Below are 72,089 nucleotides of genomic sequence, written 5' to 3' on the forward strand. Positions count from 1 at the left end.
CCAACACGGTCTCTTAAAATATAATTAAATTGATGCAAACTCTGGAGTGCAGATTACATGGCATGGACACTAATTAAAATATTGCTTTGTTTGTCCATCAATAATTGGTTTATGTGGGGAAAGAAAAAAAAATGTCGCTACTGAGGGCGCCATGTCCAGCTGTTTGTAACATGAAACCTCTGCTGATTGGCTGGTCACTAAAAGTTTCCTTTCAAAATCAGTATGAAACTTTAAAACTTTGAAGACTGAATGTAAAACATGATGTAAATGTTTTCAGTGAGTTACAAGTGTCCGAGTGACTGATAGTGAATGATAATCTTTCTTTACTTAGCTGCATAAACAGGTTTTGATGGCGTCTAGGCATTTAAAGGAGCTATAATCCGTTTTTTAAGCCAATTAATAACTAACAGCAGGGCAAGAATGTTTAAATAAAACTAACCTGCTGAAAGTCAAGATAACACTGCCATCTTATAATCTTCATGTGCACCGTCATCCAATCATTTTAGGCTATAGCTTTCTAAGCTCAGTTTAGTAAGATCATAGTGACAAGAAATCAGCCACTCAAAACATTATATGAACACCACGTGAAATGTCTTTCAGTACGGTTTGTGTTGTCCTTGAGATCCATTTATTGCTAAATAGTCGACGTCAGGAACTCTTTATCATTCTAGTTTTATTCGTGGATTCTTGACAGTAGTGGTGGCGGTATAATGGGCGCATACCAAGAGCGTCAGCCATTATTGCATTTACTGTTCAATTCATTGACTAACTGGTGGCAGTACCTCTGACATGATTGACAGGAGGTTTGAATATGCCCTCAGGACAGCGCTACTCCTTCATCCTCTCATGTTAGACTGACGTTACATCGCTGCATCACCTCTTAAGCTACAAAGTGGCATTACGAGACTGGACAGGCTGAAGCTAGCTGGTTAGCATTCTAATTTCAACAGATAATTTTGCAACATAATACACAGACGTCTGAGGTCATTTCAATTTGGTTGTTTCTTCACACTCTGTTGATAATTTATGAATATTTTGTGAATAAATTCCTACATTTAGCTTCTTTTTTTAGCAATTTATTATTTCTGTTTACTGAAACAGGAAGTTTCATGACTAATCTCTCTACCAGCTGCAGAGGAGGTCATGATAATCTGGAGGTACTCAGTGAAAGAAAAACTAGATCTTAATTTTGAAGAGGGTTAGCTGCCATGATCCACAGCATACAACTTATCAAAATGTTAACTGATGAAAAAAGTTTTAAATACCACATAACTAACGTGTTGGAGAAATAGCCAATATGGCTTCGTTGGATGGCTACTAAACTTCCCAGAGATTATTGCATTTTAACTTAACTGTTTGAGAACAAACACAACAAGTTGGAGAGAAAAAAAATATGCTTAAACTTCTTGTAGTTACTGTTAGAGTCAGGGTTTTAAAGTTGTATTTATTTTAATTTGTTTTTGCAGGATATGTAAAGTAACTGACACGTGTTGGTCACAAGATGGCATCAGGATGCTTCAAACACAGCGCCTGGCAGATGGTCAAACAGCGTCTGAAACCTCCCCACCTTTCCAGTATCACAGGGGAGGCTGTGTCTGACTGAATTTTTGTAACTTTCCTAAACTGACAATATGACAAGCACAACCACTGCACACGGCGACTGGCGCCAGGCGTGCAGAGGTGAGAAAGTACGCTGGATTATAGCTTCTCTCTCAGGCTCTCTCACACAGCCATTACTGTCACTTTTCATGTGTACAGCCCAGCCTGGAGGAGAGAACATCCCATAGTGTGCACCTTTACCCCCAATTGTACAATTCATCACATCTGGTCCCTCTGTGACTGCAGGCTTTTCTCCCTTTCTTTGCCTGTGACATAGGAACAGATATATCGCCTTTGGATGTGATCAGATGACACTTTGTAGAAACTAGTTGGTTTTAAGCACACTCCAGCCATTAGAGCTACATTGCATTTTCTTTTTTTTAACCACCTGATGGCAGTGTAAGTCCACAACAAGCTGACAAATGCAGAGCCTGATGCACAGAACGACACACAGAACAACAGCAACATGCAGTGAAATCTTTGCCTGGCAGTGAACTAATAATGTGGCTGTGTCGACATTCAATTAATGCAGCAGCCGAAATTCAGGCTACAGCTCATTTTTCTTTATAAGATTATGTTGAAAAAATGAGAGGTCCCTGCTGACAGCCACTGTTAAGCTATATGCACAAAAAATGTGCCAGCAGCTAGCCAAAAAAAGGAGTGTGCACCTCCAGTGGTGTGCACTGTTACAGTCAAACTGTTGAAAGACTTCTTCTAAATTCTAGATAATATCCATAGCTCACCAAGAACATCTTAGCTCGTCTCTCAACTGCTCTAAAAACCCAGCCTGGTTGTTTGGTCAGAATCAACTATTCTGGCTGTACATGCCATAAAAAGGTTTATTTCAACTAAGCCAGAGTTGGTGATTGTTGGAACAGTGGAAAGACGAGACAAGATGTCCTTGGCGAGGTTGTTTATTCTGTTTCTGTTGAGTTTTAATGGAAACGATGATGATAAAATTAACGTTTCTGTAAAGGAAGTCTGGTGAGTTTGGCAACAGCAGTAAAACTAAGCACTAGCTATGTGCTACAGTCAAACTAGAAACGAAAAGTCTTTCAAACTCTAGATCAGGGGTCTGCAACCTTTACGATCAAAAGAGCAATTTTTCGGCCAAAAAAGGGGGGAAGAATCTGTCTGGAGCTGCAACTATTAAATGTTCTCTTTTTTTGGCAGCCATAGCTTATGGAGACTGAAGCAGACGAGCCGCCATCACGATTTAGAGGAAAAACCAGCGAGTCACAGTCTTTGATGCATATTTTAGTTGATGAAATATTTAACACACTTTTTTGAAATTTGGCATACAACATGCTGCAATATATTTTTTCGTTTTCACAAACTTTCTGCTGACTTTTAGTTGAGATAATTTACTATTCTTCCTTAGATAAATCTATAGTAAAAGTTGAAACTCAAAATAAAAGTTTTTCAAAAATTGGTCACAGTTAACTGCTATATTTTTATAAATACAACATTTTGAGGTTTCTAAAATTCAAATATTTAAATTTATCTAAAGAAGAAAAGTAAATTATCTCAACAAAAGATCAGTAGTTGGTACAACTTTTTCAAAACTGAAGAATTTGACTTGGGCTCAAAACTGATGTATACCACATGTTGGCTTGAAATTTTGAGCTGTCTCAACTTTTTCACAGACCTACAACAATGAAACATGAAAAATATTTTTTAGAAATGTAATGTTATTAATTTATATATATATATATTTTTTTTTTTTGCCAAAGTCACAGTGAGCCACATGGTGAGGAGCTAAAGAGCCACATGTGGCTCTGGAGCCTCAGGTTGCAGAACCCTGGTCTAGATAATATCCACATGGCATAAATATGTCCATTTAATAAACACTACTGGTCTCTGAAACCTGTTAGCAAAAGCTACATGACATTTAACTGTGATGGAAATATTGTTTCAGCTGAAATGTAGAGCCTGCTCACAGCGAGTGATAGCAGAGACTGAACCTGAGCACAGGTGGTCTTTAAAACATCCCTAAAGTACAGTCTGTTCTGCTGTCGTAGCCATGATGTAACAATTAAAAAAAATACTCGACTGATGAGTAGAACACTACAAAAGCAGACGAGTTATACAAGCCTGGCAAATATGTGATTAGGTCAAACTGTGCATAATGTGGTTATATGATGGATTTCTGTAACAGTAACAAGCTAACTGTTTAGCTCATGCAGGGCAACTTCCTGCAGTCATAGGCTACATTCTCACATCTGTATCGGGGTAACAGATGTACTGCTAGCTGACATGGAGCAGCCATAGACTGTAGGGCTGAAGCAGGGTCAGTCTGCACATGGCCTTAATACAGACAGAGGAAGAAAATCTCTTCCTCGAGGTTCAGGAAAGCTAGGAAGCTGATCTGTTGTCAATGCAAACAGTGTTGTTTACTCATGCTTTAAACTTTCTTTCCCATTTAGTATTCCAAGTAGAACTTTAATTGGAGCTGAAAAATTGAGTCTGACAAGGCCCAAACTCGACATAATTCTGTCAGAAACTGCCGAACACAGTCACAGCCCGACCTTTTTCATAACAAGCTTTCCCCTGAGCATCACAGGACAGGTGCCAAAAAACAAACAACAAACAAACAAACAAAAATTCAGCTAGCCTATTTTCCCCTCATTAAATTGTATAAAGGGAGGATGTGTTATTAGGCAAGAACAGGAGTCTTTCTACCATTTTTTTTTTATGTTCTTTATGAAAAGGGCACTTTAACCGTAATGGAAAAAAAGTGAGCAATCTAAATGCAGCATATCTGAGGTCAGCACATTTACACACTCACTCTCACCCTCATATACACCCAAATAAAATATGCCTCGGCTAAATACTAAAGGCTGAAATATACCGAAGTGTGTAGTGCCTGCCCTGCAAGTCTGTAACAGACCTGACTGAGATGACACTTTGCTTTTAGTGAACACACTTTCCACAAAATAATAATAATAATGAGTCCAAACAGTAGGAGCTCACATTACTTGGGAGGAACTGGAATTGGCAATAGTGATGTTGTGGAAAAAATGAAAATAAATAATAAAAAAATAAATAAATTATACAGCCAGAACCCAATGCGAGCATGTGAAATATTTGAGAAATAAGGCCCGACCCGACCTGAACCTGAACCTGTCGGGTCCCATCAGGTCCCGTCCGGTCCCGTGAGGTTTGGGCACAGATCTCAAGCTCTAATTCAGAGGAAGAACTGTGTGCAAGCTCTCTTCAGGAAAAATCACCTCCTGCAGCTCTACTGTCACACTCATCCACTGCATGTCCCCTAATTCGGTCTCTGTGGAGCCTCAGCGTTCATCGGCGTGACATCACAGATGAGGGGGCTCTTCTTCATTTGGTGACTGTGGACCGAATACACAAATACACGTCTGCAGTCACAGGGTAAGATGGCAAATGGCCCACAGTTGCAACCACACACACTGTAGTTGTCCTTGATAGCATTGTGTTCTCCCTCGTTCTCTCTCTCCGTCTTTAGCACGCCCTCAGGTTTTACACACACTATAAGCACTCTGAGCTGCATTTACCACCAGGTTTTGTGCAGAGTCAGTGTCAAGAGCATAGCTCAGTTCTGATACGTCATCATGTGCTTTATATAAACGAGAACTTTAAGGTGACTGCAGGGATTTCTATGACATTTTTTGTACAAACATTCATGGTTCCCAAACTTTGCATCCTTATGACTTTGGTGACCCCCTGACTTGCCTTGTAACGCCTCTTTGAGGCTCATCTGAAGATCTAAATTGCCGCAAAGTTTGTTACACACATTCATTTTCCCCTTTGGATTAAATTTATAACTTATTCATGAAATTTACGTTTTAAACGACATGTAGGGGAGACCAGGACTTGTTGGCAACAGTGTTACAGGAATAGTGTAAGCGTTTGTTTGATGCATGCACACACAGAAAGTTACTTAGCAACCGGTCATAAACTAGCTTAGCTAGCTGCCAATTTTGATAACATTCTCCCTTATTGAAATGTTGAATGGTCTAATTAATTAAACATTCCTGCTGATGAATGGCTTAAAAATGTTGCTTGGTTTTAAAAATGGGCAGATTTCCTGTTGAATGTTCACTGCTTCTTGTTTTAATTAAATGTTGCTAATCGTTCCTATTCTTTGCTTTTTTTTCTTTTTTGCAACAAAGGTATTTTGACATTGTGCCAACTAATGATGACTTTAATCATGAATCACCTAATTAAAAAAAAAAATCTGTACGTTAAAACATATATATTTATTGCTGAGAGATCTCAGCCTTTAATTTGATACTGGTTAGAATATTCTACCATAAATTGTGCTGCAGAAATATGGCAGAAAGTTTTAAACGTGCCAGGCAACCCTACTCTCCCCTAACCCAGCACTGGATATTAAAAGCCCATGCGAAAACTCTTGTGGACCATATTTTCTCAAGCAGCGTTCAAACTTGGACCACTTGTTTTAAACTGCACAGAAGACTACAACTCCCATCTTAGAGTCACAGTCAGCAGGTCGCAGGTCGCATAAAGAAGCCAGGTAAAATTCTTACTAGTCCTGAATGTTTTCCCTCGTTAGACATAAAAAGAAGAACAAACGGAAAAATAAATAATTAAACAAGTAGGTACATGTATTATTAAAATCTTTTAAAAAATCAGATATATTTAATATATCATAATGCTTCATTAGACATATGATTAAGCCCATTTATTATATGTTAACTTGAACCAGAATTCTATTAGTGGAGGTCATTACAGACGTTCCAAATTAGAATAAAAAGACAAATCAGTTTATTGAATTCTTGTGCAGTTATGGTCTCTGGATAATGAGGCAATTTTGACTGTGCCACACAAACACAGAACATCACACAGACGCTGTGCACGGTATTGTTTGGTGGAGGATTATGACCTCTTGTGGTTGTTGTGCAGAGGTGCAATTTGTCCCTCTGCAGTATCCTGTAACTGAAGTCTCTGATCCGTGAGGTACCTGCAGCACAAACTGCTGACTTCACCCAATTAAGACACATAGACATGCACGCGCTCTGAAAAACACCTTCTCCTTAACTGCAGTGTTCACTCCAAGCACATTATTTCACTCACACACACACTCTCTCTCTCTCTCTCTCTCTCTCTCTCTCTCTCTCTTTCTCTCTCTCTCTCTCTCTTACACACACACACAAATACTTCCTCTCTCCAGCTCTCTCTGTTCCATCGCTGCCCAGAGATCAGATGTTACACAAAGGACAAATTCAAACAAGAGGAGAACTTTGCTGTGCAGTACTCTCTCTTGCTGTCACAAACATGCACACAGTTTGTCCAAAAACTGACACATACTGCTCAGGAATGAAATACAAGAAGAACATTCCCGATGATACAACTTGTAATTACAGTGAAAACGCCTGCTGACACAATGACACAATACAACAAATAAGGGAAATAAGCAGACTGCTGTGCTTTTGATGACAAATGTGCAGGTCAGCACAAGTTTTGAAGTTTACAGTAAAGAGCTACAGCAGAGATGCAGTGTGAGCAAAAAATACACAATAAATGTAATGGTACAGATTTTTTTTTTCCAATACAGCTTTTCCCACATGGACCGTGCCATGTTGCAAATAAAAGACAAAAAATAAAGCTTAGGATTGTTTCTGCTCCCAGCAGCTGCAGCGCTGTGATAAGCTGGACACCAAACGAGAGGAGTGTGCCTCCTCACAAAGGCTGGGATTTAATATTTTGTAGCCGAATGGCTCTTTGAACCATGTCCCTTCACACCAGAGCTACAGTTTGTGTTATCTATTTATCTATCTAGAAGCACATAGGGGCCAACATTTTTTAGCCTAGGGCAATATGGCATTGCAGCACATTTTTATATATTGAAGTGCTCCTCCTTAAACCCACCCCTTTTCACTCTGTGCTCCAATCACAGTTGAGCAAAGTTGGCTCCTCAGTCAACTTTCCCCTTTTGTGTACTTTGGTTTGTCTATGTTGAAAGGAAACTAAGTCTTAATGTTGCTAGTGGACCTGTAAAAGTGACATACATTCACATTTTAAGTTAGGTGATGTTATACTACGTAACTAGTCAGCTAATCTACATCAAACATTAGCTCGCTACATAGTTGGATAGCTGGTTAGCTAGCTAATGATTGCTGTGGCCAGGGGTCATGCTATTTTTGTGAACATGATATCTCAAGAACGCCTTGAAGGGATTTCTTCAAACTTGGCAAAAATGTCCACTCGGATTCAAGGATGAGCTGATTAAAATTTAGTGGTTAAAGGTTGAAGGTTAAAATCACTGTGACCTCATGTCCATCCCAATTTTGTGAGCGCAGTATCTCAGGAACACCTTGAGGGGATTTCTTTAAATGGCGACTCAAAAAACTGCTCAGATTTTGGTGGCCAAAGTTCAAAGTCACTGTGATCTCATGTCCATCCCATTCACATGAATGCGAATATCTGCAGCAATAAATCCGCCTTCATGCTGCCACCGCTTGCGCTCATGGTGCACCTGCATCAAGATGGCAAAGGTGGATTAGAGCCTAAGATGCAAGGCTAACTGTCATCAATGAAAAATGAACTCTGCTTAGTTCCAGCGATGACTCCCACAAGTACCTAAAAACAAACAGGTGATGAGTTATGAAACGGGTGAGGTTAAAGTATAGGGAGAAGAGTTACTCACATCACTGAAATAGGAACTCTGCTGAGACCAGTGACACCTCCCACAAGAGTCGACGACAAGTGCTTCATTAGTTTGGCAATGTTTTGTTTTGTTTTTATGTTTTAAAAAGTTACGCACCTTTTTGTTATAGGCCATTCCCACTGCCATGCCCCCTTTTCAGCAATACACCAGACACCAGACATGGGTACTATAACAAAATGTCAGGCTTTGCCTCATTTTGGGTGATGGAAAACCAGGGATCTCATAGACAAAAATGCAATTTTACATGTTTGTATTGAATCCATATTGAGTTTAACAAACCTTTGTTTTATAGACATATCTTAAAATTATTCTGAACTTGCCTGAACCTGAGTGTTCATGATAAATTAATAAATTAAGGTTAATCAGTCAGTTGTCCCTTCAGTCTCCAGACTCCACCAGCCTCCCACTCAAGCTAACGTTTAATGCTCTTCATCAGTGGTAATAATTGCTGTTGTTCTGTTCTTTGGGATACGTTCCTTTCCAGGACAGATGGGGAACCAGATGTATGTTTATTTGTTTTACAACCTGCTACACAGCCGCTTTTCCCATGTCCCCCATTATATGCAACCACGAGTTTTCCCAAAAAGGGGGACGTGGCCTTGCCTGCTGGTTGACATATTGCCGGTTTGATGTATTGGCATGAACACAGACACACACCTTCACACACACTTGGGGGGGGGGTGTTCCATCAAGGCTGATAAATAAATCTGTGTTTTAAGGGAACCACTAAGCGCAAACTAGCCGGGTCCAGTCAATGCAAGCTGCGCTGTGAGCGTGCACAGAGAACAGAGGATAAGATGTCACAAAAAGAGTGATTTTCTTCTCAGCTGCAGAACAAACCCTGCAGATTAAACTATATGGAGAATATAAAGGGCTAATCTTGAAAAAAGGCTGCAATTAACAAAACAAATGAGATTCCTAGACAAAAAACCCTGCGAAGTAATGCCAAGATAATGTGATCTTAGTGCATTGTCTTGTCCTATTAGCTCACTTGGTAGAGCGTCAGCCCTACATACTAAGGCCTCAGCAGCCACACAGGTTGGAGTCCAACACCAGGCCAAACTACATGTCCTCCTTCTCTCGTTCCTTCTTTTCTTGTCTATCTTCAGCTTTACTGTGTAGCAAAAAGGCAAAAAAAACATTCAAATAATTTCAGAAAAGATATACAAGCTTACTTAATGTTTAATTTTGTCTTCACAGCTTGAACAAAATGAGTGATGGAATAAATAATTTGAAAACAGCTTTGGCACATGTTTTTCTTAAACTATAAATAAACTTTTTCAAACTTAATATGTTCATGCATGGTCATGCAGAAAAAGGTCTAAACGTGTTTCTTCACAGACAGAAGTGATGTTAGCACAAAAAGATACTTGAGGGAACTGTCTTTAACACACAGCTAAATTAAGCTTGACAGTTCAGAGGTGTAAGTTACCATGGTTACTGAGCAGGGATTTTTTTTTTAAACCACAGCCATGGGACGGATTAAATTGGCCAGATTTATCAAAATAAACCAGGTTTTTCCTTTATTTGTGTTGATGAAATACCTCTCTGATGGAGGAAATTGTGTGCGACGGAGCTTGTGGTGCAGGAAAAAATCAGTTTGTTTGAAAATATGATGTTAGCCTACTGAAGCACTGACAGGAAATAAAGAGACATCTAGCTCACAGTGCACACTACACTGTGCAAGTGTAGAACTGGTGAGAAGAAGAAATGTATTCTTTGAACAGTATTTAGAAATACTGTGCAAATTGTTGCTGTTACTGATCTATGAAGCTGGAATCTTCTGCCTAACCTGAGGAGAAGCCTGAAATCTGATCTGGCTGATCTGTTTCTATGGAACAGGAGGGAAAAGGACGGGGCTTGTCTAGCTGACGTGAGTCTATGGAGGGAAGCTCCACACGTGACTGATCTGATGCTCTTGATCAGAAGCTGAACTGGAGGTAGGAGACAGAAATCAGAGGGCAGCGAGAGAGGAGGACCGCTCAGAAGCAGCTCTCGGATTTTGTCAGTTTGTGCCTTTTCTTATTATTAACCCCGCTTTTTGTTATTTATAGAACAGCACCGATTCTGTATTTTTTTTTTTTCATCCTCAACCTGCAAATCCACCCTTGCATCTCTCTCCCCTCCAGCGGTTTTGTGTTGTTGTTATCATCATCATCTCGCCCGGTGTTTTCAATGTGTCGGCCGGCTGCAGCGGTGCTGGCGGTGCTGGCCGCCTCCTGCCTCTGCTGCGGTCCGCTCCTGAGCGCGGCAGCGAGGGTCCAGCAGCTCAACTACCGACCGGTCATCGGTAAGATTCAGCCGCATCAGCGGCTGCTCGTGTCCGTCCCTCTGTCCGAGCAGAGACCGGCGGTGCACGTTGGATAACTCTTATGTAATTATCATCGAGAATGTTCGAGAAAAGGTGTGCGTGTAGGATGTATGTGTGTGTGTGTGTGTGTGTGTGTGTGTGTGTGTGTGTGTGTGTGTGTGTGTGTGTCTCCGCTGTGTTTTACGCTGTAGTCGGTGTATATTTTATAATTTATGTTGATGTGGAGGTGCTTCTCATGCTTGTAGGTGTTGCACACAGAGATTGGTAATCTGATTGTTTAAACCAAAACCAGCCTTAATCACCATTCCATATATTATACAGTTATTAGGCTATCAGTTATTGAAACAAAACAATAAACAAATAACAAACGCAGATCTCATTTGAATTTTCTATATTGCTCTAAGCTTTGATTAAATTCCCTGGAAGAAGAGATCTGATATCTCAATGGGACCTTCCTGGATAAATGTAGGACTAATATATACATTTTCAAGGTTTCACAAAATGCTCCCAAAAATGATCTGTACATTACATGAAGTTCCATCATCATAAACTCATTTTCTTGGGCTGATGATATCATAAATCTGAACAAGAGAAGGGCAGAAGGAGAGGCGAATGAATGGATAATAATGATTATGCAAATGAGTGAAAAGCTTCCAGGGTATCAGTTATGCTTTATTTGTCTTTCTGTTGTGTTTACAATAATGAAACAACACGTATAATCACAAACAATAACATATTACACTTAATATACCTGTAATACCTCAGCTGGCACTGATATATCAGGGTCACCCGTTAAAGGTAAAGGTCACCCCCAGTTTCAAAAATAAATATTTTTCCTCTGGCCTGTAGCTTTGTTTGGGTGTGAGATGCCGAGTTTTTGCGATATCAGCCGCAGAGATGTCTGCCTTCTTTTGAATAGAATGGAACTCATTGGAACTTGGGTTATGGTGCTCAAAGTGGCAGAATAACACCCAGCAGTAATGTCTGTCAGTCGTAGGGCTTGTACATGCTGTACAAATGCTAGAAAAGGGGGGGGGGGGGGTTATCTGTATATGTATGTCAAAGATCAGGAGAAATACAGGAGAATTATGATACCTGGAGGAAAACTGGAAGAGGCCAATGAAAAAGTCTTGAGAAAATCGGGACGATGGGCAAGTATGTCAAAACCTGGTTAGTCATGATGAGCCACAGAACCTGCTATGACCAGTTTCATATGAACTGCGTTCTTTTTCCCATAGAAAATGAGTCAGAATGATTTCTGGAAAGAGACATTGCTGTTAAGTTTTCAAAATGTATTTTTTGTTTTGAACACCACAAGTCGAGTATCAGCTAGTTGCATTATATTCTAGAGAAGGCAGACATAACTACAGCTGACGTCTCTGAAACTTAGAAACTCGCAAAACATTGTTAAATGACAGCCATCTCTGCATTGTTGAGTAATTAAGACATTGTGCAATGTGGGAACTTTGGGTGTTTTTTTGTGAATTATTATGTAACGTTCCAGAGACCTGAACTGAGCTGTTAGGGAGATGCCCACGTCACAAGACTGAACAAGTCTACCTGCAGGAGAACTTGCGTCAGTCTAGAAATGTCCTCATCAAGACGTTTTGAACCCCTGCTCTGTGTTGTGTCTGAAAGCCTCTGTAACCTATTTATTCACTGTCCTGTAATGGGTTTAAATTGGGCGTGCATGTGCTGAAAGATTTATTATGCAGTTAATTCCACAAACTAATCATAAGAAATTCATGTCATTTGTTATGTAATTGCAACAAAACTCTCGCTGCTGCAGCTGCTCTCTGAGTCTCCGCAATCAACAACATTATTTCACTCCTTTAACGCAAACAGTGATTTAAGTTGTCTGAAATCAAGTTTGGTTCGAGCGTATGATATATTTAGAACAACTTCCTCACTTTTCTTTGCTGTTAGACAGCCTTTACTTCCGGCAAAACCAAAGCTGCCGTCTTTCTTTTCTTCACAGCCACAAAACTCTGATCTACCGCTGCCTCAATCTGCAGCAAGTAACGTTAGTTCAGACCCAGACAGATGTGTTAAAACACAACAAAGTCAAACAATAGCACTAACTAACTAACAAACTCAAACTCCTACAACTCCTGTGTCCGGCGAGGTAAAAAGATTGCATTTTTACAATTTCAAGCTAAGTTTTAATATTTTCTGTCTTATGTAACATCTGTCTCCTGTCCACTCTAGGTGTGTTGGCGCAGGAAAACCTTCCAGGGGACCAGTTTGCTCGCGGCACCTCTTACATCGCAGCCTCCTATGTCAAATACTTGGAGGGAGCTGGAGCGAGGGTGGTACCCATCAGGTACAGCAGTCAGGTCCGGCCTCTCGGTCACACCTGTTAGATGTAGGAGCCAGAGGGGATTGACATGTTTTTCCTTACACGTTTGCAGGCTTGGCTTGATCTAGTTTGACATGGTCGGTCCAGCACAGCAGGGTTTTGTTTCACTGTTACTGCATGACAGCTGTAAAACGTTGAATAAGTCATTAATTTCCTTTAGATTATTCACAATAAAAGCCCCCCATTATTTTGTTATTTCAGGGATTTATTATGAAACAGCAAAAAATGTCGGGTTTTCATCAGTGGTAACTTTAGACGACTCCTGCCCGGCTGAAAGCGAATGTGAAACACTAAAATAAAGCAGATATCTGAATAAGCGGCAGTAGGCTCTTCTCTTTGGATTAGCAGTAACGTAATACAGCTCTGATATGGTGTAAAGAGAACCAGTGAGTTCATTATCATTGAGATTACATGCATGCATTGTTTCTTGTGGATATTATAATTTTAAATACATTTGAAACAATGAAAACATGTAACCTAGATGTCTAAAAAACTAAAGTTTTTCTCAGCTTTAACCATCTAGGCATTTCTTGACCTGCAAATGACCAAACAAACAAACCTGACAGATAACAGAATTATTTGAGTTGTTTTAAGTAATGCAATCAATGATTTTTTTTTTAACCAAACAGTGTGTTCCTACAGTCTCCAGTGTTTTGAGGGACTTTTTCCAAGGTGTTTTGAATAACTGGGCATCTGTCAGCCAGATGATCCGGTTTATCTGGATGGTTTTGTGGCTCAAATTTCAAATGCATTGTAATGTAAACTGGCACATTGTCCCATTGTCTCTTTTACAATGGGCCATTTGCTGTGACAAAACATTTGTACGACAAAAAAAACCCAAAAAAACTCATGAGCTTCTCAGCAAGAATACCAAAGGTTCGGGTTACCAAGTAACTGAGTTCTCAAAGAGTAAGAAGAAAAAACCTCTTCATTAACAAATTTAAAAGCTTCTCTGGTCTATATTAATCTCATGTTTGGAACAAGATTTTAAACACAATAACAGCAGACTGATCAAAGCTGTCATGTGAAAATATACCAGCAAATTTTAGTGCAACAAAAGTTTCTCCTTTCTGTTGATGTGATCTGTGTGTGAGCTTGGGGTTGTTTTACTTTGAGGTGTGTTTGGTAGAAGCTGATCTTTCACTTCTGGCTCTGCACTCGGTGTTGATGACAGTCCAAATTATTATTAGCAGTTTTCCAGAGTCACAGAGGTAACAACAGGCATCCACAGGTGGCCCTATTTTTGTTGTGGTTACTTCCACAGGTTAAAATGTAGTCTTTCTCTTAGGCTGGAGTTTTCTTGCCAATCCCCCACTGCATAAAATAGCCCCTTATGACAACAAAGAAGATAACCATGATGATGACAGCGGAGACAGTGGTTTCCCTGTTTACACGACAACACTGAACATTTTTTAGTTTTTAAATATCTTCACCTTGGCTTTGTCAAAAAGCTCATTTTTCAGTGACCTAAAATGCCATTTGTGTGTGGACCAAAGGCCCAAACACACAGAAAAAGCTGTGCTTTTTAAAAAATACACATGTAGGTTGTGTGTAGGTTGGCATTACTCAGAGTCAGATCATGATCGCAAGTTTTAAATAGTGCAAATGGTAGAGAAATGTTTGTTGCAATGTGGATTTATTTACATCTAGAGAAAGATGTAAATTCTAATGAAAAAGCTAATGTTTTTTAAACATGTTCAAATGGTGGTTGCATTTATGTAGCACATTTATCCAAGTTATCCTGATGGCAGTGACCATGCAAAGCGCTGGTCTGACCAGGGATTAGGGTTCAGTCTTGCCCAAGGACAGTTTGACACGCAGGCAGGAGGAGCTGGAAGTCGAACTACTAAACTTGTGATTAGGAGACAAACCACTCAAACTCCTGAAGATAGTCTGCTCCATTTCTTCAGGCTATATTCTCCATGTGGCCTCTATGCATATGTACTGATTTTATCTGATAGGTGACAGCTGACAGTATGACAGGAAAGGGGATAGAGAAAGGGGATGACATGCAACAAATGAACTGAAGGCCACTGCAGAGGACTGACAACCTTAGTGTGGGGGGTATCACTTATTTCCTTAATTTCAACTACTGTGCACAGCTTTTTGTGCTGTTTGACAGCTACATGTGGACAAAACTATGTATTTTATTTTTCACATAATCAGAGGGATTTCATTTTATTGAAATCCTGCTGGAAAATTACAGAAAGAGCAATCGTTCCTGATGGCATGGTCTGTCAAACTGTGATCCCCATCTGATTCACCTCACTTTGGGTCATGGTGCTGGGTGTTGCTTCATGTGGGCGGAGCCTGTACAAATGAGAGGGTCACCAGGGTTTCCACCAGAAGAGCTGTTAGGTCTGACACCTCACACCAAAACTCAGCAGGAAACAGGAAAAAATATGCATTTTTGATTTGGGATTGTCACTGACTTTGGGGCTATTGCCCTTGGTCTTGAGCTGTTGTAGCATTTATTCACCAACAAACTGCCCAAACTGCTCACACAGTACACTAATACATTAATAGTTTATCAAAACCGGAGCAGCTTGTCGCTAAAATGAGAATAGCTGGTCCACCTTAGCAAGTATTTTACAATCTTTACTGCTGTTTTACCATTTCAGCATAGTTAATTTACAATAAATTATGGATAAAGAAATGAAGGAATATCCTGTTTTACACAGCATCAAAGCTTTTCTTCTCTTCCTCCTTGTCCTAATAATGTTATTGATAAGAATCCTGCCCACAGACTCAATATCCTCTAAATGTCGAGATCACATGCACCAATAATGTCTAGATTCTTATTCATTCAGGCTAATTTTTCATTGGTCACCATGGGTGTGCAGACGTCTAACTGCTGCTTTAATCCAGAGTGATTAATACTGTATTTGATTGTGTTGGATGGTCCATGGGTTTCACTATTTTTTTCTGTCTTTTTTAATCACCAGAATCAATCGCACAGAAGAAGAATATGCCAAGATATTCAGCACAATAAACGGGTGAGTTGACCAAGGTTCTCTTGTTGTTTCCTTGTTCAGCTCTCTGTGTGTTCAAGGATTTCACAAGCTCTTTCTATTAAACACACTGAGGCGAGTTTTTTTTAACATTGATCATTTGAGAGAGTCAGATACACTTTAATGGCTTACATGGCCAGCACATTTCCAGTGAAAGACAGAAATAAAAGTGATAGTATGTGTAATCTAAAGTAATTCAATATCTGCAACAAGATCTGCCACTGAGGTCAGGCATCGCTATCTCTTATTATTATCTTAAGTATTCTGAACTGAAACATTTATTCACAGTAAAGCACCTGATCTGTTTAATGTTGAAAACTTCCCTTGATCAGCCAAGTAGCTTCGTCCTACAAAATGTCTGCCATAGTAAGGCATGGTGGCCAAGTGGTAAGGTGTTGGTCTTGTAAACCAACCCCCATCCATGCCTGAGAAAAAGATGAAGCTGGTGTTTTCAAGCTGCTTGCAATGTTACACTCTGACCAGTTCAAACAAAGTGTTTGTCAGACTGTCAAACAGCATCCAAAACCCCTGGGACTGCCTTTAAATTTCTGAAACCAACAATCTACACCGTTGAACCAAATGCAACACCGTTCCCAACATGTGTACAGTTCATTGCATCTTTGGTATAAATATGACACTAGAGGTAAATAAAACCCCCAGCCATGTGACAAGTTGGAACTAGGGGTTAATATTAATATTTTTCCTGAAAATGGGACCTTTTCTAAAGAAGCCAATTTTCTCAGGAATCCCAGGAAATGAACTTTTTACATTTCCTGGGATTCCTGTTCCCTGGGGTTAAACCCAAGTTGGAACCTCTAGAACAGTACCAGTGGTAAGGCACTAGTCTGTTATACCAGTGATCATGTATACATGCATTGAGATAAAGGAGTTTGTGACTTCAACCTGATTGTGACCTTCAAGTAAGTCAGCAAAGAATTATATGCCCAGGACTTTTTTGGGGGATTCTTAGCTGTTGTTATAAGAAGACAGCTGAAATTAGCTGTTTGGATACATTGGCTCTCAGGCTGAGAGGGTGATATTTTCTGTTGAGACAAGTTGTAAAATCTGTAGGCAGCTGCTGTTGCACATCAGTAGAATCCCTCCAGTTTGAACAGAAGCAGTCTAAGTCAGCTGAAAGTTATTTGCAGTACATAAATAGGGAGATCTGGCCTGTTCATGTACTCTCATTGAATTCCTCATAACTTTTACATGAGCTGAGAAGTGTCAGCCCTGTTGCACTCATCATAGGTCACGTGAAAGCTGCAAAAATGCTATCAACCTGCGTGCAAGATTTCCCCGCAGAAATTCCCCAACATGCAGCCCAAACGTCTAACATGTAAAGTGTCTCCTCAGGTTGCTGCTGCCAGGAGGAAACGTAGATATTCAGACGTCGCAGTTCAGTCGAGCCGCCAGGATCTTTTACAGCTTGGCTCTGAGGGTAAGACACCAGCATGTGCAACTGAGTGCCAAGATAAAGTGACATCTCAGGATGATACCAAAAGAGTTATTTTTAGAGTCAAAAACTGATTAGCTTGTTTTAATGTTCTTCTCATTAAAGGGCATGTTCACATTTTATAAACTAAAACAACACTCACATATGAGTGATTTGAGATGTGCGATGTGTGCAACTGTACAAGAGAGAGGCAGTTGGTTTAAGGTGCAATAAAGCATTCTGTGCAGAAAGTCCTTTGAGAAACAATGGATAAAACTATAATCAAAATGGCATTACACCTTCTTTAGTGTTACCGTCTCATTCCACACTCTCTTACTCTGCAGGCCAATGATGCCGGAGACTACTTCCCTCTCTGGGGAACTTGCCAAGGCCTCCAGCAGCTGACTCTCCTCACAGCCAACAAAAACCTGCTTACCCTCACTGATACCAAGGCTGTGGCTCTACCTCTCACTCTCACACCAGGTATTCTTTTCTGTTCTGTCTGTCTTTAGCTCTTGTTCTGGTGGTCTGAGCTACCAAAATGTTTTTTTTTTTCATTTGTTTTATTTTAACTTCTAGAGATCAGTAGTCTTAAAGGTCTGATGCACCAATACAGGTGTTTTCAAATGTTATAAAAACAAGTATATATGATCTGTCAGTAGCAGATGATGTCAATTTTTGGATGAATTTAGGCTTTAAAAAACACTGAAACACTTGCATGCAGAAGGTGGACCACAGGATTCGTAATTGAAGCCATAAAATAAATCTGGCATGTACAAAATGACGGTTCTATCTTGGTGCCATGTCGTAAGATTTAATTAATGACATAGTTTCTCTGCGATCATATCATAAATTGAGCGCCACACTTATCTCAAATGAGAGACATCAGATGAAGCACATGCATCATTTACACCTCATTAATCAAAGACTGTCTTATTGAATTAATGGTTGTATCTGATAGACATTTTTATTGAAACTATATATCCAGAAGTTTAGAGGGTGTCACACGCTGCGCATGTTGTAAAGCCCCTTGATTCAAATTTGTGATTTATGATGTAGGGCTATAAAATTAAACTGTGTTGAAATTGACTTGATGAGTAAAAAAAGGCAAAACTAGTGAAGCAAAAAATACATGAAGGCTGGAAACTCCATCATGTCACAAAATTTAATAAAAGTTATGCCATTCTGACAGGCAACAGTGAAATAACACAGTCAGGAGAATCAACCATGCATGGACTGTCCATTAAATCTTTAACTTGATCAAGTGCATTACCTGAGAAGACTTACAACAATAAAGGTGAAATTTACTGTAGCTTATTACTGTTAAGCATAGGGTTTTTCTTTTTGACAAAAATTGATGGGATTCCTTTACTTGGAATCCTTCTGGAAAAATATCAGAAAGAGCAAGTTTTCCTAATAAGTGAGTGTTTCACATTGTAATGTGCATCTGACCCACAGGAACATCAGTCATGGTGTTAAACACTGTGTGATGTGGGCAGATCCCATTGAGCACATTGGTAGCTGAATAGGACAAATGGGTGTATCCCATGCAAATAAGACGGCTCTGGTCATCTTCTTACAATTGAGCCTAGTTGCACAGAATTGTCTGCTTTCTGATCTTCTTTGTTAATTATTAACTTTGCTTTAGTACACACACAGCACAGCTTATTGTATTTCTTGTGATACACATAAAAATAACAAATATTTAGTATAGATAAGTCTTAAAAGCTTTGGCTTTGGCTTTTGTGGATCATGTCCTAAGACAGTCTTTCTGAATACAACTTCAGGATATGTTAATGATTGAGAAGCTAACCTTTATAGTTCACATTTTTAATGTGATTACCTTTATAGCAACCCTCCTAGAGAAGCCCCAAATAGTCCAGTATCCCAAGTCTCATAGTGTGGTCACACATGCACAAATATTGACACATGCATGTTTGCTCTCGATTGAGGCTGTGACTCTTAAAGTACACCAGAGTCAATCTTAACGTGAAGCAAAGTGACACAACAACCTTAAAATTCCTGGAATGTAATTATTTTTCTTAATGATCTTGTAGCATCACAGCTGGTCTAATATGTCATTAAATTTTAACATTTTACATTGCATAGAAATCCTCTCTGAAAATTTCCATAAGAACAAAAATCCCTAGTTACTAGCCCTTTGCTGTTGTTATCCCCTTTTAGACTCACAGGAGTATCACCTATGGTGTTCAGTTCGGCTGGTTCCCATGTAAATAAGATGGGGCATCTTACATATTTTTACTGATTTTGCTTTGTTTTGTTTTTTGCCTGTTGGTTTTCTCTAAATACTCCACTTCTCCTCCCATAGTCTAAAGCAATGCAAATTAAATTAAATGAATTAAATTGCCATTAGAAATGAACGTGAGATTTAATGGTTGGCTGCCTAACACATTCCATTTACATAGATATTAAAATACAAATCTATTCAAACACATTAGCTGAATACATGAATCTTTATTATTGAAACAAGATCTTTGCCCTTTACTTCAAAAACTAAAACTGTAAGTTTGTTGAGGTAGAAAATTATGATATAGCTTCAGATTCAACCCTCACTCACTCACTCATGGTGCTATGTGTGGAAGGATCTGGACGGATCTCATGTAAATGAGACAAAACATTTCTCTCAGTAGCACGTAAATCCTGTATGAAGGACTAATTATGCTAAGCTTTTGCACCAGTTGTAGCAGCAGAAAGAAAGTACACCTGAAAATGACTGATTCCAATAGTAATTTTGTACTAAAGAGCAACTTTTTCTAAAAGTGAATGCAACTTCCTCTCTGCAGTGTTGTGTGAGCTTTTGTGATCTGTGTCTGTCCTCTAGCGGCCCAGTCCAGCCGTCTGTTCCGGAGTTTTCCCAGGGATCTGCTGCAGTCTCTGACCGAGGAAAACATCACCTCCAACTTCCACAGCTGGAGTCTGTCTACGCAGGTACTTTCTGTTCCCCTTCCTTTGTTCCCCCTCTTTTATTCTGGCCCCATGACCACCTCCTGTCATGGCTGGAGTCTGTTGGTGTTTTTATTTTATTTATTAATTTATTTTTTGTTTAGTTTGTTCTGTTCCACTTCTTTTCAGTAGGGTGTCAGTATTCTGCAAACAAAGTGTTTGTCAGCTAGTCAAAGAGCATCCAAAACCCCCTCTCCTGCCATTGTTCTGACGTGTTTTTTTGGGAAAGCTGCATCTGTCTGATAGGTAGCGTCACTGTTCAACCGAATTCAACACCACAAATACTTTTATCCGTAAGTGTGTTGCATCTTGCCCCATCCCACCTCAGAGTGTTACCATTCAGTTGTGCATATACTTACTTATTATGTATAGTTTGTTTCAAGACTGGCTTTGTGATAAGCAAGTCCAACATCTGACATCTCTTAGCTCCCTTTTTCTCTAGAGAAACTCCTCTTTCGTCCAGTAGTTCCCGACACAATAGATCGGAGCTTTGCCAGTGTGGTGTTGGGCTTTGGTGCCAGGGCTAGGTGTGCCCGCTCAGTTCTGAGCTCCCTCATGTGGGAAAGATTAAGCACATCGATCAAGTACATCGACCAGCGTTTCCGTTCTTCGAAGCAGGTCTTCTGTTTCATCAGTACTTCCGTCTGCTTTGTCCAATTGGTCGTTTGCTCTCTTAAGTTCTTGACTGATGTCTGAGAGCTGTGCCTTGTCGTGTCTTTTATGAACCCTCAGAGTTAGTTGAAAATACTTTGCGGGCTAGCTTCACAAGCATCTTTGACATGTGGACAGACTCCCCGGGAGCTGCTGTAACTGCCATGCTCATTTTCTATCATGGTCATGGTTGTCCGACTTTTAATAGTTACCCCTTTCCTCTTCGTTAAACAAAATTCGCACTGGGACTGGTAAAAGCAAAATTTGTGGGGCTATTTCACAAAACTGGCAGGGCACTTGCATGGTAAACTGTCATTCTCTGAGTGGCTAAACTGGAAAGCATCTCCTGGTCTAATCCTGCCAATTACATAAACTTTAAAGGCATAGAGATTTAATCCAGTGCCTTACCATCTGTCCACAATGCCACTGAAAATCACTTTACACATTGGAAGGCATTATATTTAGCTAGCTGAAAGTATACTCATTTCATGATCAGCCAGACAACTGGAAGCAGCTTCCCCAGTTATGACATGATGGATGTTTTTATGCCATAAACCTAATGAGGTAAGATGATCACATTTACTTTTATCACATTCATTATTGAAGGGAGTCGGATAAACTTTAAAGACAAGAAGAGACTTGCTTACGTGACTGATGCCTTTCAACTTGGCCACCATCCCTGTACACAAAGTTTAAAGTGATAGCATGTGCAATCTACAGTAATTCAATATTGAAAGCTTTTCTCACAGGATCCTAAGCTATATGCTAGGCATTCCTCTCTTATTATTTGAAATATTCTAAACTGAAATAATGAAACACATCACCCAAGGCGATTGCTGCCATACACCTGAAAATACTCAGCGTACGTTAACTTCTGATTGATTCCCAGAGATTCTCAACTGGATTCCTACAGGATTCTTAACTGTAGGTCAGGTGTTTATCTCTATTATTATTATTATTATTATTTTAGATACCCTAAACTGATACATTTACTACCAGTAAAAAGAAACTATTCAATGTGGAAAACCTACAAATATGTGTGGTTTAAAGAGTAAACGCACCAAGACTAATAATCCACCCAAGGCTCTGGTGACCAGACATCCTGAAAAATTCAGAACAGTGCCGAATTATTATTATTATAAATCCTGTCCTGAACATTAATCATAGACAACATGAACAACATTAAAGAAGTGTAAGAGTATTGTTGATGTGTTTTCATTTGCTCCATCCATCCATCCATTCATGTTCAACCTCTTATCCGAAGTCGGGTTGCAGAGGTCACTCTTCCAGCAGGGGACACCAGACAAAGGAGCAGCGGCTCTACTTGGAGTCCCTCATGGATGGCTGAGCTTCTTACCCTGTCTCTAAGGGAGAGGCCAGCCACCCTCCTGAGAAAACCCATTTCAGCCGCTTGTATCCGCGATCTCGTTCTTTCAGTCATGACCCACCCTTCATGACCATAGGTGAGAGTAGGACTACATTGATTATCATAATTAATGGATCATTGATGTCATTTGATAAGTTTAAACCAGATGACGAAGAGTACAGGTGCCACTGCAAGAGAGAATTTGTGATAAAAAAATGTCTAAAACAAATGTGGCTGTAGCTTCCTACAGTTTAATGATAATCTTATCTGCTGAGAAGCCATTAAAAAGTCACTACTGACTTCATCTTCATGATAATTCTAACAAATGATCAGTTACACTCCGATGTTTCTCTTCATTTTAATCCTTTTGACATGTCCACCCCCAGCTCCCTCTGTCTGAATTTCACCCATTCTCACCCCCCCAACACACACACACACGCGCGCGCACACACACACACACACACACACACACACACACACACACACACACACACATACACACACACACACACACACACAAGGCCCATTAACATTATATAGTGTAATTTAAATGGGTTTCATTAGTAAATATCGGTGCGAGTTTCTGTTCCAAGCACCAACGGCCTCATTTGTTTCTTTTTAGCAATTTTCCAGTTATATTTATCACAGTGTGAGTCAACAACCATGTGCAAACATCATAAGGCAATAAACAACAACAACAAAAAAAAATGACAGTATTTTATATCCACCCCACCCTGATTCTAATCCTGAAAATGATACCCTGGTTGTTTAACTAAATATATTTCACCCAGGCCTCTTTTTCTACTGTCTGAACTAGGCTCAAATATTATTATTGTTCCACGCCTGAAACACTCAGCTGAGACCAGTAGGTGGCAGGCATGGTGGCCAAGTGGTAAGGCGTTGGTCTCGTAAACCAAAGATCATGGGTTCAACCCCCATCCATGCCTTGAGTTCCAAACAACTTCTAACTAAAAGAAATTGTAAAAGGTGGCTTTGCATGAGGCACTTCCATAGTAGTTGGATCCCTTCAGTTTAGGAAAAGCAGAGTAAAGCACCAACATGGAAATCAAGGAACATACTGCAGTGGTTGGGGCCACTTGAAGAAAGTCTGCTTAAAAAAGTCATTTAGTCTAAGTCTCAATCCTGGTTCTCAGGGACCACTGCCCTGGGTGTTTTAGATGTTTCCCTGCTCCAACACACCTGATTCAAATGAAGAGGTTGTCATCAGGCTTCTGCAAAGGCTTGATGATCAGCTGATTATCTGAATCAGGTGTGAGGACTAGAATTGAGAATCACTGGTCTAAGTTTGTGCTATATTTAGTATATTTTCACTGCTTTCCCTTGCTGATGATGGAACATAACTCATACCTCGCTCAGCCCCACATTAATTAATCCAAACTGTCCCTCTAAGTCAGTCAGCAAAGATTAACAGGCATAGAAGATGAACAGGCATTTCTGGCTACTGCAGCTACTTGTTGTGCATTTGTGTGTGTGTGTGTGTGTGTGTGTGTGTGTTTCACAAAACTTAGTTCACAGATGTTTTTGCACATCAGTAGAATCCAAGACAACTGAGAGTGATTTGCAACAAATTAATAGTGACACAGATATGTTTGTTTTCGAGCTGCAACAATTAATCAAATAATTGTTTTGAGTCATTTCTTTAAAAAAAAATATCTGAATTCTCTAATTTCAGCTTCTTGAATGTCTGGTTTCTTTAGTATACTATGACATTAAGCTGAATATCTTTGTGTTGTGGACAAAACAAGACATTTGAGGACGTCATCTTGGGCTTTGGGAAGCACTGATCAACATTTTTGGCCAATTTTCTGACATTTTTATGACCAAACAACTGATTAATTAATTAAGAAAATATTTTTTTTGATGAATTGATAATAACAATAATCATTGGTTGCCCTAATTTTGTTCTATCTGTGGTCCATGGCTTTGACCCGTTCATGTCCTGTTCATACAGATTTATTCACAGCAAAACCAGCTGTCTATTGAGTGTGGGAAACCTACCTTAATGCACCCAAGCTAGTAAGTGACATCATCCAGAAAACAACTGCTGATGTTTCACACCTGAAAACACTCAGCTGAGGTCAGCAGGTGGCCGGCATGGTGGACAAGTGGTAAGGCGTTGGTCTCGTAAACCAAAAATCATGGATTCAACCCCCATCCATGCTTTGGGGGAGATGGTTCCCCTGAAATCAAGCTATGTAATCCTTGTGTCAGCAACTACTGGCATTGGTTGTCAGTGTTACACCAAGTCAATTGAAGTTATCTGGCTGACAGCTATGTATGTTTTTCAAGAGTAAAGCCTCTAATATAGCTATGAACAGACGTGCACATGGACGCTTGTCAGTTCTGTTTATACTACTTTCTCCAGTCCACTTGGAGGAAGCGCTCCGAACATGCTCACTAGATCGCTTCCCTTAGTGACTGCATGGAAAGCTCCCAGTTGACCCTGGCGTATGCAAAAAGCATAATATCAGTTAAAATGGACCCAGGCTAACAATCCACTCCATCCAATGCCCAAATACTGCTGTTACCACCTGAAAACACTCAGCTGTTGTCAGAGGAAGTGAGGCGTGGTGGCCAAGTGGTAAGGCGTTGGTCTCGTAAACCAAACCATGGGGGTTCAACCCCCATCCATGCCTTCACATGCAAGCTCCTTGCGTTTTCAAGAGGTTGTTTCTGACCTCAAGTTTTTTCTTAGAGTGTGTTTGTGTGTCTTGGGTTTGACCAGAGTTTTCAGTGTCATTTTTGTTGCATGCAGAAGGAGAAATAGTTTTTTTTAAAGCTAAAATATCTACAACTGCTATACTAATAAAATATCTCTGCCTTTCCACCGACAGAACTACAGTCGAAATGCCAAGCTGAAGAGGTTTTACAAGGTCCTGTCCACTAACAGTGATGGGAAGAAAGAATTCATCTCCACCATGGAAGGTACCACGTCATTCATGTTGTTCACTATACAGTTGTCGTAAACACAAAAGGTTAGTGCAAATGCATAGTGCCACAAATAGCAAACTACTGTAAATGCAGTATTCACAACCATCCACCAGATGGCACCATCACCCAATAACTGAAGTGGTGTTATTGATCATAATAATGAGAGGAATGCTGAATTGCGACAGTGTTGTGATTTTGAAAGAATTTAAAAAATTCTAAAGATGCTGATTAAATAATTTTCTTTCAATGCATGAGTGAGGACTTGTTTTTTGTCTGCTGACACTGGCTCTGCTTTTCCTCAGCATACCGCTACCCATTTTATGCAGTGCAGTGGCATCCAGAGAAAAGCCCCTTTGAGTGGATAGAAAAGCCGGGCATGGTTCACACCACCAACGCTATAAGAGCCTCCTTCTACACTGCCAGCTTCTTTGTCTCTGAAGGTAACATGTGGTACACCTGTGTGCTTCTCTGTCAGGTTATTTGTTCATTTCTCTTTTTTGTTTTTTTGTTGTTTTTTTTTGCATGTATCAGTCTTTCAGTCTTATCTCATGATCCTTATCAGAAGTAGAAGTAGAAGTAGAACCAAAATGTGAATTAGCACTTGGGGGTAGGTGTGATTTCAGGGGACAACTGGGCTCTCCTCACATTAACAGAGGTATGTTAATGAATGTAAAAGGGCTGACTCTCAGCAGAGACACTCAAATTCAGAAAGAACCATACAAAAATAAGAATAAAATAGAAAGAAATAAAATATCCTCTTCCACACTAGCTTACCATAACTTTTTGCTGCTGTTAGCGGGCAACAGAGCTGGATTCAGCAGCCTCCCAGTTAATACGGCTGGTCACTGGGACGAACACAGCCTCTGAGACTGACTAGGAATACAATATGGAGTTTTATGGAAAGACAGCTTTACTTCTAAGTAACTTAGCTAGGTGCTAACTGCTGTTAGGTTAGTTAGAAGTGACTCGATGCCAGGAGCCAAACCCCGAAAGAAAACCACTCTAGAGCCTAACCTATTTCCTGGCCTCCGTTGGTCTTTTTCGCTGTTTTCAGTCCCTCCTCGTTTTTACATCCATGGACTGCTATAGCTGCATGTCCACACAGGTGTAGGACACAGACAAATGCACACAGCTCATTTATTAGCCCACTTGGAACAGTGCAAGTTTTGAATGAAAGAGCAGCTGCAGGTCTGTGCGGTTGAAGCTTCACCTCTACACCCCACTTTGTCCCTCTGCTTTTTTTTCTCCAGCCATGAAGAGTCAGCACCATTTCTCCAGTCCTGTGGAGGAAGAGAGAGCCCTCATCTACAACTTCTGTCCCGTCTACAGAGGCCTCCACGGCATCTTCACGCAGAGCTATTACTTCGATTGATGGACGGCACTGAAGGCTGAAACAGGCGCAGTCCAGTCAGTCTTGGCCCAAGTCTAAAACCAAACTTGATGGTGTTGTCACTTACAGTATATCCTCGAACAATTAGCAGTTTAGCTGATTTGCACAGTAATATGAAATACAGAGAAGACAGTGATCAAATGCAATGATAAATACTGCAAGAAAATAATACAACAAAATGTATATGTTCAAATAAAAAAAAAACATAAAGATTTTTTAAAAGCATATCAGAAAAAAGAATAAAATACTACAACAAAATGCAAAAACAAAGACTTATACATTTTTAAGTACAACAGTGCCAATGCATAGATGTGAAAATAACATTTTGGTTTAAGTTACAGTACAGATCACTTGACACATCAACACTCGTCCTCATATTTTACTATAAAGAAATATTATTCTGAATAGCAGTGAGATTTATAAGAGTTTGCAGGATTTTATACATTCATAGGACACAGTGGTTAAAAGTGAAATATTAGTTTATATTTTTTAGTAACAAAACACATTCTAATATATCAGATGGTTCCATTTTACAGTATTTTAAGCCCATCTATAATGTGTCACACTTCATATTCTTCTGATGTGGTCTTCAATCCAAATCACCTTGCAGTGTTTTGATTTGTTTTTTAAATGGCTGCTCGACTAGGGACAATATATATTCTACCTCTAGAATTATACATACCCAATTATGGAAAACTCAATTAAATTAAAGCATAAACATATTGATTAATTCTTGGGGAAGATGAAGTTGACCTAAATTTTAACTTTTCAGGGTCTCCCTTTCTTTGCATGTGTCTAATTAACTATTAATATGCACATTGAAAAAAAGCTGACATCTCTATGTTGTGTAATTGGATGCATTTGCTGGTGTTTGGTACTATTATATTCCATCTCTCTCCTAAAATAACCATAAGGAGCTTAACAGACTGAATGATCAGTGACAGTCTTGCAAAAGTCACTTATGTCACCTCACCCTTAAGTTTGTATTCACCCATCCGGGACCAATGATTTCCAAAATCACTGTCATTTCTATTTTGATTTTTTGTTTTATCTTTCTGAAGTACATTTTGAATAATGAATGATTGAAGCATGATCCAATACCTTTGACAAATGAGCCTCTCTGACCGGTTGATTCCACCAAGCACGGCACATCTGCACCACGGTTCAGTCCTCCGCACGGCTGCAAACCCTACCAGCAGTGTTTTAGAAACATTTCGTCAGCGGAGCGTTTTGCCCGCCTGATTATGTTTACTCTCTCAGATTTTGTTGGATTAGGTCCTCTTATCTTGCTCTTTGTGCTTCCACCATGGATAAGCAGGCTACATGGTTAAATAGTTTATTTTCTGTCTGTCTTTATCGTGAGTCTAACCGGATTCCCCCTGCCTTTTCTGTGGCTGACTTCCTGCCCGTTCGATCTGCTCTGTGCTAATTGACGAGGCGCTGCTGGTGGAATCACAAGCATTGTGTAGAGTGGCTGGAATCAGCCCCGACTGACGTGGCTGTAACGCAATCCAGCCACGCCTGGTGAAATTTAGCTGTAACTAGGTGTAGACTTTATTTTTCAAACCTGCACTGCTGTTGGTCATCTCTAAATTCTGAAACTTGTCTACTGTGTGGCATTGCAGTATAACCAAGGACCAAATTGCCCATAGCCTCCATTAGGAGGGACTGTTAAGCCTCCTGAGGTTGGGAAGAACCAGAAGTGTTTTGTCAGTACAGCCAAAGCCCGATGAATACCAAGTGAGTCTGTGCTTCAAGGGAAAAGGGAATTTTCTTCTAAACCCCTTATACATGTTAGAAAACACTGAAAACTACATAGTACTGAATTCTGCAGTTAACCCCAAGAACCGACACATGAACGACCCCACCGCCCCCACCCTTAACAGTCAGTTACAAACATACCTCAGCGACTCTCTCAGTCCAAATCAGCCCAGCAGTTCACTTAAGCTCACTTCAGTTCCAGCAACCCGACACAGAAGAAGAAAAAAAAAACAGCATTCTGTCACCGTCCTCTGGCCCTGATGGCTCAAACATGTCGGGACATTTCCAATAAAGCTGCTACACTGCTAGACGAAGTGTCCATGTTTCAGGTAGTTGCTGCTGGGTGGTTAATAACATGTTCTTTAAATGTGAATAACTAATAAACACTGACTCGCCTCTATTCCCATGTTGTTTGGCTATCAGAGGTTACTGAAGGTCAGTTAGATTGTGACAAACTGCTGCTTCAATATGAGCCTGAAATAATGAATGTGGGTCTCGATTATTCTCTATGTTGAAATGGAAACTTTGCCACCTTTATTCCTTCTTTTCTGATGTATTGTCTTTCATTCTTCAGTACCTATAACATACGCTATATCTCTCTTCGGTGTGTATGCCTGTATATAAGAAATGAAACTTTAATCAACAGTTTATCTTTTTTAAAGAGCATCTGTCATATTTTATGTGATCATTTTGTATGTCTTTGTTGTATATCAGTAACTCACAAAACTCTATAGATGAGTGTTGACAAAGAGTTCATGATTGTATTCTTGTGTGGGACCATTTTTTCTATAACATACTATCAGAGAATGCCATATATCCAGATTTGAGGAAAGATAGTTTTTAGATGAAAACTTTTTTTTAGGTAGGGTTTTTTGTAGGTATGAAGTTCTTCATTGACAGTGTTCTTCATGGCAAGATTTCTGATTTTAAAATGTAAATTTGGATGTTAGATGGTGTGACATGTCATCAGAACTGTGTTGAGACATTTTGTCATTTTCTTCATTAGCTGTCATTCTTAAACTAGTATACCAAACCAGTAAGGCTCATCATTTTTGTTTTTTAACAGATTTATCAGACAGATAACAAGAAAGCATACAGTTCTCTATTGCCAAGGTAAAAAATAAAATAAAGTCAAAATAAAATAAAAACATAATTCAGTTTTTTTTTTTATTAAATAATCAAAAATAATGAGTCCTACAAACTAACTCTCCAAGCCTGAAAAACATTTTATGTTTAGTTCAAGTCAGTTGCTTTGGATACATGCATTAATTGCACAAATGATTGTACAAGTTTTGCTTGTTTGTTTGACCATGTTCCAGATGATCAGACAATAAAAAAGGTCAAGCAAAAAAAAGGTCTGTATTTTTCTTTGACTCAGAGTCCAAACATCTATGCTTATGACTGACTGTCAGAATTGTGATTTCAGAAAGTTCTAGACTACTACAAAAACTTTAAAGGCCCAGTTTATGCAGCCACATGTCCATGATGTCTTGAAAAGCATGTATGACTCAGGTCTTTTTCATATAATACAGTGGCTTTCATTGTAAATTGTTTATTTCACTTACATGGCAGGAGGATTTTCTCAACTAATGAAAGAGCACTAAAAAAGTTCAGTATTCTAGAATTGCATTTTTACCGGACTTCAACTATGTATAACATAAGAGTTTGAGTTGCAGATGAAAATGTTGCAATTTTTGTAGTTTGCTGCTGCAGGACCTGGCATTCCCAAAAATCTGGAACATGGAGTGACGTGTTAAAGGTTGGGTCCACAGTTCTGTAGAAAGATGGATTGTTAAATCTCATTCTCAGGCAGTCAAAAAATGATGCTTTAGGTTTGGTTGATTGTTGAGTCTCATTGTATCAACAATCATCTATCTTTCTCCAGAACTACTTACCCCACAAACCTTTAAACGGCATCAGAGCTTTGGAAGTTAAACTGAAAATGTGGGGTCTTGAATCTTTGGTATGTCTCAGTAACATAAAATATTCATCATTAAATATTCCAAATGTGTATTATTTACAAATACAACACTCAAAAAACTTTTCGGGCCCTTTAAATAACTTATGTCACTCAGTTTGGAAGTGACAGCATGTCCCACTCCTGTGTCTGGATTTGGCACACGATTGTGCAAATAAATATCATACAACTTTCCACTAGATGGCGTCATAACACCACTGAATGTATGTTCACGGTCAAAAGCAATCACAGTGGAAAGACATCAGTGTGTGCATATAAGTAACTTTTAGTTTCACAACACAAAATTCTGAAATACATAGCAATATTTTTGCAAGTACTAACTTTTATCTTCACTTTTTATTACAATATGCTCAACCTTTTATTCCATACTGACACTCTTTGAGTAAACTGTAAGCTACAGACTGTGATTCTTTCTCAAATCACATTTCCCCCAAATTTATGCTGACATATTTGGTAGTTTTGGGATATAAATGATTTGAGATTTAAGTCATAAAAATCACTTAGTTAAGAAGTTCTTCTCTCAGAAAAATAGAAAAACATCGACAATTCCATGACAAAAAGCTGTAGGAGCTCATGGGATGCGACTGAAAGGTTAATGGACCTTGTGGGAAATTGTTTTGTCTACTACTGTTTTCAGTGTGAAGAATGAACTTTAAATATTTAGTATAAAGCCCTAAGTGCTCAGACAAATATTTAAATTCGAAGTCTCTTAAAACAACAAAAATGGACCTTTAAGATTGTTTTGCCAATAAATGACAAATGCTAATTATGCTTTTGTGAAACACCAAAAGCTCTGCTATTTTAATTGAAATGTAACCTGCAGCAATCAGATGGAGAACATGTTTTCAGTTTGCAGAAATCTCTTCCTGTTGTTAGAATGTAATGATAATGGGGGATTTTTCTAAATTAAGAGCCACAAAGGGGGAAAAAAGAGTATTAGAAGCTTCATTCCCTGCATTTTGGTGACTTTTATACATGAAATAACCACTGAACCTGCAAAACTGCAAGTCAACTTGGGGCTGAACTGTCTGTGACAAGACAAACACAAAATTCCAGCATATTCTCATCCCAGGCCGTCATATACAGACACGGGCCCTTCCACGGTCTATTACGGAGCTTTTCCACTGGCACTTTTGGCTTCACTGAGTCGAATCATGCCGTGCTGATTTGCTTTTCCATTGCAACTTACTGCACCAGCTGTGCTGAATCGTACCTGAGACAGACCATCAAGTGGGCTGTGTTGACGTCTCATCATTGTGGTCAACCCCCCTTTCTAAACCTCAAGCTAGTGTGTGTTGCGAGACTCAACTCATGCCTGTGCAGAACAGACAGAAAGACATTTTAAAAAATGTTTGTATGTTCGGCTTTCAGTAGTTTTGTAGTTTCTAACAGAATCCCAGAAAGCCCTGCGTCACTGTTTGTACTTTCTCTTTAGCCCAAACACACACACACACAGACGTCTTCACTATTGGTTGAAGCTGTGACTCCGCCCCTCAAAGTTAATCAAAGTTGAACTTACGAAGAAGGCACACAAATTCTTGGTCACGCCCCTTAATAGGTGCATGTGTGATTGGGCCTTTCTACTGCTGACGAAAGTCAGACAGTTAGTGATTTTGCTGCTTCACAATAAAAGCTTTTACATAACAAAATAACATGGGACTTTTATTGTGAAGTATTTGTAGGAAATTAACTCTTAATTCACCATTGAACAGCCAGTCGACTCGAGTTACACTCATCATCAGTTAAAGCACAAAATGTCATCTACATCCCATAATCTGAACTGGTTTAATATCACATTGATGTGCTGACAATAACGTTCATTGAACTACCAAAGAACAGTGAATGCGTCACTTCAAACAGGAGTGTGTGGGACTCTGGAGTGGTTTTTTATTCTGCTGAGTTGAAAAACCAGCGCTGAAACTTTTTTTTTTTACTGAGACAAGGACAGCGGATCAAATATTTATTCAGGCATAAACTGTTCTTTGGTCACCACTCTTCTATACATTATACATAACACTGATCCTTAGATAGTGTGTGCATTTCAGTGCGTGTGTGACTGCTTGGTACTCCGATACGTGACCGTAGATATAAGGACTTGTCTAGACAATAGATCAGCTTTATGCTTACCCTGGGCAGCTTTATATCCAGACCGACTTACACACACACACACACACACACACACACACACACACACTTCAGCTGGCTTCATGGCTTTGTTGGGTTGTCGTGGGACCATTTTCTTTTATCTGATGTACTGAAGCTTCAAGGACCTTCAGAAAAATAAGCCGAGTTTCTTTGCAAGACATCTTGAGCAGAGAGGAGATGATAGGTATAGAAAGATGAGGACTGCAGAAGGAGAGGAAGTGGCAGAGGGTGCAAAGACAGGATGAGAGAGGGTGGAGAAGGAGAAGTGAACATATCTGTAAGGACAAAGACAAGTCGGATCGGAAGGATGGAGGAGAGGATGAATGAGGCGAGAGCGAATTAGGCAGCCAGCCAGCGTGTCGGTGTGGGACACACAGGAGTTTGATGGGACATATTTGTCCACTGGCTGCATACAGACCTGACGTGCGTCTGCCCATGTTGAGGTTAATGGGGCCAAGCTGAGTTACAAGTGGGGCCTGTGTGAGCAATGATCCTTCAGCTCCACGTGTGTCCCTGTTTGTGTTCACTTACAGTATGTGGACTAATTGATTGTGGGAAAGCAGACTGCATGTGGGTCAAAGCTATATCCCAAGTGCATTGAATCTGTTGGGAACTTCCTGGATTATACCTGAGCTTCCATATAACAATAGGTACGTTTATATACTAAACTTACTGAATTAAATATTAAACTGTTCTTGTTCACTTCTTCACCTTTTGCACAACCAGTCACAAGGTGCTGAATACAAAAGACAAATTTCCACAACTGCACTGATCTGATTTTATTGATTTTTAATATTTGATCTGATTTTTGTTGTGCATATTTACAAAGGTAACATGAGCACATATGATGCAACAAAAACATCAGAAAATATCTTCAGCACATTGTCAAAATATCAGTTCAGTCAGACAATTCACATTTAAGAATATCTGTTGTAGCAGCAGAACATAATTAGAGTTTGGCGTCTAGTCTCCGACCTCATCACTCCTCACAGATTATGTTTACATCGAGACTTTGAGTAGTGATGAACAAATATTCTCCGACCCCCTGTCGGAGCCTGCATGTGGATGCTGGGGTGGCTGAATGAACAGGCAGCGACAGTGATGCAAGGCAGCAATGGCGGTGACAGGCAGAGGGAGAGATGGGGGGGGGTTTCATGGTTCAAACAGACCGCCAGATTGGAAGGGTGCGTTTGGTTTGTACGTCAGAGTGTGAGGCATGACATGTGATGGCGACGCAGCTCAAGTTGACTGACTGAACTAGCTTTTGGGTGCTGCTACATTTTATCAAAAATGTTTGTCTGATTTTTGCTCAATGACCAGTGGTGGAAAGAGTAATGGAAATCTGTACTCAAGTACAAATACTGTTTGTTGTTACTGCATTTACAGGGAAAGGTATTGGTGTTAGAAATATACCTAAGTAAAAGAACAAAGTATTAATAAAAAAAACTGCTCAGAGTATTAGTTACTTTTAAGCACCTCTCTAAACTAGGGCTGCAAATTTTGTGTTTTCCTGAACCAGTAGTTAAAAACGCTAACAATCGATTATTCATCATTATCTTATAAGATAATAAACATGTTTTTTTTCTCATTTTGTCATTTCTTTTTTTCTCAAGTTTTAGTTTCTGTATTCAACAAATGGCTCCACCAGACAAATATGAGGTGTAATTACTGCATGACTATTGATTAAACATGAACATGAAACCTGTGTAATTGGTTAAATTCTTAACAGCAATTAATCAATTAATAATTAATTGTTAACACCCTTACTCCAAATGTGTGCTGCTGCTATTTTTGTCAGTATGTCATTGTTTTCGTTGGTCCGTTTGTGATCAGATCACCTGATTGGCTACTAAAATGCAGATAAAAGGTTTGGACAAAAATTTAAATTGTGCTCAGTTCTCAACTATGATTTTAAAAGTGAGTGAGTGAGTGAGTAAAATCACAGACTTGAACATTTACTCATAAAAGTACAAGTACCCCACAAAACTTCTTAATTCTAGTAATTTGAGTATTTGTAATTAGTTACTTTCACCCCTGTCAGTGACGGATAGTCAATCAAACTGTATTTCTAGAGCACCTTTCATACTGGTTGGTGCAATTCAAACTGTTTTACATATGACCAGATATGGGAAGTAACAGAGTACTTAGATACTGTACTAACATACTGCAAGGAGGTTTAAAGTGTTTCTGAAACAGTCTGGTAGGTCACTTGGTAGAACGTTCGCCCCATGTACTGAGACTTTGAGTCCTCTGTAACAGCAGTGGCTTTGACTCCCACCTGCAGCCCTTCGCCTTATGTCATTCCCTCACTCTCTCTCTCCCCTTTTCCTGTCATATCTCCAGCTGTCCTTTAAGTTAAAGGCATAAAAGCCCCCAAAAATGATGCACCTGCATGACCTAGATAAGATATTATAGTTCCTTCTTGCAGTTTTAGTAAACTTCTTCAGACATCTGTACTTCCCTTGATTTATTTATCTGACAATATTAAATGTTTTCTCCATATATTTTGACCCAAATGTCTGTACTCGCTGCTCCTTACATTTTCAAAATGGGTGTGTACTTTATTTTTAATGCATTTGAGGGGAATTATTGATTATTTTTATTTTGCATCATTGCATGCTGCCGTCTCAACTTCAAGACTGGTTCCAACCTAAATTAACTAGACGAAAACTGTGTAAAATAATTGATCAGGAAGAAAAGGTGCTTTTTCACTTTTACTAGAGTAAAGAAGTTGAATCTGCACAAGTATCTGTACTCCTTCTTGAGTAAAGAACGTGTTCCCCACCTGTACAGATGACTGACAAGCTGATAATGAGTCATTACAAGTGTGAACTGTAAAACAAATTGAGAATAGACAAGATAACAGAGTAATCATCATCACCATCATCTTCCCATTAGCTCATTAACATATAAGGATAGCAACTTATTTTTAGCTTTTTTTTCTGTATCATCTTAGTTGCCTTGTTACACAATGTATTTTTTTGTCAGCAAGTACTTCCTCATACCACTTTTAGAACTGCAGATTAAGTTGTTTTTGTTTTTCTTGATGCTACCTCCCTGTTCCTGCATGTAAGACTGAAATTTCACTATTATTTAGTCAGAAAATCAGAAAAGAACAGACTCACATAGTGACAGCTCTGCCTTCAGCTGTGAAAATATTCAGTACTGAAGAACTCAACATCTAATTTAAATGAATGTTTACAGTTAAGACCAAATGCAAACAGATGACATCTACTGTTAGCTACACAGAACGACCCCAAACATTAGCTACACAGACCAACCACAAATGTTAGCTACACAGGCCAACAGCGAATGTTAACTACACTGACCAACCGCTAGTGTTAGCTACCCTGAACAACCACTAATGTTAGCTACACAGACCAACCGCCAACTTTAGCTACACTGGCCAACCGCTAATGTTAGCTACACAGACCAACCGCAAATGTTAGCCACACAGACCAACAGCTATTGTTAGCTACACAGACCAGCAGTAAATGTTAGCTACACAGACCAACCACTAATGTTACATAGGCCAACTGATAATGTTAGCTACACTGACCAACTGCTATCAATAGCTACACAGAAATCCAGTTAGCTAGCTAACCTGTGAAAACTACGACAATGTAAAAATATTTTGGGATCATGGTGGTGATGGTGATCGCGATGGTGTTGGAGTATTAAGACAACCCTCAAAATAAGTTTCAATCGGTTAACTTGAGGTTTGAGTGTGAATCAATGTACATTTAAATTTGAATAATTACTGCCTTTAATCTGAATGTGCATTTGTACATAACAAAGGAAAGAATCTGGACAAACATGTAACCTACAACAAATAAAACATTGTCTTAGCTAAACAACTTCACCATATTTGGTATTCGGGTAATACTAAAGTAATGGAAAAATACTTTAATATTGCGCTACTTGGATTAAGTTTGTGACCACATTTTTTTATCAGGTAATTGGTGACTGTATGGGAACACGACACACGACCCTGTTAAAGCCTTACCAGCCTTGACTGAAAAATATGCTTATCTAAACCTGCAAAGATTGCGACAGACCCAGATGACACTGTATAATAACACTCATATCCCAAGACACACTGTACCCATGGGACTCTGGATCCAATGTCAGGCTGTACTGCCCCGGTGAGCTCCTTGCAGGGCAGTTTAGGGTCTGGGAGCTACTCTAAATTCGACAGCAAAATCGCCACTGCAATTACATCAGTTAATTTGCACGTTGCCTTCAGAGCTTCAGATACTCTGTAGTGCTGACCCATAATCTTGTGCACAGAGTACTTTGCGTCTGACCCTAAGTTACACATTATGATGTTCTGTACATCGCAATAAATACTTGAATTAAACTGAAATTAAATTTGGACATTGCAAAAGACTCAGTGCCCGCTACTTAGCGACTTAAACTAAGAGCCCGAGCGCTCTGTGACCCCCCCTCCCTCTGCTATTGTAGCTATGAAAAAATCATTCAAACAAATGTAATACCATGGCATTTGATAAATGACGATCAGTACTTTTAATTAAATAGTGGATCAAATAAGGGCTGCAACCAGTTTCATATTTGTTCCCTGAGACCCATTAATTACACAGAGCTTTCCTCTCATCAGTTCATGGAATAACTCAATTTCCTCTGCAATACTGAAGCACAGGGACACGTGGGATCCAATCAGAATATTTGGGGTTTATTAAATGATTGAATGTGGCGGGTTGCGATGGTAGTATAAGCTGGGTAATCTTCATCGGACATGCTTTATGAGTCACAGCGAAACTTCACTCAGGCCGAACATTACCTCTTGAATCCACAGCACACATGCATACGGTATCTCCCATCAGCCATCCTCATGCACTACACACACAGAAAGAGTAATTTCTATCATCATCATGATGATCGTCATTTTCCTGGCAGTATTTCAACAGCAGCAACATTCATCCTCATGCCTCATTAACCAAGAGACAAGGATGTCAGGATCATCTGAATGCACATACGCACACGCACACACAGCAATGCATAGAAATACACACATGCGTGATGCATTCAAGAGCTCGTTCATGCAAATCACATATTATGCACAAACACTTTTATGCACAAGCAGACTGGCATACACACTCCACCTCCTGCACAGAGACATCTGCGGCATCTGCAGTGTTGATCCATAATGTGAACCCACCCCATCATTATCCATGTAACATATAATCACTGCAAGTTAGCCTGTATTATACACCATCCACATCGTTATAAATCATGGTGTCTGTGCCTTGAAATGATAATAATAAACTGTATTTGGAGGGGATTTTTACTGATGATGCTTTCAGAACTAATGCTACATTCGCACAGAAAACCACAGAGAAATAGGTTAACCTTTTTCACAAGAAGGGAGAAGTTACTAATAGGCCTTTTCCGTACACATGTGCAGGATGGCTGACTCGGTGCATCAACCCAGCACAGCATCGCTACCTTTTCGAAAATGTGTCTTTAAAGTTCCAGAGAAGTTGAATCTTGGGCTCTACGTCACCGATAGTTTCTGGCCCAACAATGACAAAAAGTCATTTTGTGTGTATTCTCGTGTATTTTTACTTTAGAGTTTGTCTTTTCCTGGTAAACAATTAATAATGTTGATGACTCAACCTGCAATTCTGGGCATACACTAAATTTGCATCCAGATCATGGAAGACATCTTTGCACCACTGCTGTGGACTGTAGTGTCTCTCACTCATTTGGATGAAACTGGATTGTAATGCACAATCACCGCTATTGTCTAGTTTAAATGTAAATTAGTGTCCAAGACAAGTTCCTCCCTAGCCGCCTGTTTTTACAATAAACACATAATCGGTGCAATGACCGCTCTGTTAGCCATTTCATAGAAGCTTTAATTGATGACACCCTTGCCATGAGTCATGTAGCTGTAAAACAGTGAAAAACACATTAAATTCCTATGAATTCTTCACAACAAAAGTCTCCTGTTGCTTTTTTTGGAGTCAAAGTTTTTTTTTAACAAAGCAGCAAAATCATGAAATGTTGAGTTTTCATCAGAAGTAACTTAACATGACCATCCAGCTGTGAGTGAACATGACACAGGAAAATAAAGCAGATACCTGAAAGTACAAACAGCAACACAGGAGAGAAACTTAAGAGCTACAAAAGTTCTGAGAGCTGAACGACACTTTTAAAAGCACAACAGACACTTCTTTGAGAAGGAGAATGGAGGGTTGCCACTCATGATGTTGGTCATGGTCATCAACATCACTACAATCAGCTTTAAGGAGGGTTGGGTGCGCATTGGCCTGACTCTGGAGATGTCGGTGCATTAAAACTGATGATGCTGATGCAATTTTGTGTCAGTCAAAAGTGCCAATGGAAAAACACCATAAATGTATTTCTGCATGTTTAAGAAAGGATTTTCATACCTTTAATTAATGGTAGGCAAAGTGAGCTAATGAATAACAGTGTCCTTGCCTGAAACCTTGGACATTTATCACTTTGTCTGCAGGGTAACTGAACAGGTATTTTCTAAATGCTCAGCCTTGTTCAAGCACACTGGGATTTATCCAAGGTCATTCTGAGAGATGTCAGAAATCACAAACCGCAAGGAGCAGGAGAGGATGCCTGAGCACTTTTTCTGATGCCCAGAGAAATGGGGATGTATCAGATGTGCAGATTCATCAGTGCAGAACTAGTGAAGCACACTGCTGCAAAGTGATACACTCAAAAAGAGGTGGCAAAGAAAGTCACAATAGAGCTAAGAAAAACCCATTTGAATCATGAGGCCAGGATCTAGCATCTATTTGTTGTCCTTTCTTGACATATGTTGAGAACAAATATGGGCGCCAGGAGCATATGGATGAACATAGGAGGGGAGTATTCTGCTGCAGGCTGGAGGACAATGAATTGAAAATTACATTTTATAGCCATCTTTTGAGTATAGTGAGTGTTTCATATCTAAGATAGATTTTGGGTGGACTATCAGTTTATGAGTATGACTGTTACCATTCCTTTATATGACAGAAATCTGGTAAATTCATGCCTGAACCTTTATTTCACCCCAAAATTGACAGACAGTGCATGCCATCCTCCTTTAATGCCTCAGTATTTCAGCCTGATTTTTGCTGCTCCCCCTTGCTGTTTCCCATAATAAGGATGAACTAAGATATGACCACACTGAGATATGTGTACGCTTTCTGGCCTCTTCTTTAATTAACTTGAATAAAATTTTCACAGTTTTTATGCTGTCAAGGCAGGTGTGACTTCCAAAAAGCATGCATTATACATTATGTAACAGAGGGTAAACTAGTTAGCAGGAACGTCTCAATGGGCCATAATAACTGTATCAAAGCCTGAAGAATGTGAAAACAGCTGCAGTAATTTCTACTAAGTCAACTGCCCATTGTGCCCAGCTTTATGTAACCCTCATTAATTATTTAGATAAGTGATGAGGGACCAATAAAGCTTAATTAAAAACTGAACAAGATGATTGAGGCAAAAAGCAGCTCAGTGCTGGATCTCAATAAATAGTCTCTGCAGAACCTGGAGACAGTTTCAGCTGCATGTCCTCAGTAATTAGGTGATCCAAATAGTTGATACAACAGAGCAGAGGACAGGAAAACATGCATGAAATGATTAGTTTATGGGTCACTAAAGGTTAGTATCAACTGGATTAGATTCTAGCTATATCTACACAATTTACAAGAACCTACAGAGTAGGTCTAGTAGATTTACTGCTCATATTATAATATAATTGAATGTTTTGACTGAGTACATAACCTGGTCTCATCCCAACTCATCAAATGCTGATGTTTTGTGCACAGGGTACCTTTAGCGGCTGAATGAGATGATCAAAGTGGTTAACATTGTGAAAAAGTTGCAATACATATGTTACGTGCATCAGGTGATGTCACTGAAGCAACTCACAACACGAAAGTCACATGACGCAAGGTGCAAGTCTTGTGTTTGAGTCATCCATCCACCCCACCTCCTCCAAACACGGACTTTTCGCTCTTTATGTTACAGCTGTACGTTGAAAGGCGAATGCTTTTCATGCAGCTGAAGATGGGTTTACACTGAAGTTGCTTGAAAACCAGTGCAACTTTTTCAGCCACTAACGGGTACCGTGTGTGTCAGGATGAGCCGCAGAAGGTCAATGTTGAAACATCTGCGTCTGACAAGTTGGAAATGAGAAAAGGCTGGAGTGGGTGAGATTAAACATAAATACACAGCTAGCAAGGGGACGTTATAGCTGCTAAAGGCTTGAGGCTGTGTTGTGCTGTCTGTAGTGCCTCTTTTCTTATAAATTCCAAAATCTGGAGCCTAAAGATTCAGTTTTGTGATGTAGACTTGCCACTCAAATACAATAGCTGCCTCCCATACATAGACTGTATAGAGATAGATGTATGTGTCAGCGCTTCTCCCTGCTAAGCAAAAGTTAGCTAACACAAGTTAGCTGACAAAAAATGACCAACTTACCCATCAAAATTCAAAGAACATCCCTCTGAGCAGAGTTCTGCATGGGTCCTGTTTTGCAAACCTGCACTCACATAGCTGAATACCAGGACCAACCATCTGCGCTCCTGCAGCTGTCAATGTGTTTCACTAAAGACGTGCCTAGCTTGTGGCTATCAAAAGCTAATACTTTTTGGCTCTTTTAACAAGCAGCAAAGCCAATGATGTCATTCTCGTAGTCTCTGATGCCAGCAAATTTCTCCCAAACTTTCAGTTTGGCCTTTAACGATGTTTTGTCCACAATTGGGTATTCTCCTCTGGCTTTTGTGCCTTCACGTCATCCATTTTGAGTTGCAGCTAGCCTACATTGTTGTCTATTATACAGTGATATCTCATTATTTGGATGAATGTGTGGTCAAAAGTTGTGTCATAGCCTTTCCAAAAAAAAATCCTGGCGGCTGATTAGGCTTGATATTATAAGCTGATTTAAATGGCAAAGTACTGCACAATCATTTTAATTTTCAGGAAAAAAAAACATTGTATTGTGTCACAGCACATTGTCTCCTTGTTGACTGTCCTGCATGGCTGTCAGGCTAGGGGTTGAGCTTACCTTGTCACACAGCAGGTGTTGGTTTGAAAGGGACATGCCAAAGTAATTAATTAAGTCAGTGAAGCACAGGTGTGGGACTCCGAAGTGAAGAGAGACGTGCCGTGATCAGAGGACCATCAAGTTTTCCCCCTTTTTCCTTACCGAATTTTTGTTATCTATGTCATATTATTGTTCTCACCTGCAGAATTTTGTCTTTTTCATCTGTACCCATAACGAATAGTTTTAAATAGATTTTTTACTCTCTTTTGCGGGGCTACCCAGCAGATATCCAACCTCGCTGTAGGACGTTGCCTTTGAGTGTCTGTAAGAAAAGTTGACAGCAAAATCAGGTACAAGAATGATTATAGTTAATCAAATATAAATGACAAATTAATTAGTGCCTTTTGTTTTTCTGAAAACTGCACCTCTATCTCCTTCAGGCACATCTGAGTTTTGGGAGTGGATGTCAATCATAGCTGTCTATCATGTTGAAAAACGTGTTTATATCATAAAATAACAAATTAAGAACAAATTAATCAGAAATATGAACATGTAACATAGTGGATGTCAGCATGACAAGAGCAATCTACAATGACAGGAACTGCTTTTGGGAAAAATGGGTTTGATGTGTACTTTGAATTTTTAGAGGGGGATACTGCAACCAGCGCCTGTGGAGCTGTCCTGTTCTTTTTTTTTCATACATTTATGCTCCCACACAACTGTCAATAAATTTATGGAAATTTGGACGTAATTTCAATCACCTGCACAAATGGGGAAGAGAACAACGTACAAAAGGTTACAGGTTTCAGCTTTAAAAAGAAAAATGCAACAAAATTTCCATAATCTGAAAGATTTCCCTGCAGGTTCCTGTATTTGTGAGTGTATGTGGTCCTCATAAGTATAGAAGTACAAGAACACAGCATACATACACAACCACACTGTCTGTGCTGTCTCACACACAAACACACACACACCCACCCACCCACCCACACACACACACACACACACACACACACACACACACACACCAGGGATCCCGTTCAGCCAGGCTCTAAGTCTGGATGAGACGAGATACTTTGGTAGGTAATTGCAGCTCGTCTCGCCTTTGAAGTGAGGTGAAGCATAGGTCGGCCGGAGTTGGAAACACGGAGGAGGCTGGGGCTGGTGGGGTGAAGTAAGTATGTGTGCGCGTGCGTGCGTGCGTGTGTGTGTGTGTGTGTGTGTTAGACTGAGAGAGAAAAGGCAAACTGTAAGTCAGTTTAATCTATGAACCAGACTGACACCTGGAGGTAAAATACATCAACTGGAGAAACCAGACGCCTTTAGAAAAGAGATGGAGGGAGGGAAGAAGTGACAGAGTGGGGAGAGTGAGAAGGAAGAAAAGGGACAGGAAAGTAATAAAGTGGAATTGGCAGGAAGAGGAGACAAAATGAAGAAGGAGGATGAGATAAATGGATGGAGAACAGGGAGCATCAGAAAAAGAAGCAAAGAAAATAGATTGCTATGGTGAGAGAATGTGAAATTGACTTGAAAAATCTTTTGATGGGCAATAATGCCCTTTCAACTAGGAAGTGACACAAATTCAAGCCCTGTCTACTGTAATATCTGACAGTTTGAAAGATGTTTTCATGTGAAAGGTTTTCGACTCCCCATCTACACCACAGGATCAAAAGAAACACTTGAATGTAATCCTTCATTTATATTTTAGTTCAAGGATCAATATTCTACTGAAATGAAGTGATTTTGGTCTGAAAATTCACCTTTACAGATGCTGGTGTGACCTGTCCCCAAAGCCTCACATTATACTGTGAGCATCAAGCTGCTGATGCTGTGGTTATTAGTTCTCCTGCAGCACTCCAGAGGGTGACGGAGTCGGAGTGGATTATCACTCCTGTCCCGTCCCAATCCCATGGCAGAGTAAAAAAAAAAAAAATCCCATTCCAATCCCGTTCCCTTCAATCCACAGTCCACACACATTACACATGAAACCAATCTATTTGACTCCCATTTTGCAGGAATCCCACATGAATCTTTTTCCCCTTGGGATTACAGAAAAAATGTCCGCCTCTACTCCTACAGATCATAGGGGAGACTGGGAGCATTCATTACATGGGACAGTTGTAACATCTCAAATTGCACCAATCAGGAATGAGACAGAAACATGACACCCATAGATTTTTTTTCTAGATAATAGCTTGTGTCATGGCTGGTAGGGTTAGAGACAACTGTAACACTGTGTTGTAGTTTAGAGTTTTTTCTGTTCATTTACTTCATTTACTCTCATATGATTGTTCGAGATTTTAGATTTACAATAGACTTCCACCTCTCCAGACCCACAACAGATCCTGTCTTGTTCACATCCTCCGCTCTCCATTGGACCATGCTAGATTTTTTGACGTAGAGGTTCTAGTATTCCGGTTTTGGCCGGCATGTGCAACTTCTTACCATGACATCTCAAGAGGGTTAGGCATCCCATGTTCCAAGGTAAATGATATTATTCGCAGGGTTGCACACAAAATAATCAGCCTCAAAAACCAAGGTCATCTGTTGTTTACCACCTGATGAGCTTCATAGAACTGCCGATGGCTTTGAAAAAGCTTGCTGGATTCAGGGTTGTGTGCAGCATTGATGGGAGTCATATAAGAATCAAGCCCCTAAGGGCAGAAGTTCAGTGCCGCTTGGACAGGAAATGGTTTTATTCTGTTGAGTTTCTAAAAATTAGCCTTTTGTATGTTCAAAGACTGCACCCATCTGAAGGGCTATTTAATTCAAAGGAGTGGTGGACATCCATGTGTGTCGCGACCCATCACACTCATAACACCTTACAGGGAGCCACTGAGAAGTGCGGTTAGAGCAAAGCTCAAGTGGCACCATGCAAAGGCCCGTTCTGTGATCGAAAGGGCATTTGGCATTATGAGGACCAGGTGGAAATCAATATTTTTCAAGAGCCTGGAAGTGCTTTTGCAGTCAAAGTCATTGCTTGTTGGTCAGTTTCTGCCGGACTTGCAGTGTGGGGAACAGCTGCTGCATCGCTGCTGACCATTATTAACTCTTTCCCCGCAGCCAGTGGCAGCATTTTGGCATTTGTTTTCTATGAATATTTTAACATGGAAAATATCAAAAGAAAGAACAGATCTGACAATTTCAGACACAATAATAATGTTTTATTCTAGCTTCATTCTTTCTTTTTGATGTGTACTTGAATGTTGGTTGGTCGCATCAAAAAATCTACTTTTCAGACAAATAAAAGACATATTTAAGAAGCATATCAGCTTCATGTTTTTATTTTTGTTTGTAATCTTGAATCTTTCATAAAGCTCTGTGCCAGCAGCTGAGCACCAATGTTTTCATGTTACATAGCATCGTTTTTATCTTCTGCTGCTGAATTCCAGTGGTTCCAGTGGAATTCCAGCATGTTTTTGAAATGTAAACGGGACATTTCTAGTTTGGGGGCCAATATATTGTATTTTATCTCAGAGACATCTTTACTTTTCCTCCTCTGTCCCCTTCACTCTTTTTTCTATCCGGCTTGAAAAGACATTTGTGGTGACATTGTGGATTCACTTGCCACTTGGTAGCTAACTTTTTTTTCTAAAACTTCGGCAAACAAGTAGTTAGGAGAAGAAGAGTGATATGAATCTGCTACAGCGAGCTGCAGAAAACAGGGTTGCTGGTCACTTTATGTTAGAAAGTTCAGGAAAGATTTATAGAATGAACTTTCTAATTATTAGTTTGTTTGTAATTATCAATCAGTGCATCAATTTTTGACATACTTTTTTCTTTTACATTTACTTGAAGGCAAACCTCTTTCTGTCTGTAATTTTTTTTGACATTTTCTCATCTTTTCTAATAAATTTGACAGCCTCTCCTCCCTGGCTCTCTCCAGCAGGTCCAGGATGGCGTCATGCCCTTGCCTTTTTGGTGGCCCTGCCCAGGCTCCTCTAACCCTGACACACTCCCTGGCTTTGGAATCTGACTCTCTGGCTCTGAACTGGCACTGAATCAGAGGATGCTGGTTCAGAAATGGAAGGGTTCACTCCCAAGGCTGAGGCAATGACGCGTGGAGGCTGAATAGATGGCCCCGCCACGTATTGCCTCATCCATGAGGGAGAACCACGTCCACGTTCCAGCAGTGGGCTCTTCTGATTTAGTGTCACTCTGTCGGTAGCCACCTGAGCTACTGCAAACATTGCAATTCACATAAAATATTTGTACTGCACAATTCATATACTTTGGTGGGTATCAGTGTGATCAGATGGGAGATAAAGATACCACTTTGACAAAAAGGTGGCTGCAATATTTTAAAATATTAGATATTTGAAGAGCCTTTTGATTGGAACAAAACTGTGTGCACCAAATTTTTGCTTAGTTTACTTGTCTGCAGTCCTTTGAGAACAATGACTTGATGAATGACTTGATTTTAGATGGATGACACTGATGTTTCTGCAGCTTCAAAAGCTAGACGAAGGGTTCCAAGGACTGCATGTGCCTGTCCATGCCTGTGGTGTCCACACAGACGGCATCTCCCAGCTCTAATTTTATACACTAACTTGGCAGAGGAAAGAGAAGACAAGAGGTGCAACCAAAAAGCACGCTGTGGAACTTCTTGCTTTTCATTTAAGTTAGCCACACAGTCCATGTGAGCAGTGCGGATCATCCGAGGCTGCAGCGATGCTTCATCTAGAGATTTGTGACTTGCCTATTTTTTCCATATGTAGACACTGAAAATGATATGGGACAGTCATATGGACATTATACCAGCAACATGACACCTTTCACTTTCACAGTTTCAGTGTCTATATTTCAGAATATAGACATCGAATGCGTTAATAGAATATGTCACAGACATGAAAAAATCAGATGAAGAGTGGTATTTCTCTGGTGTGCTCTCTCTCTCTCTGAACAAGGGCAGAAAAATCACACCGCTTTCTTGTTACACTTCTTTTCTTCTCTTGACAACTCTTCTGGAGAGCAGCAGTCAACTCTTGTCCACAAGGCAACACTGTAGAAATATACATAAATCTGTGATTGTAGGCTTGAATGTATTATCTCTTGATTTCCTCACACAGACTCAGTTGTGTAGCGTCAGTCCCTCTCCTGCCCTGTGATTCTTTATGAATGTCACAGCTGGATCCAGACCGAAAACCAAGGAGAAGAAGTGGTCAGCGCTCGTCTTTTGCAGGACATGATTTAAAACAAAACCTGCCTTTTTATTGTGGCATCCTGTTGGAGTGTTTTTATTCACCCGTAGCTGATAATTTTTAGATGTATATGTTTTTCTTCAGCAAGACTAAATGAATGAAGCATCATATGAATTAAATTACTTGACATCTCTTGAATCTATATTTCTGCTTTCATCAAAAACAGTGACAGCGTGTATTTATAATATTTCCATGTCTTAAAGGGAAAAGCAGAAAGTAACATGCAAGGAGCTTTTAAAAAGCTGAATGACAAGCGTTTGAGCTCTACTGAGTTTTCCCAACTCAAAATGACAAGATGTTAACTGAACTTCACAAAAATGTTTACCTCAATTGTTCGTTTTTAGTTCGATCTAAGTGGCAGTTTTTACAGTGCATTTTTCTCGACGGCATGGTTCAGTGTCAAGAATTTGACAGATTCAAGACATCTGAACAGGTTTTTGACTGCTGTTTAAAGCAGATGAGCAGAGAAAAAAGCAGAGATGCTTTTACAGTTTGTCATTTTGACATAACATAACAATGTTTGAACAGTGGTAATCCAACAGCTGCTGTACCTGTGATCAAATCACAATACCTTACTTCTGCTGTGCTGAAAAAAAGGGTATATGTGCTGATTTAACTCATGCAGCTTATGAGAAGATGCTTTCTGCGTGCCCCCTCTTGAAAACAGCAGCCTCTGCTTAGTCTGCACTCCCTGTTTCACTTCTTGCACTCATGGTCAGCAAATGAGTGATTTGATGAAATGTCTGTTTCCACTTCATCTGTCTCTATCACCAACACTGAGCAACAATCGCAGGTCATTCTAGATAAGAACATCTGCCAAAAGCTGTAAATGTCACTGTTCATCTAACTCTGAAATGCACCACAGCACTTATAGTGGCTCAGCATGAATTGATGGGAAAACTTGACAGAAAAAAAGAAATAAAAATGTGCTGTCCACTGGTTTGGTGAGGAATGCTGCACCTGTGCAACTTTGATTTGATTACACCCATTCACTGCTTCCTGCTTATGTGGAGTTTAATCTGAAAAACTGCAGGAATAAACATTCCCAAAATGATGCTCAGAGAATGGTTGCAAGCATCACTGGGGTTGATGGCGCCGTCTGAAGTCATTGTTTTTATTGAAGTCTTTGGCTGTTTTATTTCAAAAAGCAATACTAAAGCAGTAAAAGAAAAACACATAATTTGCGTTTATAATGTTGACGCTGCAGACCGCTGTGAAATAGGGGCTTCTGCGAAGAACGGGTTGCCCCATAAACCAAACTGCCTTCACTGTGAAAAGGGAGTTGGGCAATAAAAAACAGGTGTTTTTTTTTTTTTTTTTTTTTTTTTGCAGGTTATTCAAGTAACAGCCTGTATTCTGAGAAGACTCAGAAAGTCTGAGGTGCAAAAACAGTGAGATATGTCGAGGAGGACACGTGACTTTGAGGTTTGTTAGAGACAGGAAAAAGACAAGATTCCCAAAAATGGATGTAGCTTTACCCCTTGTCTAGTCTGCAAATGTCATGTATGGATTGGCCAGTCTGGTCCCGTTACTAAATGTCAAGTTTTTCAACTTATTACTTGCAGTCCTGGAAAGTAAGTGACCATACATAGTCAGAAGAGCTTGTGTTTTATCAGCCATTGCTAAGAAACTAGCCAACAAAACTTATTTAGAGAATTGTTTTACCTTCACCTCAGTTCCATATTAGTATTTGTCAGTATGGAACTTCATTATAGTAGACTGTTGCTACGTATAACAGACTGTTGCTATGAGCAGCAGGCTGTTGCTATGGATGCAGTTCTGATCGTAGAGTCTGGAGGAGCAATGTGATGGTTTCTGAACCATAAAATCATGTTGGAATTGAGATTTATTTATTTTTTTTGGGTTTGTTTTTGGTAGGTATATAATAACCTATATAATAGGTGGGATGATGTGTGGTGTGGGTCATCGTTGTGTGTTGGGACCCCTCAAGGTTCCTGTGTCGCCCGGTCGGAGCTTGTTTCATGGTGGTGGCCTGCTCGCTGTACATTATCCCTTATTTAACGTAATATTGCCCAGTGGGTTTGAACTGTAACAAAAATTGTACTGGTGCTTTAATGTTCAGCCTCTATCTCTGTTTTTTGTTTGTTGTTTAATTACCATGTTATTTACATAAAAGCACAATTTATTTATTTATATTGTCTTATTTATATTCATTTTTTGTAGTCTTCCTTTGCATGTTTGTATACTTCTGTTTATGATATGTGTTATTTATTTATTATTATTATTATTATTATTCACATTGACATTGTGCTATGTACTGCTGAACAATCTAAAAACAAATAAAACATTATTCACAAAAATATATACATATATATATATATTTTAATATATATATGAGCTTAGGTGAATGTAATAATATTGTGGTGTAGCTGTAGTTTACGCATCACGTTTGACTTTATTCTTTAACTGGATGTTTAATTGTCGCCCCAAAAAAACACTGCAGAGTCATCATGCTATTCACAGCCAGATCCCCTGAGTCTGTGAGACTGAGAGACGGAAGTTCATGTCTAACAGGGAACCCCAGCAGCTCCAAAAATAGAAAATCTATTCATGGTGGCCTGTTTTTGTTGTGGTGGGCCAACTCAAATCAATGAATGTATGGGAAACACTGCAAAGGTAAGAGTGTTTGCTGATACAGCTGCTTGACAGGATTGTTAGCTTGTCACCCTGTGAGGCAGTGTCAGTGTCAAATCATTCTGGGTCATGTGGGTTTGTTCCAAATTAACTGTTGAAACTTGCTTTTTTGAATTTTTGTTGTTGGTTCGTTTTTTAGGAAATGTGACGAAAAGCTGATCTGGTGATTCACATTGACATATTACCATTTAAAGCTTTTTCCCCCCCAAATAAATAATTAAAATATGTCTAAAAATACACATCAACATGAATCTGACACAATATCAGTAAACATAAATTGGCCTAATCATAAAAAAAATTTAATTACACAATATTAACAAAAGGCTTCCCATGAATCCTTATACAATCATGTGAGCTAGCTAACTGACTAAATCGCCGTGTGGCACCAATCCACGGCAAACTATTCGTCTACGTATTACTCAAACACCACGCAAGCAAGAGACTCTGACCTAACTGACACCTAAGAAACCTGGCGGAAGTGCAGAGGGTGAAGCTAGCTCAGCTAACATTAGTCATGCTACAACTGCAGCTACAGGTTAGCGCTGACGAGAAAAAAAACTAAAAATATTCAATGCAATATATGTTTGGGCTCAGCTAAGGGGTCTACAGCCTAAATGTTGAAGACCCCTGATTTAAAGAGTCAATTGTAGGTGTTGTAGATGATCTAAAAATGTTATTTTTTCAAACAAAGTTTGTCTTCATCTAGAAACCTTTGCCGCCACAGCCCTGTCCCACTAAAGGTAGGTATATCTCACATAAATAGAAAATTTACAGTCAATATTACAAATTGTACATGGTGTTTTCACTTTAGTGTCATCTTAAAAAGCTAATAAGATGTGCTTTTTCATTCTTATTTAACAACGTTGGGTAGGAAGCGGGCTGACCAGATACGAGAAAGTATGGAGGGAAAATGGAGAGAGAAACTAAGGGTGAGGTAAAGATAAAGAGGGGGATTATTGGTAATTGAAAGATAAAATGGTAATCACCCAGAAGGGGGTGAAAGATTAGGGCGCTTCTTTTTCATTTAGGTGGCAGACACATGGGAGCGATGGAGACGGAGAGAAGGAGAGAAAAGAGGGCTGAGTGGAGGGAGGGAGCGAGGGAAATGGAGTCCAAGAATAAAGAGGAAAGAGAGAAAAGTGCAAGAGACGACTATGGAGGGGGGGAGAAAAGAGTGATCTGCTCAAATTCCACTTTTCTACCACTCATCCTTCTTCATAATAGAACTGTCAAGTCAATGCGGAGCTTAGCGACAAGCTGCTCTCCCACCGTCTCTTTCTCTCTTTTACTCTCCATCTATTTATCCCTCTTTTCACCCCGTCTCATACTCAAGTCACTCCAGTCCTTTCTATTTATTTCTTTTGCCCCATCTTACAACTTTATCATGTTCATGTACTAAACTCAATTTTGTAAGAGGAAACATTGCTAAGAAAAAGTTTTTGCTTCCTTTTGTTCTCTGATTTCTTCCTGTTTTGCCTTCCATGTATTATTAATCTTACTTTCTTCTTTTTCTGTACCGTCTCTACTCATCCCTTCCTCTCTTCTGTTTCCCTTCACTGTGTAATCCCTCACAATTTTCTCCCTCTTTGGTGTATGTAAATTTTGCCTAAAAGCTCTGTACTTAAACAGCACCAGCTGCCTATAGGTTCTGAATATTTGATAAAGGATATCCCACTTTCATACAAAAAAAACAAAAAAACTAAAAACATTACAATTTACTACGAATGGGGAAAAACAAATGTGTGGCATTTTCTGCAAAACCATGTTGTTCAGAGGCAATGAAGTTAAATTGGAATGGGACAACCTTGTGGTCCCAGCAAGTGAGTTTGACTGCTGTTCTTAGCTTTAATAGCTTGTGCCTGGAACCCCACTGTCAGGCAAAAGCATTAGAAAATCATTTTCACTACACTGTAAAAATGCAAAACAAAGAGCAAGCAAATTTGGCTGCCAGTGAAGGAAGTGACTAGGATTTCTTAAAATAAGTCAGGACGTCCATTTACCAGAAGTCCTAAAAAGCTCACCTCAAGTCATGAAAGTCGTGACAACTATTTTTTCTAGATGACAAAACTCCATACGCACAATATCTGAATTCTACATAGTCCCATTTAGGGCCCTTTCAGACACCATGTGATCTGAGATGCACACGCCACTGGATTCAGAGCGACCGCTGCTCGACGGAGCAAAGAAAGTCACTGGACGTAATGGGTTTTAGAGAACAGTGGAGCCGTTGTCTGAAAGCCACATAAGTTTTCTTGTCTTTAGGAAAGTTTTTTAAATATAAAACCTGCATGGATCAAAAATTCATGATATCATTATCTTTTCAGATCAAAGTCCTGCCAACAGTCAACAAACTGGGCCGCAGGGGAATTTTCCACGGCCACTCACAGAAAACAACAAAAACAGAACATAAACCGTCATATGTATTAGTGCTGAAGAATTTTAAAGAATATCTGATTGTGCATATTTTGACTGATATCTCAGTTAAGATTTTATTTGCAATATTAGAGAGAATTATAATTTTTTCATCATTTATTATAATTTTCACTGAAAAAATTAAAGGTCTGATTTTTGCAGCGATCTGTACCAAACGATGTAGAACTGCAATGATTTGTTGAATAATCGATTTTGATAATCGATTCATCAGTTTGGTTCTGTCTTTTTAAAGAAAACTGTCCGAATTTTCTGATTTCAGCTCCAAAAATGTGAATGTTTTCTGGTTTCTTTACTCCTCTCTGACAGTAGACTGAATATCTTTGAGTTGTGGACAAAACAAGACATTTGAGGATGTCATCTTGGACTTTCTAGAAACACCGATCAACATTTTGTGATATTTAATGGCCCAAACAACTAATCAATAAAGAATGATGACATGATAATGAAGTCTGTAGAATCTGATGTGTGGGCCAGCACATCTCTGCAGCACCACTACAATTTTGCAAACAAAAATTACTGGATCAAATATTGCAGTGTTTTGGCCACTTTTGCAGTTTGCTAATGTAGACACACGCAGGCCATTTGAAGGATTTAACCTAAGACCTTTTTAGCAACAGGACAGTCTCTCTAATTGTCCAAAAAGCCCTGGCAGGCTGCTGAAAGGAGGAGGACGGAGATCCTCCCAACATGGTTCCCTCCTCCTGCTTTTCAATTCCTCTCTCTGTGGGTCCATACAGCAGAGACACACGTGAGGAATATTCGCTCTCCGTGTCGTTCTCACTGTCGCCGGCTCCCAATACGCCTCGCTGCAGGTTCACATAGGGAGAATGATTCGTCCCTCTCTCCTTCGCCATTTGTCTTCACTGTGGGCTGGCAAAAGAAAAATGCCATAGAGGATTGTCTCCAATTTTTCTCATCTTGCTGTCTTGGTTCTTGTTCTCTCCTTCTTTTTTCTCTCTCTTCAGTAATCTTTCAGAAGACAAGTAGTTTACTTGTAGTAGCAGACTTTGTATGTATTTTGCAAATTGTAGTCTTGGTGATATAGTGCTGGACATGAAGGCTGACTGATGATGAATTAAAAACATAAATCTTAAAATGTGGGACTGTTTTCATTTCAGTTTAAAGCAGTTACACTCTTACAATCTTCCAACCTGTATCAGTTACAAACAAACAAACAAATTAAAAAAAAGAAAAGAAAAATGTTATGTGGTTACCGTCTTTATTCTGAGGCTTTCATGATTGTTTTATCATCAATAAATGATGCTGGAATCAAATAAATAAAATGCAGTGGGGTTTGTCTGTGTAAATTCAGTCTATTTCTAAGAAATGCCATTACTCATGTGAAAGGAGCCCACTATAGTTTCATTAGCCGACATGTCAGGCTTAATTGCCAAGTGCATTACTTTTATGTCATCAGATCATCATAGCATAAAGTGTGAGGTATCTCACACTAACATTCAATAACAAGCTGCTCAGTATAATAATTCTTTCTTCATATACAACTCTTTGGCATTTAATTTATTTAAAACCAACTTATTGGTGACAGTAACAGTAGATTGATAAGGAAATCTAGAGACTTGCTCAGAAGATCTAGAGCCATCCCACAGTGCAGTTTTATGAAATAACTTGTTAAAATTGCTTACATACAGCTCTTCACCATGCCTTTATTTAGTATTCAAGCACCCATAAACATGCAAATAGCCCCCGCCCTCTTCACACAGTCTTCACAAGCCTTTATTATTAAACACCTCAAAAAATCTTAACTGACTCCTTGGCATATTTGGGTTTTTTCCTTTCTTTTTTATAGAATTGTATTTTATTGATTTGATACATACTATTGAAGAAATTGCCCAAGAAATGCAGTGGAAATCTGGCAGATTTTCAATCTGTATTTGAATAACATTTCAAGAATCTTGAATCTATGAGGTCTATTGAAAATGAGCACAGCAAAGTTTTTGAACATGTTTAATAATCCTATCTAATCCCTCATTTGTGTTGTGTTCTGAAAAAAAAAAGGTTCCTTATTTCAATTTTAGTGGGCCTTTGATGAGGTGAAGTGATGGAAAGATTCCTACACTGATTCCCTTTGTGATTCCCATTAAAGCAGTGGTTCCCAGACTTTTCAGAGGCCGAAAAAGGTTCACTTGCCTTAGACACAGCCTTTCACATTTTTCTTGAGTAGGTTCTCCTACATGTTTGGAAGGGGAGAGTGAGGCAAGGGGTTGCCTCACTAGATGCCACTAAATTCTGCACACTGGTCTTTTAACTTTTTATAATCTCTCTTTTCTCTTTTTCCAGTACCCCCTTCTCTGCAGGGAGAGCGATCTGTTGGAGTACTTTCTCTCTGTTTCCTTTCACAGTTGGATTGCGCTGAAAAATGTGCTAAAGGAATATTCTTTGTTTTTGTGTGTGTGGTACCTCTCTCTGTGTGATACTGTATGTAGTGGCTGTGCAAAATCAAAAGTTGCTGTCTGCATACTCAGCAGGTGCAAGCGTGTGTGTGTTCCCACCCTGCCGTCTAAATGACATCCCTGAGAGGGGCCCGAGGATGAGAATTGGAACCAGGTTAGTCATTCATTTCAGAGGGCTGCAATTGTGGGGAAGATAAAAGAGAGGGAAAGGAGGAAGGTGCTGAAATAGGAGGAAGATGCAGGAGAGGAAATGGAGCGAACAGGGTGGATAAGTGAGAATGTGGTGGGAAAACAAGGCAAAGAGGAGGGAAGAAAAGAAAATGGAAATGGGGAGATGGAGTGGAAATCAAAGCTAAAGGCAGGGGTAAGGTGCAGAGAAAATAGAGGACACACGGGAAGGAGGTTGTAGAAAAGACTTAAAAAGGAATCAGTGGTGCATTCATCCAGAACGCCTCAAACATTTCCTTTAGTTCTGTCAATTTTTTCATCCCATTATCAATTTCCACGAGATTCAGAAGCATTCGGGGTCCTGTGCGTGTCTACTTGCTGCTTGTGAGAGACACTTTGGTGTGTACAGGAACGGCAAAGTGTCGCTAACGTGTTTAATGATGTAGCCAGACTGTTCCAAAAGTTTAATTTGATCAGCACAGGTGTGTTTGTGCTAACACTATTGAAAAGATGCAGAGAAAAAATGTTCAACCACTTGTCATCATGCAAGCGGCACACTGCCTACATGTGTAACAAATTAATTAAATTGATCACAAAATAAAACCTGTAAATGTTTGGATACATTTTCTTTGGCCTTATGTGTAGCATAACTAGTTGTAAGCACAAAGTTGTTATAGTCTTGTCTATAGTCTATCTAAGTTGATATGGTGAACATGTTGGCAAACAGATGTTATGCTTCCAGCAGACAAGGAGTAACATTGGCATTAATACTGACTAGACCTGGGTGATAAAGCTGAAAAGTCTATCATGGTAGTGAAGTTTCATATCAGTAGATATCAATATTTATTGATCATAAAGACCCTTTTATAGCCGACATCATCAAAAAGCTGCGTGTGCATTTTGGCAACAGAAATAGTGGTCTCCCCCAGTCATCCAGACGAGTAATCAAGCTGCAAAGGTTGAATTAAACAGTTTACCAGCACCAAAATCACCAAAAGTCTGCCTGTATGATACTTCAGAATCGATATTCCAGTGGTCAATATAAGTTGTTCAAAATTCCAACAGGATCATGATCATTTAGGAGCAACTGGTGGCATCTACAGCTGCTATTAAATGTGTTGACTGGACTAAGGATGCGATCAAAACTGCTTGTGTTTGCAGCGGCCCCTCTGACGAGCTGTTGTGGTCCACTGTACTTCGTTACGTTGCCAAAATGCATGCGCAGCAGTCTCATTGTTTACAGACTGTAAAAGGGTCTGTAGGTTGTGACTGGTGACAAGTTCTCGAAAAGGTGGAAGTGGCTGACTTACTTAGTCCTCTTCATCCCCAATGGGATGTGGGCGTAAGGCTTCACTGAGCTTTTTCCACTGCATCCGGTCCTTAGTCCTCAGTCGGTTTTTGTCCATCTTAAAACGACTCTTATGACCTGGTCCTGCTCCATGCTCAGCATGTGGCTGAGCCATCTCAAATATGTGTGTGTGATTTCCTGGGTGATGCTCTGGCAACCTGTATTCTTGTACACGTAGATGTTGTTTTGGGCAGAAGATCTGCCATTCAACGCTTTTTCAAGCGGCCCATCCATTCTTTTGGGGTTATCAGGTCACGTCTGAGCAGACCAGTAATGACATCCCTCCCCTCAGCAACGCTTTCCAGCTCCTCCACCTCAGCTGGCACATTTTGCGTGAACATTCGAGCCACTCACCTTCTGATAGTGATCCAAACATCATACTACCAATCTGACCTTTCCTGTCTTATCTGTACTCATTTTGGATGCAGTTGCCTCACATGCAGCTCTGTGCTTTTTTTTTGTATGTGTTGATGGGGCAACCAAAGCACACACCTGTTAAATGATTGTCTGTTTTTTGTGTCACTTGTAGAATCTAGACATATGCCAGGCTAAACTAGCCTTTTGGGAGATCTATCGGCAGAATATGAAAAAAATGGTGACATGAATGGAATATATGTGTGTATTTATTTGTGTACAATCAATAATATACCAATAATACACAAACAAAAGAAAAATCACAGATAAAAATAGTTGTGTTTCCATTAAGCTTTATATCTCTAGAGGGTGCAGGTCCTTTTCAGGGAGGCTGCTACCATGTTGAACCGCCATGTTTTTCCAGTAGCCCAGAGCAGACAAAATAAAAACTCTAATACGTAGATCTTGGGATCACTTGTATGTGTGTGCCTGTGTGCGTGAGTGATCAACTGACCTGAGGCTTGTCCAGAGCTAATCATTAATACTACTGGATTGATCAGCCTAATTTATTTGTGCACATCCAGGACCGTGTGCTTAAGGACTTCTGTGACTCAGAATTTTTGAAAAAACCCTTTTTATGGCTCAACGCCGTTGACAGCCATGGCCAGAGGAATTGTGTTTTCAGGTCATTGGATTCTTGTGAGCACGAAATTTCGAGAACGCCTTGAGGGAATTTCTTCAAACTTGGCGCAAGGGGCCCTGCTGTCGCTCAGCTGGTAGAGCACACGCCCAATGTCCTGTGTGTCATCCCCTCGCTCTTCAACCTTTCTTGTCATATCTTCAGCTGTCCCTATTAACTAAAGACAAAAAGAAAAAAAAAACTTGGCACAAATGTTCTAATAGAATAAAATGATGAGATGATGACATTTCATATCCAAAAGGTTAAAGGTCAACTTCACAGTGACATCATAAAGTTTAGCTCTCTATCAGTCCTCAGTATTTCTTATAAAAATAGTCTTTAAGTGAAGACAGCATGTTTCTCACTGGACATTATTCACTGAAATCAAACATCGAGAGTTATAACTTCAATTTCACCAAAAAAATACACTTAATACCTTTTATTAAATTTCTTCAAAGTTACAGATGATTAAGTTACTGTGTCCAGTAGAAGTCACTTAACTTAATAAAAGTGTAATCTCGATGGAATCACACAGCCTCATGTCACAGTCTCACTACTGTACGCTCAGTTTTGTTGCCAGTACAAAGGTAAGTGGTAGACAGAACACAGAAATCAAAAAAAGAAAATGTGAATGAAAATAAAAAGAGAGCGAGGAGCAAAGAGAGCACAAGATGAGATACTCCGTGAGGAAAACACACGAATGAAAGTACACAGGAGTAAAACAAATTGACATGATAACTCCATCCCTTTGAATCTCAGCAGTAATCACTTCTACTGATGCTGCTTGTTTTTCCTGCTGTCTGAACTGATTCTGCTGCCCTGTTATTTGTCAGCTGTTTAACAGCCGTGATATTCGGCCTGTGCTGGCAGGAAATAGAGACGGACAGAACTGCAAATTATACAGGGGGGACGGTCGGCCAAGCTGTCTGATTGTTAGACACATGGCTAATGACTTGTAGAGACCTCTGTGTCCTGTGTTAACCAAAAACAAATCCTGCAGGTGTTTTTTTTTCTTTCTATAGCAGAAAGTGGAATCCTTGAGAATAAATGTGGGTATTAAATGTGTTAACTGTGTAAAAAAACTCAGCGTTTACTCTATTTATGAAGCCAAAACACAGTTTTATGCTTAATATTTATCTCAGTATTTTTATGCACAGGGCTAAGTAACAAAAATTAATTGCTTAAATGAAAATGCATGTGAATTGAAAAATAGAGGGGTAAAAATTAATGTGCAAATGGATAATGTAGCTACAAATTATAAAGTGATTTGATTAATTTAAAGCCGATTTAATCACATTTGTAATATGATGAAAACAGATCCATGTTTTCTCATTTTCCCTGTCTTACGTTCATCATTCACAACACAAAATTGCTATTAATCATTTATGAAAAGAAGCGATGACATTCTTGTTACTTCCATCCAAACTGTTAATCAAAAAACACAAATTACAGTCTTTAATTTAATCAAACCATTTGATGATTTATCAGTCCATTTTTCATTTCACATCCAATTTTACTCCTCTATTTGTCAGTTCACAAGCATTTTCATCACCTGCATTTTTATAGATTAATTTTTACTTCCACCCCTGATACCTCGCATCATAAATGTGCTGATTAATGAGGCAAAAAAATGCTCTTTGAACTATTTATTGCCCCGTCATTCATGAGGGCAACACCCACATGTTGTGTCAGATTTCTGACTAAATGAAGCTCGGCGTAAGTTCAATCAGGAAGACTGTCTCGTTCATCCCTAACTGTCTTTCTCTCCCCCTCTCTTTTTACCCACTTATTCTTGATCAGCTCTCTATGGGCGTTCACTCTTTAGTAACCAACCAGATTCAGCCACAGTCTCCATCGTCCAATCATGTCTTTGTGTCAAAACTTTAAATCAGTCATGACACGATGGAGTCTAACCGCCAAAGACTTCACACATTTTTCTCTCAATTGTGCACATGTCAAATAAATATATTTTGAACGTGTTTGAACGAAGTGTCTCCTGATTTAATTACTTTTAATTGGTTGTTTCCACTGACAAACATTATGCATTGTACCTGGTACTTTTTTCAGTATCACCTCAGTCGAGCGAGCTCAAAGCAATGCAGATCACTGATTGGTCAAAAAGAATCCTCACTAGCAAGATTGAGCAAACAACTGTCTCATCATCTGAGCTCTGATGAAAGATTTTTTTCAAACTTTCCTTATTTTTTGGAAACGAAGGTTGTCTTCTTGCTGAGACGAACAGCTACATACCAAGAAGCAAGAACGGTTCCTGGTAATGACAGTGAGTTGGCCGAGTTGTTCAATGCAGTGGAAACGAGGCATTTTTTTTTTTTTCTCAACCAGCCGGACAAAATTTTGAACTGTTAAAGTGTTCATTGTCTCAGCTGGAAACCCACTTCAGACTTATCTTGTTGATGTATTGCCAGGACAGAGATCACATCAAGGCGAGGCAACATTTGCATTCAGACGCTTGATGTGAGAGCCGTGCTGCGATAATGTCATCCATCAACCTTTTCACCGAGCCTGTCTGTCCACATCGCTCTCTTGTGCTGCAGGTAATGACCTATGCCTGTCTGTTAATGATCCAAGTGTGTGTCTGTGTTTCATTGTTCTTCCCGTTTCTCTTTTCATCGTTTCAAAGCCCAGACTAGTGCAGGTAAAAAGGCTGCTGTGACCGTAAAGTAGACCTGTATATTTTGAAAATGTTTTTATTTTTGATGCTGTGTCACATACAATTACATTTCACATGAAATAAAAATGGTAAAACAACACTCACTCTTATTACACTTTATCTTTTGCATTTTCTATATGAAATATTAGTTATTCTGAATATGTTAGTACAGCAGTTTTGTTTTATTAATTCAACACAGAATCAGTCAGTCACTTCCTTATACCTGTGGGGCCTTGTTCTATAACACGTCCTTCTTTATTTCCCCCCTTCCTTCCATCTTCTTCCCCTCCTCCTGACACTCCTCTTCTTCACAGATCATTAAAGGCAAGGGTGGATGGATGGAAGGAAGGACAGATAGATAGATGGACAGGAGGAAAGATGAGGAAAGACAAACATAAACACACACCATTGAACACGCCTCCTTCTCCTCCAGTGTGTCTTGTCTGTGATAGAGCAGGTGGAATCTTTATCTTTCTGTGTTTCCAGGTGTATCTTTAAGGTAAACTTTATTCACACACACAATTATGCAGTAGTGCAACAGCGAGATTCATTTTAATTGTGACAAAATTATATGGAAATGCAAAACCTTTTTTCTTTTTCTTTACATTTTAATTTTTATTTGTCATTGTTGTAGGCCTAAAATAATTCTTACATTCTCCAACTGTGAAAATGTGTAGCTCACACAAATAAATAAAAGATTCTTTAATATTTTGCAAGGTAAAATGTGTGTTATTTCCTATGTTTGATGCCTTTTCGTCTAAACTTCCATAGGCCAGCTATGGATGCCAAATCAAAAAAAAAAAAAAAAATAAATAAATAAAAAAAAAAAAAAGAGAAAAATTTTAGAGGAAATAGAGAAATATAATAGTTCTTACATTTTTTTTCTTTTAGGGACCCAGAAAACCACAATTTGTTTTAACCCAGTAAGCCTGATTTTGGAGGTCTAACCGGATTTTACATTTCGTTTCATGGCTAAGTGAGGCACTGCCACAGTGGACTGGTGGGTCTCTTGCACACTATGGTGCGATACTGGGTTGGTATTTTCTGTGCACATGCATTTGATGATTTGTAATTTTGTAGTGGTTCCTATGTTTTCTGATTTGCAGCCTCTTTGATAGGTGTGTTTAGTGTGGTTCAAAAAAATAAATCAACCATCACATTTATGCAGACAACGCCCAAAGTCACCATGCTTTATAACCACACGTCTACAGCTCAGCTCTAAGTGTGCTGAACAAATCACTTGGATGTCCATTTAGCTAAACACAAACAATGCAAAGACAAAATACAAAAGGGAAAGACTGAGAGTCAGTCTTCATCTTATCACTCTGTCTTTAAACACCAAAATCAAGTCAGATATCTTGGTGTAGTTGTGGACTGGTATATAAAAGTCACATCAAATCAGTAAAAGAGTCTGCATACTATACCCTTGTGACGGCCCACGCATCTGGTCTCCTGTGGTCCTGTTGTCTTCTTGTGAGAGCCTGGGTGGGTCGTCAGTGGAACTGGCTGCACCTGAGCGATAGGAAGGGCCAAAAGGCACAAAAAGGCTGCTCTCCCAGGTTGGTCTCTCTTGTGGGGCAGCATGAACCAAACCTCATGGCCACATACATACACAAGTCAATATGCATGATTATTTTAGTCTCGGGGTATGACTCTCACTTTTGGTTCAGGTCCTTGCTACAAATTTGGCTTAGGTTTATAACAACATAGGAAGTTTATCCTGTCTTAGCCCCTGAAAAGACTCCATCCGTCTCTGTGTCTGGGGTCTCCTCTTTCATTCATTCATCACTATGTGTTGGATTAAACTAGTTGGAGTGTGCAGTGCAGCACACTGCAGTGTGAACAATGTCTGTGTTAAGTGCACTCAGACACAGGAGCAAAGAGCACACGCACTGCACAACTGAACGCTGTTTGCACAGACAGTTCTGCTCTTTAATGAAACAAAAACTTCACAATGAAGAAGAGACAAACTGAAACTTGGTATCAATCCTACCTAGAATCAATCTTCAAAAATGTGAAGCAGTATCAGAAGTATGGATACTTTGGGATTGATCCACCACCCCTAGTTGTAACAGAAGAGCAAATCCAAATCTAACTAAGAGGTTTGGTTGAGGCTAGAATACACAAGAGAGAAAGAGAGACCAGCCTGTCTCAGGTCTAAGCCTGTACTTGGTTCCTGTGTGTCACATCACTGATTTTTAAATTACTGCTGCTTGCTTAAAATATCTCAATGAACCAGGACCAATATAAATCTGTCTTTTTCCATTTGAATCCTCTCACCTGTGAAAGTGTTGTCAATTAAAAACAGTCCTTTTATAAAGTGTTTGAATGCATTTCATTACAGTGCTTTAAGTCATTACATTGTCTTTTTTTTCTCACAGTGGTTGATACCTCATATTGGAACAAAACTTTTTGTATCTATTTCAAAAACAGCCCACACTTGCTATATATGCTCTCCTGATAAAGAATGGCCACCTCAGTAAATGGCGGCTTTATCTCTAAGTCTCCAATCATCATAAATCTTCTGAAGTCCACATCCTGATAACCAAAGAGCACTGATTCAGCACTGCAATCATAAAAAAAAAAACCCGCCACATCAGGACATATCTCAACAAATCTGTGTTGCAGAGTTCAAATTATAATGACCGACTATGGTCAGCAGGTTTACGGCTGTGACTGGCAGGTGTGTATCTGACAATCTGACCACAACGCACTCGTGTCCTTTCAGGAGCCGTGTGCCATCAGGCTCTGAAATTAGTTTAGCCGTCAAAACTTTCATATTAAACTCTGAGCTCTGCCTGATGATGATAATAATAACAGCAATATTTGTATGAATACTGATGAGATGGAGTCGATACAGGCCAGAAATTGTGACTGAGGAATAAGATAAGAACTTTATCTCTTCCTGCCTTCCTCCCTCTACTTTCTCTTCTTATCCCCTCTTGTCTTCTCTTCTTTCCTCTTACCATCAGTGTCAAAATAGTGTCCTTTATTTACCTCAGCAGTAGAAGGAACTGGGTCTTAATTTAATGTAGGCTTATATTTGAGACATTTTAGCACATTTTAGTAAATTAGCACCTGTTTTAATTTGCTGCTGATGCTTTTTGTTGTCAGTACACACTCAACTGTTGTCTTGGTGAATTTGGTGCAGTCACATCCTACTCACTCTTTTTTTAAAAACATAAATTATGTTCTCACTCACTAATTATCTCTGTTTACGTTTGTGTGTGCATGATCAATGGACCAGGAGCTTGTCTGCAGGTAATCTTGTTTACTGCAAGACTGATCATCCTGTATTTTGTGTGTACATCCATGACTGTATGCTGATCCACATATGTGGACATCACATTTTGAGTTGTCGAGACCACAATACAAAATTTTTCTCTACAAGGGCCTGGTGTCCACATACAAGGACATTATACTGCCACTTAGTGGTGGCAGAAGAGTATAACACATTACAGGATCGATTCAAGATGGCCACCAACACACTCGGGAGTTCAGATGGCAACTCCCGATCCAAACTTCGCTCAGGTAAAAAAATCAATCAAATTTCATGGCTGATTCTTGTTCAGATATGTATACAAGTGTTCAATGTTTATTATGGAAGTCAAATTTTACAAAAGTTAGTAACTGTAACGATTTACCGTGCTGCTAAACATGATGTCCACATATGTGGACAGAGGGACTTAGTTTTGTTGAAAATGTTTATGTGTTATCATAAATGCTAGCAACAAAATGTGAGAATGAAATTGTATTTTGGGAATGATTTTGGTAGAAAACAATAGTTTACTACAGTACAAACAGATATAGCATGTTTTATAAATAAATCTACATAGATTTTTATTTGATTTTTCTCATGATGTTTTTTTCCAGAGAGTTACTGGGGTTAATTGGTGGAGACAACTCAACTCAGAGGTGGAAGATTTGTCAGACATCGATGATCCTGAGAGGGATGCTGAATATCAACCCTCACGACAGGAGCCAAGCAACAGTGAAGAGGACAGTAGTGGGTGTGAGGACCTCGTTCCACAGCCCTCTAAGCCTATCAGGGGACGTAAACGTCTCTGTGATGAATATGAAGGATATCGTTCAGATCGTGACATTGCCAGATCACACACTCCCAGACGTCGCTCTCGGACACAGGATGAGGCTGATGTCTCAAACAATGTCCCTGAAGAGACAACACCAGGACCAAGCCATCAAGAAAAGTCCAAGAAAGGGTGTGGGATGCGATGGAGGGCTTTTGTGAAAATGTGAAAAATGTGAAAAGCTTTCACATTAAAAGCTTTCACAGAATGCTTTTAATGTGAAAGCTTTTAATGTGAAATATTGTGCAAAAGTATTGAGCTTCACTGACAGAAGCTAAACACTGATCGAAAGGACACAAAAATGGACAATGACAGCTGCTGTCCCGTGGAAATTCTGTAGAATTTCACATCTGAGCCATTATAATACAGGTGATTTAACCCCCTCAATTTTGCTTCACCTAGTGTTGATTGTGACTTTATTTGTTTGACATTATTGTATTAAATTCAAATTCCAGTTTTTTATAGTTTTATTTTACAGATCAATACAATCTTTCCTTTACAGTATTTTTCTGTTCTTTGTGTTCTCAACCTTATCTTTTTATTTCATTTTAATGCTCCTTTTCCCTTTCCCTTTTCCCAAATCCTCCTACGTTATTCTTTCCTTATCTCCTCTCCTATTTGTGTCTGTTGTCATCTCCCTCCTTTCTACTCCCTAACAGTCCCCTACCAGGCCTCTCTCTCTCACTATTTGTTCTAAGAGGAAAACACCATGTAGGCAACCAGTCTACCTGCAGGGTGGTAACATATTACTATATTCACCCAGTCTCAGTGTGTGTGTGTGTGTGTGTGTGTGTGTGTGTGTGTGTGTGGGTGTGTGTGTGTAGGCCTTAAGGGTAGTACTGATAATACAAGGCAAACAGTGTCCATTATTGCTGTATGAAACCTTTTGACACAAGGGAGGGAGACACACACTGGCTTCATGTTGGGCTGTTATATGACTTTACACACACACACACACTAAAAACTCATTTTCTCTCTAACACAGTCTGTTCCATTTACACGGGCACACACACATTCCCACACGTTTGCATCATGCTGTGCTTTTGTATAAAACATAAACACGCAATTACCGACGGCCCTCCTGTTGTTGCTTGTATTTGTTGCGTTTCCTCTCTGAGCTGCAGAGTGCTGCTGCACCAGGTCTAAAATCTAATGAGCACAGACACACACAGCAGTAGGTAAAATGTTTCGTATTTGTAGATAGTTATTACTGTGCAATTAGTCCACACAGAAGCTGAGTTAAATTGCATTTTACATAATAGAATGAATGTTTGTGTTTGAGGGTTTTTAATTTTTGGACAAGACAGAGTGTGATCTTGCAAAAAATCTATATACTTGAATGTGAAGCTTGGTGTAGACTATGTGTGTGTTTACACAGTTGACAGGTCACACATCATCTGCAATTACAAATATCAGTTTCATTCTAAAGTTTCGGACATACTAATAAAAGTCACACACTGTTGTGGCTCCACTAAATATCATGTTAGTAAGAAGTTTCAAGTGCAGCCAGTGGCTAAATGTTGGCTAACGCAAGTAAAGTGCTAAGCAAACCAGGACAATTATCACAGTAAACAGCCCAGTTATCTCCAACAACAACTTATCCAACAAGCCATTTAATCACCTGAAGTTGTCGATGAAATTATCAATGCCTCACTTAAAACTTTTCTGTCCATTAAGGGTTAAGTTATGCAGAACTCACGTTATCTGCAGCCACTGTGAAAATGGCGCACTCTTTAGCCTTTAGTTTGTTACAAAGTATTCTGAGTTTGGTAGATGTGTTGCTTTCGCCAGCTCTACATTTCACGTTAAATATACCATAGCGAGTGTTGTTGAGTTTTGAAAAGTTACCACTTTAGGTTTGCTCTTATTCACTCACTCTACTTAAATATACAAAGTTTGGTAACCAACCCTAACTGCCAAGGTGTCGGGTGGCTTCCAGAATTTCCAGACAAAACTCTACCTGTGTTTGGCGCTTGGAGGGTGAATTTCAGACACTACCATTAAGGATACCTATGAAATGACTTCTTTGTCACTGTGGGGCCAGATACTAACGTATGTGACGTATCGTGCAAAACGTGTGATAAAAACCCTTAAATATATCCCTCATGATTTTGTTGACAGTACAACACATCAGCTGCTTAAGCTAACTAGCCAGCTGTCAGCAAAGATTCATTTCTGTTGCTTGAACAACTGACAGACAAGTTGTAGCTGAGTAAATTTGCAAGTGACAGTTGTCACAATCTTCACCCTCACCTCCAACAGCTTAAGACACTGTTAATTATGTAAGTTATGATTAAAGTCACAGCTGTTGCAATTTGAAAATTGCACCGTTTCAAATGCAGGTTTTGCTTACAAAAAAAAAAAGATTAACTCCTGTTTGATCCCCAACAGCCTCATTTCACCGTCGCACACTGAACTCCTACCTGCTCAGGCACTTTGAAACAGCACAACGGCTAAAAAATCTTCAAGGTAAAGGAGTGACTCAGGCTCGCATCGCTTTTGTGGCTGTGTCTGAAGGGAAGAGTGTGTCTCTCCCTGAGTGTGTGTGCGTGAACCCTCCAGATGGACCTGAACATAGTGTGGCAGGTGTTCCTGCCAGAGGCGTTGGGTGAGAAGGACAGATCGTAACAGCTTTCACACAAACACCCTGAAACCTGCTCACATAATTCAAGGCCATGTAAGGTTTCCAGGCATCTGCTGTCTTTGTATGCATGTCATATGTGTTCGGCGTGAAACAGATTTCAAAGAAAGTCAAGTTCTATACAGTCTCTGAGGGTGCTCACATGTGTAAAAGACAAAGAGAAAAAAGCACCCTAATGCAAATGTTCAACATGCTTTATTGTGATTTCGAATTAAGCAATGAAAGCGAGGTTAAAAGTCTGAGGTTCAGCCTCAAAGACTCAATGTAACATGTCCACATTAAAGTGACTGAAACAAATACACCTATGTCATAGTTTGTTGAGTTGTGCATTTAATCCCAGATGTTCCCACCAATGTTCAAACCCCAGGAAATTGTAATTTTATTCAAGGTAAACATGCACTTTATTTGGTTACCTGTCAATGGCATCATATCCCCTTTACCTCCTCTAGTTGCTGTAAGTCCCAGGGAAACATGGGAAACATCTGAAGATGGCTCAGCGTGAGGAGGGCAGTCAGTGAACGTGACTAAACATAACATGAATAAAACTTTAATGTATCACCTCATCCGTTAAAACGATTCTGCCTCGTTCGTGTCACAATGGGATGGGTTTTCAATGGGAACTGTGTATTTTTTAACAACTCCCATGACTCTACGCTATGACCCCCACCAGCTATGCATTTAATTTAAAGTTATTCACTTCCATATCAGGTGGGTAGTGTTTGGACCTGATGGCCTATTTATACATGGTCACTGAAATGTCGGGGCAATGCAGCAGGATAGTGATCCTAGACGAGGCAGTCAAGGAGCTTTTTAAGGGCAAACACATGCTCTCGACTGTTCGAGTCAGTTAGGACCTTAGGCCTGTTCTCATTCCCAACTCATCAAATACAGACATTTTGTCACCACTACTCCGCGATTTATACTACCCAAGTAGTTTTTGTGGCAGAAAGAGTTTCTGACTTTGTGCATGAATATGAGATTCCAAGGGTTGGTGACAAACTGTTGGTATGTGACCAGTTCGGATGCTGAAGTATTTCACTGCGCAGGCTTTGTAGGGAAAGAAGCGTGTCAGTGGTGAAACACCAACAGCTTTACTCCACAGATGAACTGCTGTGTATGTTACCTTCTTTTTGGCAGCACTCAGAGACCAACAACAATACAACAAATGATCCCTGCAGTAGGGCTGCACAGTTAATCGCAATCACAATAAAATTGCACAATGGCCAAGTACAATATCCAAATCACAGAACAAGAGCTTAATCACAATTTTTTGAAAAAGGAAAAATGTGTGAGAAAACAGCATTATAATGAAGTACGGTAATGTTGCAGAGATGAACTGGCCTAAAAATCTTGTTGTCCAGATGAAACAGGACATGTTTGTTGTACAGACCTCAATAAATATCACAGATTTTTTCAGTGAAAATGTAAAACTAATCATTTCCAGTAATCATACAGTGTATTGCAGTTTCAGCCAAAATAATCGCAATGTGTTTTTTTTTGGTTTTTGTGCTGCCTTACCTTGTACTTACATTTATAAAAAGAAATTAGGCATGGAACCAAAAAAATGTTCTTCAGCTTGGAGTTACAGGTGTAAAGCCTCAGTGAAACACAAGCCATTACGTGGCCTGCATAGACTAGCCGGCATTCATATTTGAAGCTCTGCCTAGTTTGACAATTTTATCTGAGTTTTGTTGTGCATTCCTCTCATCATCGCCAAACCAGCCCTTTATTAAGTAAACAGTTGTAAGTTTGCAGATTTGTCTGGTTCCCAGGCTAGGCTTACCCCAATGTATAACAAAAGTGAAGATCTTGTTAAATGAACTGAGACAGATAATTGAAAAACGATGTTGAAATATCTCTTGTTTTGACTGGATGTGAAGTCAAAAAGTCCCAGAAGTGAGCAAGTAGTACAGCTGGAAGAACATTGCCAGAGTAGACACCAAATGCTTGCTGACATCTGACACCAAATGAAGGGTTCATTTGCAAACACAATCATGCGTTTTGGTGCATTCCAAAGAATATCAGTGAAACAGGTTTTGGGTTGTTTTGATAAGATATCTCTATTTTTAATTTTCATGAATCCTGTTTTTTTAACTGTGCAGTCAGGTGAATATCAATCAACTGGTGCTGGTTTATTCATTTTAAGAAAGTCAAGGGCAGTTTTTGCAAATGAACTCCTCAAATATAACATGTCCAATCGCTCTCTGTCTCCTAAAATTGCAGGGCTATGTATAAAAAAGGGCTAAATTCCACAAAAATTTCATCATCGATGTAAACACACAAGATACAGATATATATATATACTGTATATATTTTCCTCCTTTGCTGACAGACTATAGGTGTATATGTTTTGTATTAGCTTGGTGCACAAAAGGCAGAAGTGGCACTGCTGAGAACAACAGTGAGTTGAAAAAGTGAAATGACATGAAGCAAGAATAGAGTGCTCTGTTCTAGCACAGGTTGCAGCACATTTTGGTGAGTCATGCCGCATTCAGCCAGTAGGACTTCCTGTTTGCCCTATGATGAGGTTATTATGGATTATTTTGGGCTCTGAAGAAAACAGTGGGCATTCTCGTGTTCTTCTATTGAATTTCTTACTTTTTTCACACAAAGGGCTCGTACAAACACATCACTTCAGATTCAACAAATGCTTGTAACTTCTGAAGACTGTGTAAATGATCCACCTGTGCGGATTTGAGTGCACCTGTACAAGACTTGTAAAGAAGCATAATTAACGCCCCGACAACACCATACACCCCTCCTGCTCCATGTGTCAGGAAGTGTTCATTCATGAAAATGGCATCAGAGAGAAAAAAAGAAGAATTTTATGAGTTTGGAGATCCATAAAGGAAAATCTGTCATTTTAACAGCGTCAGCAGTGCAATTAAAAGACCTGCTACAGCAGAGAAACGGGAAAAGCGAGTGCTGTTAATGCTGTGTTACCTGAGGGTCGCACTGTCACTGAAATAAAGGAGAAACGTCTTGATATGAAAATGACTTGAGAAAAAATTATTTGCCGCCGCCACAGTAAGAGGTGATCAATAACCGCAGCGGGAGAAGAGGGTTAAGGATAAGTTTTCATCACAGAGACAAAAGACACAAGTAAGGATGTTCGCCTGAACACGGACTTCACAAATCTGCTTGATTATACGGCCAATACACCCGACAGCACGAAATAATAGATCAATGACTGAATGATGATGGCTTTATATGTAAATTTACAATTATACTATAATTAAAGCACAATATTCATTCATGATAAATTAATGAATAAAAGACAATATTATAAAATGTCTTCAAACTAATGAAATATACAGTCATTTGTGAAAAACTTTGGTTTGGATGCCAGCAGACTGACTGCACGTCTGGGCCGCTTGTAAATCGTGTTCGTATCTGAACGAAAATTCAAAATATGAGAAAACTAGTGAATGTGAAGCAGTATGTACAGCATAGAGAATCAGTGTGTTCCAGTCTGAAAAGGGGATGTGACACAAAATGAATCAATAGCATGCAAAGCTGAAAGTCCACAATCTAACCTTGTAGCCACTGCTCCAGTTAAATTTGCTTTTTTCCACTACACAACATACAATAGCTCAATGACAAATGTGTCACTTTCTTTATGCTTTACTATACTATGTGTTATACGCGGCAATATTTACGTGTATTCACCTTCTATCTGAACTCGTTCCCGCTATCTCGTCAGGTTTGCTTGTGTTGCATTTCAGCTCCCGTTTGTAATCCCTTAAAGCCTCGTCAGTCCTGGACGCTCAAGCCAAATGCGATGTGACACTTTAATAATCACCCAAAGAGCGCGGCGTAGGTGTGCCAAAAGGATTAATGTTACACCAAATATGTCAGTACGCACAGCCATGGAGAGTTACATATAAGTGAGGAACGCACTGAGTGGGTGGCTAATTGTGAGTGCGTATGCTTGATGGGGCTTACAGGAAGCCAGAGAGGAAAACACACAAGGGGGTCTAGATTATGCAGGCGTGAGTACAGTATGTACTGAGGAGGCAATGCATATAACATCAACTCTTTAATGCTGATCTGAACTCTTCCTGAGGGCTTTATGGAGCTCGTAGACGCCCACCTTTAGAGAGATTAGAGGACAGGGAAGGTACAGTATGTTAATACGACCATCATATCTGTGGTCTCATTTAAGCATCAGAGCATTTGCATATATATACTGTCTGTATATTATTAATGCCCAGAAACAACAAACACAGTGCCACACACACAAAAAAAAAACAGAGATGGGACCAAGCCATTATTTTGCAAGTCTCAAGCCAAGTCCCAAGTCGTAAACTTTGAGTTATTCATGGTACTCTCCCACATACTTGACTGGAGGGTGTTGGATTGAATTGGATATTGAATATTAGTTGATTGAGGGAAATTAATTGAATCGTGGCACACTTGTTTTTTTGTTTGTTTTTTTTTTAACTTTGAGCATGGCGGAAACTATTAAGCATTTTCGAGTCAGGCATGCAGGGTTCAAGTCCAAGTGAAGTCACGATTTGTTGGTAATAAAGTCCAAGTCTAGCTGCAAGTCTTTTTTTGGTTTTGTCAAGCTGAGTCGAAAGTCATCAGGTTTGTGAGTCAAGCCTGACTTTTGCCAAAAATGGAGGCCTACAGGTCTAAATGTTTGCAGGTTGTGTGGTCAAACCAACAGGTACCTTTAAACCTGTGATGACTGATGGCCTTTTGGGGGAAGTGAAAACAAGAACACAACACTGACATATCATCACCTTCGAAGTCCACTATCCACTTTCTTTTAGCTCTGTTTTTGGTCTCCACCAACTCTTGAGGGAAATATCTCGTTCTTAAGCTGCTAAACGTTGCACTCTGTTCACCAGCTAGTCTCAAACTCTTCCTATCTTCTGTTTGGTGCTGCACGGATAATGTGTAGTAGGCTTTTAGAGTTTTTTTTCCTCGTAAAACAGCTGCCTGTTGGTGCTGAAAATGTCCGTATGAGAGCGGCGAGAGTAAACCAAGTTGCAGCTGGACGGCAAAACAAAGACCTGAAACTTTCTGTCAAGCTCTGTATAGTCATGAGAAGCTAATTCTCTGCAAGTTCATGTTTACATTCTCATTAGTTCACATTGTTATTTGATGCAGTTATTGTAAGAATATTGTTCATAACTGCTTTAAGCAAACCTCTTGTGCTTGGCAGCTTCCAGGTGACAATACTGTGTGTATAACCACACAAGTCTGAAAGTGTTCCAGGAATGAAAAGAAACAAAATGTAGCCTACTGGCATTACTGGGTAGAGAACTGAAAATAAATAAATTGCTCAAAGTACATGTTCTCAAAGTACAAATTACTAAAATTATGAAGGTAACATTATTGAAGCTGGTATTACATTAGGTTAACTGCTTTCTAAAGCAATGCATCACTAGTTACAACATAAATTAACGCTGGAAGCAGCATTGTACAGGGCCGTGCACGGTGGGTGTGCTGCGACTGCAACCATACCGACCGGTCTACGAGGTGCTGAATTTTCACACACTTCAGACACTGCCACAGGATGTAATTCAGTGGGACTTCCTGTTTCCATGAGGTGGTGCTATGACTTTGTCTCCTGATTGTCACGTAGATGAGTTCAGACCTGGACTGTTATCAAACATGTGAAGTTTGGTGCAAACAAATCAGCGCTGACCAAATCTTTTAGTAACTTTTGATCACAGACTTGTCTAGATGGCACACACCGATTCTGAAGTCAATCAGATGATATCTGTAGGAGGATTTCGTTAAAATACAAAGTGTGGAAAACACCAAAATTGACCACAAATTTCAAAATGAACGACTTCCTGTTGGGTC

The 72,089-nt window shown here is 39.5% G+C and overlaps 1 protein-coding gene and 2 non-coding genes across 3 annotated transcripts; all 3 read left to right on the forward strand.

The window, feature by feature from the left end:
- Nucleotides 1–10,196: 10,196 nt before the first annotated feature.
- LOC146332244 (gamma-glutamyl hydrolase) lies at nt 10,197–26,897 on the forward strand. The gene is made up of 9 exons (XM_084740779.1): nt 10,197–10,556; nt 12,786–12,900; nt 15,882–15,932; nt 17,301–17,385; nt 17,724–17,862; nt 20,222–20,328; nt 25,216–25,306; nt 25,615–25,752; nt 26,563–26,897. The coding sequence occupies exons 1-9, from the start codon at nt 10,442–10,444 to the stop codon at nt 26,682–26,684; spliced, it is 963 nt and encodes a 320-aa protein (XP_084596905.1). The 5' UTR covers nt 10,197–10,441; the 3' UTR covers nt 26,685–26,897.
- Nucleotides 23,236–23,307, forward strand: trnat-cgu (transfer RNA threonine (anticodon CGU)). Its single transcript has one exon. It is a non-coding gene; the product is annotated as a tRNA-Thr (tRNA).
- trnat-cgu (transfer RNA threonine (anticodon CGU)) lies at nt 24,946–25,017 on the forward strand. The gene has a single exon. It is a non-coding gene; the product is annotated as a tRNA-Thr (tRNA).
- Nucleotides 26,898–72,089: the final 45,192 nt, after the last annotated feature.

The sequence above is a fragment of the Lutjanus erythropterus genome, chromosome 2 (assembly GCF_056507025.1).
Source record: "Lutjanus erythropterus isolate fLutEry1 chromosome 2, fLutEry1.hap2, whole genome shotgun sequence".
Lineage (NCBI taxonomy): Eukaryota > Metazoa > Chordata > Actinopteri > Lutjaniformes > Lutjanidae > Lutjanus > Lutjanus erythropterus.

What these genes read in the sequence shown, in the direction of transcription:
- LOC146332244 (XM_084740779.1), top strand. Translation starts at nt 10,442, where the DNA reads ATGTGTCGGCCGGCTGCAGCGGTGCTGGCGGTGCTGGCCGCCTCCTGC. An exon ending in ATATTCAGCACAATAAACGG is followed by an intron (nt 15,933 to 17,300) that starts GTGAGTTGACCA and finishes GTGTCTCCTCAG; the next exon opens with GTTGCTGCTGCCAGGAGGAA. An exon ending in ACCTCTCACTCTCACACCAG is followed by an intron (nt 17,863 to 20,221) that starts GTATTCTTTTCT and finishes TCTGTCCTCTAG; the next exon opens with CGGCCCAGTCCAGCCGTCTG.